We start from the raw sequence: 72,089 nt of genomic DNA, 5'->3' as shown, positions 1-72,089 counted from the left end.
AATAGTAAACTAGATTACTTACTACACATCTAAACCAAATGAAGAAACAAGATGCATGAACTAAGATCAGTAATAGTAAACTAGATTACTTACTACACACAAACACACACGCACGCGCACCTAATTTATGTATGTGCAAAAAGAAAGTTGGCATCAATCATTTAGTTTTCATCACTTCAACAGGAAGTATATTGTACCTAATGCCTAAAGTATATTACGCCAGTTTCAACATCTAAATAATTGGACAAGAAGTCGATTACATAATAAGAGTTCCTTCACGAAAACACTTCTCAAATGCATAAATAAAAAACCTAATAGACATCTCACCAAATTTTTAGGCCCCTACAAAATAAAATCTTCTCACTGATCGATTATGCCCAAAAAATAATGTTTTCTAACTATCGGTAGGTAAACAATTAGTCAAATAACATATTTGACACTATTAACATCTTGATTAAGTTACAATATTTATTATTAGAGCTGACATTTTAAATATTTAATAGGATAGGACAAACGAAAATAAATCATCTAGTATTTTTTTCCCCGTGAAATAACGTATGTATGTAACTTTCATTTCTGACAAGTTATTGCACTGTTTCCAGGTCCTTCAAATTCAACAAAGTACAACATTTATGCAACTAATCAAAGAAGAAATAATTAGCCTAATTCAACTCAACAACAATGAATGTTACTTTAATTAGCTATATGCTATGACCATTAGACCCTCATTTATTAATTAATTATATAAGGTAAACTAGTTTTAGAAGCCGTTTGGATTGGCTTATAAGCTGTTTTCAGCTTTTTTTGAGTGTTTGACTGATCAACTTAAAGTCATTTTGTGCTTAAAATAAGCCCCAATAAATAGTCGGGTTTATTTGTATGAACTTATTTTAAGCAATTTATAAGTTGAAAACAGCTTATAAGTCCAAAAAAAAAAGTTGGCCTGCACCTATTTTTTTTTTAACTTATAAGCAGTTTTCAACTTATAAGCTGCTTAAAAATAAATCAATCCAAACATGTTATTAATAACATCCACCAAACAACCGATTAAATTAGATAGCAAAAATAAATTTAATTTTCATTACTACAACAGTCATAAAATCTTATAGGGGTCCACTTGAGCATTTACAAAATAGAAGAGAGAGAATAAATAGTATTGTGGTGGTAAGTAGAAAAAAGAATTATTCAAACAAGATTTCAAAAAAGTACAAAAAATAACATAGCCCAAAACTATTTCTTTCTTTCTCAGAAAGAACATAAATTACACATCACAAATCCTAGATCAGAGAAAGAGAAAATAGTTAATCCCACCGTCTCAATCCGAGCACGGAATTTAAGAAAAAAAAGGAAAACTATCAATACTTTGTGATCTAAAATAGGCCACAAGTATTCGTGTGAGTACAATAAATCGTCCCGTCAATGATAAAATAGATATTTTAAAGTTAAACTATTACTCTTTCCGTTGATCGTGTTTGACTGAACACAAAATTTTAAAAAGAAGCATTTTTGAAACTTATGGTTTAAAATAAATCACAAAAATTTATACGACTCTCATAAAGGGTAAAATGGTCATTTTAAAGTTGAAATATTACTAAATATAAAATGTCTCATTTTTTTTGGAAAACTAATTATAAAAAAAAGAGTGTCACATAAATTGAAACGGAAGAAGTACTAACTATAGAAAATGTGTCATTCTTGTTTTGGACGAACTAACAAGAAAAGAGTGTCACATAAATTTGTAACGTAAGAAGTACTAAATATAGAAAATGTGATTAACAAGAAAAGAACATCACATAAATTAAAATGGAAAAAGTATGTGATATCTTCCCAAATGCCTAAGCTTTGGTGAAAGGAATTACCCGTTCTGAGCGGGTGCTACATGATTTATTACCCGATCTACATTGGCAAAAAGGTTAGCATAATAGTCGAGATACGCACAAGTTAATCTGACCATTGAAGGGTCCATACAGAACCACTATAGTACATCTTGACCATTCAAAGGAGCAACATACTGATAATTCCTATGTGCTTAAAATATTCATATGTCCCCATCCTACAAGGTAATAAGATACAGAGAACCTATGGCATAACTTATTGTACATATAACAAATAATTTCATAAAAAGGGATACATTGAATCATTCAATCAGATATTACAATAATGAACCTTTGGAGCAAAGATCGATTCGAGCCGTGAAAATAGCTATTAATACTTATAGGCATAAGTTGTTTACATCATACACATCCCTTTCGGCGTAACCCTTTCTCGGAACTTATCAATGATAGATATTTTGTGCAACAAGTTAAATGAATCATTTATTTTAATTTTTAGATGTAAATAAAATGTGTCAAAATCACAACAACCAACATAAATCAAATCAAATACAGGTAAAACGATTAAAGAAAATGAAAGCATTTCTTTATCTAAGAAAGTCAAATCCTTTACATTTTTTTTTAACTTTTATTTCAATATGACTATGATTGATATAATAATGTAGATTTGGACTATAGCAGCCATCACAAAAGACTGAAACTTTCATCTTTCTACCCCTAAAACATTTCAAATTCTCACATAAAATACTACATTAAGAAAAAAAATCCACCAAAATTAGAGGAAAAATTGTACTTTCTCAATCAGACAAAAATACAAAACACCCAAAAAAAATAATTATATATATATATATATATATATATATATATAACAAGTGCCTCATGCATGCAAAGAATCACACAAAAGGACAATAAAATCACAATTTGCAAAAACTATGAGAAACCCATTATAGATCTGGATGATAAAAACAATAATGCAGCTGATTTTTCCACCAAAATCAATTAAAAAAATACAGTTGAATGAATAAAATAGTGATTCTCAGAGGAAACAAATTCTGAGAAATCAGCTTTTATGAAATCAAAATGCAGGTAAATAAATAGTTATCCTTAAGAGCTAAAAATCTAATTTTTTTCACCATAAAAACACAAAAATCAATCCAAAAAAAAAACCACTTCAAATCAAGCTTTATAAAATCAAATTTTCATAATGGAAGAAATTCTAAAAGCTGAAAATCTCATTTTTTTTCACCATAAACACAAAAATCAATCCCAAAAAAAACCGACTTCAAATCGAGCTTTATAAAATCAAAATTTCATAATGGAAGAGATTCATAAAGCTAAAAATCTAATTTTTCCACCATAAACACAATAAAATCAATCAAAAAAAACTCAACCCAGGAGAAAAAAAAGACACCCACAATGAATCGAGCTTAAAAAAAAATCCACCAAAATCAATCAAAAAAAATCACCCCAGAAAAAACCCACATCAAATCAAGCACCTTCAAACATTATCAAATCAAAATGCAGATGAACAAATCGAGATTCTTGGATTAAAAAAAACTGATTTTTCCACCATAAATAGACAAAAATCAATTAAAAATCATCCCAGAAAAAACCCACATCAAATCAAGCTCAAATAACTCTTATTTTTCCACCAAAATCAATAAATCAAAAGACCCACAAAGAATCAAACATCTTCAAGCTTAATCAAATCAAAAAAAAAGATTCTTAAAATTCAGAAAACAAATACCTCGAGAAAAGCAAAAGCACCCTCTTTCTCCTTCACCCCCCACACCCTCTCTCTCTCTATCTCAATGAAAAAGAGAGAATATTATTAATTTTATTTATTTTTGTTTCTGAGGGAAAATAGGATTTTTCACAAATAAAAACTAAAAGTGTTTGGTGTATATATATACATCACATGCATGCTTTCTAAACGGAATAAGCTCTCATGTATCCACGTGTCATTATCCCATTGGTTGTTTAACACGTCATTCATAAATCTTGGTCTTTCAAAAAAATATCTTTGCACTCCCAAAAAAAAATGTGAGATCGTCTTTTAGTTTTACATTACTTGGCTTTAGTTGTTTTGATACGTCTTTGAAAAAAAATTAATCAAAAGTTCTTTTATAAAATTGACTATTTCATTTTTAATATGTGATAAAAATAACATTATTATTTTGTGATTTTATTTCAATCAAATATGAAATAAATTTAATTTAAAATTAATCTTATAATTAATTATCTCTTATTTCCGATACGAAACGACTCTCAAGGATAATATGAAAAAAAGTAATAAAATTGTATGACATATTTTATCATTTTCATATATTTGAGCCTTATTGACATGACATATTTTTTAATAAAATTTTAATTAGGATATATTTTATTAAATTAATTTTATTAATGAAGTTTTTATTGCTACTATCATGTAGTTGTTTAATATTAAAAATAGTATGAGAAAAAAATAGTAAAATTTTCTTGATTTATTAAACTAGACAAGTTAAATGATAGAATTATTTGTAATGTAGGGGTGAAGGAAAATGAAATTAATAAAGTATTTGGAGATTTACTTTTAGAATATTTGGAACTTGTAAGTTGTAAACCCTTCAATAATTACACTTCGACCCACATACTTTTATTTTACAACAATTTGCTTCCTAACTTTTCTCTTGAATATGTATTACTTTGTACGTTAGAAAAAGATTAAAGAGTTACTTATCAAACTAAAGTTTTTTGAGTCTAGATTTAGCGAATTGTCAATTCAATTATATACGTTTTAAGTAGGAAGACTAAATCATCATCTAATTACATTCAATCTTAACTGACTAAAAAAATAATTTTAAACCAAAGTATATCGATGAGGAAAAAATGAGCCAAAATTCTAATGGAGATAAAGTTAAACCTTTTTGCAAAGTATAAGGAAAATCTATGCCTTATTTCTTGAAACAATTTTTACAGGGCTGAGGGTCAACTCACTTGACGAACTCCATGTCTTCCTTAATATAAGTGAGGGGTTCAAACCTCATATATTTTGTAGTATTTTTTTCCCTCGTCCTTTTGATGAAATGAATGTTGTAGGTTAGGTTGGGAAGAAAGAGATTAGTCAAAGATCCAATATTGTTGGGCTATACATGCAGCATTGTCTTCATACAATATTGTTGGAGCGTCTTTTGTCAAAGAAAGACCACATGTTTCTTGAATGTGTTCAGTTATTGATCTTAACCAAACACATTCTCGACTTGCTTCATGAATGGCTATTATCTCTGCATGATTTGAGGAAGTGGCAACCATAGTTTGCTTTGTTGAACGTCGTGATATAGCTGTACCACCACATGTAAATAAATAGTCTGTTTGCGATCGACCTTTATGGGGATCAGATAAATATCCCGCATCTGCATAACCGATTAATTGTGATGTGGAATTATTTGAGTAAAACAATCCCATATCAATGGTACCTCGAAGGTATCTGAATATATGCTTAATTCCATTTCAGTGTCTGCGTGTTGGTGAAGAACTAAATCTTGCTAACAAATTTACTGAGAAAGCTATATCTGGTCTAGAATTGTTGGCAAGATACATTAATGCACCAATTGCACTAAGGTATGGTATTTCAGCACCAATAAGTTCTTCATCATTTTCATAAGGCCGAAACGGATCTGTATTAATATCAAGAGATCTCACAACCATTGGAGTACTCAATGGGTGTGCTTTATCCATATAAAATCTCTTTAAAATATTTTCAGTATATGTTGATTGATGGACAAATATCCCATTTGTAAAATGTTCAATTTGTAGACCAAGACAAAATTTTGTCTTTCCAAGGTCTTTAATTTCAAACTCCTTTTTCAGGCATTTTACTGCCTTTGAAAGTTCTTTCGGAGTTCCAATAATATTCAAATCATCAACATATACTGCTATTATGACAAATTCAGATTCAGACCTTCTCATAAAGACACAAGGGCAAATTGATCATTTTTATATCCTTCTTTTAGCAAATATTCGCTAAGACGATTGTACCACATTCGCCCTGATTGTTTCAACCCGTACAAGGATTTCTGAAGCTTTATTGAACAATTTTCTCGAGAATCCTTGTATGCTTCAGTCACTTTGAACTCTTCGGAAATTTTCATAAAAATGTCGTGGTCCAATGAGCCATATAAATAGGCAGTGACCACGTCCATTAAGTGCATTTCAAGCTTTTCATGAACTGCCAAATTCATTAGATACCTGAAAGTAATTGCATCCACCACAGGGGAATATGTTTCCATATAATCAATGTCAGGTCTTTGCGAAAAACTTGGGCTATAAGTCATGCTTTATATCTTACGACTTCACCCTTTTCATTTCGTTTACGCACAAAAACCCATTTGTGCCCTACTCGCTTGACACCTTCAGGTGTTCGAACTATTGATCCGAAAACTTCACGTTTTTCAAGTGAAGTTAACTCTGCTTGAATTGCATCCTTCCATCTTGGCCAATCATTTCTCTGTTTGCATTCATCGACAGATTTTGGTTCAAGATCCTTATCTTGTTGCATTATTTCAATGGCAACATTATAAGCAAAAATATTATCGATCACAATATCATTTCGGTTTCACCATTTTCCTGTCGAGACATAACTTATTGAGATTTCTTCATTCTCATTATTTTCAGGTACTTGGACCTCCTCGGTGGTATCACCATTTGTTGTGTCTCTGGGCTCTTCTTGAGCACTCGCCTCCAAATTATGATCATCTTGATCATTTATTCCTTTCATTTTTCGAGGATTTTTATCTTTGGAACCAAATGGTCTTCCACGTTTTAAGCGTGGTTTAGACTAATTTGCCTGAATAAGTTGTCCTACCGGGACATCAATTCGAACTTGAGCATTAGCAGCTGGGATATGCGATTTAGTAACCCGTGGAAGGTTAGTAAATGCATCCGGCAGTTGATTTGCAATATTCTGTAAATAAATCATCTTTTGAACTTCTTGCTCACATTGATTTGTTCGAGGATCTAAATGACGTAGTGACAATGAATTCCAATCTATCTCATTTTTCAACTGCTTATGTTCTCCCCCTAATGTTGGGTATACTGATTCATCAAAATGACAATCAGCGAATCTTGCCGTAAATAAATCTCCAGTCATAGGTTCCAGATATTTTATAATAGAAGGAGATTCATACCCAACATATATTCCCAACCTTCTTTGGGGACCCATCTTTGTGCGGTGCGGTGGAGCAATTAGGACATATACCGCACACCCAAATATTTTAAGATGGATATATTTGGCTCCCTTCCAAACGCCAACTGTAATGGGGAAAATTCATGATAATTTGTTCGCCTTACGCGCACAAGTGCTACTGCATGCAAAATAGCATGCCCCCATACTGAATAGGAAGTTTTGTCCTTATTAGCAATGGTCTAGCTATCCATAGAAGGCGTTTAATCAATGATTCTGCTAGACCATTTTGAGTATGTACATAAGCGACCGGATGCTCAACTTTTATTCCAATCGACATACAATAATCATTAAATGATTGAGATGTGAATTCACCAGCATTATCAAGACGAATTGTCTTTATTGCATAATCTGGAAATTGTACTCTTAACCTTATAATTTGAGCTAACAATCTCGCAAAAGCCATGTTGCGAGTTGATAATAAGCACACATGTGACCATCTTGTAGATGCATCTATCAAGACCATATAATATTTAAATGGTCCACATGAAGGGTGAATTGGCCCACATATATCACCCTGTATACGTTCCAGAAACGCAGGGGATTCAATCCCAACCTTAGTTGCTGATGGTTTGATAATTCGTTTTCCTTGGGAAGAAGCAACACAAGAGAATTCCTTAGATTGAAGAATTTTCTGATTCTTCAAAGTGTGTCCATGTGAATTCTCAATAATTCTGCGCATCATATTATAACCGGGATGGCCCAACCGGTCATGCCAAATGATAAAATCATTAGAATCAGTAAACCTTTTGTTTACAATGGCATGTGATTCAACAGTACCAATATTTGTATGGTACAACCCAGAAGAAAGTGCAGGTAATTTTTCGTGCACAATTTTTTTCTCCATATTTATTGTAGTAATAGAAAGGTATTCAACCTTTCCTTCATTTGCAGTCTCAATATGATAGTCATTTTGGCGAATAACCTTGAAACTTAACAAGTTTCTTTGAGACTTACTACAATATAATGCATTATCAATTACCAATATCGATCCTCCAGGTAGTAATAAGGCTGCTTTTCCAGAGCCTTCAATTAATTTTGTACTACCAGATATTGTATTGACATAGGCCTTTTTCATAATTAAATGACAAAAATATTTCTTTTCTTTTAATATCGTATGAGTTGTGGCACTATCCAAAATGCACATATCTCCATTATTCATCTTGAATCCAATTGAAGACTGATAAATTTATTTATCTTCATAAAATAAAAATGCATTGTAAGAAATAAAATAAGTAACAATTTTGCTAGAAAAACATAAGTCCCCCTTTTTTTTAAAAGTTAAATTATGGTAATTTAGAATTTAAAAAATTATATGATTCAATTATGATGAATGTTACAATAATTTAGTTTATGGAATTATATACTTATTAACCTTAAATAAATATTATACACAAGTATTAAAAACAAATATAAAATATTATAAAACATTAATATAATATTATTCATCATGTATAGATAATTTGTTTATTGACAAAAATAATACAATCATTATATATTATTAATGTCTAAAACATTAACAAGAATAAACAGTTAGTATAATGACATTAAATAAGACAAATATTATTTTTAGTAACAATATGATATTAAGATTAAATAATAGCACACTAATAGTAATTAATTACAACATTGTAAAATAGCACAATGTAATAAACAATATACAATTATCATAAAAATGTGACCTTGATTATTATTATTTTTTTCAAATATATAAACGTAAAAACACAATAATTCGAAGTACATGATAACATATTGAAAAACATTAAATTAAACATCAATTAAGATCCTTAAAAAAATCTTCAACCTCCAAATGAGTAATATCATTGAGGTCATTAAAATCATCATCCCTTAAGGCCAGATTTGTTTCAATATTATCATTATTCAAAGGCCTTGCCTCAACATTATTTTCGAACGCCAAGTGTGACTCTATCCGAGCATTAGAAGAAGAGGCACCACCTCTATTTGCCTTTCTTTTAAAAGAATTTTGATAAAGTCTTACAAAATGCTCAGGCGTCCGACATTCATTTTTCCAGTGGCCTTTCATGCCACAACGATGACAGTTACTTTTTGAAGGGCCATTTTGAGAACTGATATTGTTCTCCCTTTTATGTTGACCACCACCACGACGATTATTATATCGTCCTCTGCCATTGCCACGCCCACGCACATTATTGTGACCTTGATATTTATTATGTCTTCTTTCAGACTGGCCATGTGCTTTTACCATATTTGCCTCCGGTAACGGAGCAGTTCCAGTGGGACGGGCTTCATGATTTTTCATTAAAAGGGCATTATGTTGTTCAGCCACCAGAAGGCATGATATCAATTCAAAGTATTTTTTAAAACCCTTTTCACGGTATTGCTGCTGTAATATTACATTAGAGGCATAAAAAGTAGTTAGTGTCTTTTCTAACATGTCCTCATTATTTATATTTCCCCCACATAATTTTAATTGGGAAGTTATTCTAAATACAACAGAATTATACTCAATTACGGTTTTAAAATCTTGAAACCGTAAGTGCATCCACTCATAACAAGCCCTTGGCAATATCGTTGCCCTGAGGTGGTCATACCTCCCTTTTAAGTCTTTCCACAATTCAAGTGGATCTTTCACTGTCAAGTATTCCATTTTTAGGCTTTCATCTAGATGATGACGAAGGAAAATCATAGTCTTTGCTTTATCCTGACTTGATGTTGTATTTCCTTCAATTATAGCATCACCAAGACCCTTAGCGGTAAGGTGAATTTCAGCATCAAGTACCCATGACAAATAATTTTTACCAGAAATATCAGGTGCCACAAATTCCAATTTTGACAAGTTTGACATGATGAAAATTAATTTGAAAGTAACAAAGATAACTTAAAAATTAAATTTCTTATACCTGATATAGAAGTCAATTTTCTGAAAAATTAGAGATTCGTGCTGATAACGTGTTATAAATTAACTAACTTGACAATTTTATAAAGGAAGAAGAACAAGAGAATAATATAGAAAGTATTAATAGAGAGAGTAGTAATATAGAGAGAGTAATAGTAATTCTCTTCTTTTATATGTTTTGTGTTTTTACATTGAAGTTTAAGACTATATTTATAGCCATATTTACAAGTGGAGGAAAATATTAGTGGGCAATTTACCCACTTAAAAAGTAAATGGACTATCCACCATTTTAAGTGGACAACTATTTTACTTGGTTGATAATAAATAGAACATTGATTGAGAATTGATCAAAAAAGGCTTTTGTATTTTTTAAGATAGGATTACGATCTGCATATGTATTATTTTTTAAAAAAAATTATAATAAATACAAAGAAACAAAAGTAGGTAGTGTATGACAAGAGTTTACATGTGACTAAAGAAAAGACCAAAAGAAGTGCTTCACTTGAGTGCCACTAGAAAATAGTTTGAATATTTTTGTCCACAACAAAGTTTTTTTCTCTTTGGTGTTATCACCTCCACACACAATTTAAAAGGAATTGAAAATTTAGTGGTATTATTTTCTTGTTATTTAACATTTGTCTATTTTGGACTTTGGCAGGCAGTTTGATTCCTCTTATTTCAAATATTCTATTTATTTATTTTATTAATGTTTTTAATAGATATTTGTCCCTTTCTTACATGTTGAAACTGGAAAAAAAATATTATATGTCGATAGAAGGGGACAATTGGGAAACACAAATAGCCACTCCATCCACTTCTTTTTAATTGTCATAATGATTTTTTAAAAGTTAATTTAATTAATTTTTAAAATTAAATTAAATTATATAATTTAATATTTAAAAATTATACTAAAAATATTATAAATTATAATTTTTTTATATTAATATAATAAAAAAAAATATTTTAAAAGGTGAGTCAAAATTCATATCATTTGACTCTTAAAAATAAAATTGTGACAACTTAAAATAAATAGAGGGAGTACCTTTCGGCTCCAATAATTATAAAATACTCTCTCTATTCATACTAACTCGCTTTGTCATCCTTTTTTTAGTTGTCATGATAAGATCTGACATGATTTTAAGAAAAAATTAATTAAAAATATAGTTTGATTAATATATTCTTTATTAATTATTTAATTTTTATCTATATATGTGTCTTTTAATTCTAGAATAATTAATGTTAACGGCAAAGTTAAAAAAAAATAATTCTCTCTTAATTGTTCAAATTAATAACTATTTCGAAATAAGTATTTTAGTATACATAACAACTAAAAAGAGACGGAGGAAGTATTTGTTTATGTATTGTATCAAGAGTTCTCTCGCTTATTGAGAAATAAATTGTAAATAATTGGTACTTAATAATAAAAGTAAAATATGTATAAACTTCAAAAATAAATTGGGATGACTTATAATAATTACCCATTTAAATTACAATGACAATATAAAAGTTAGGCGGAATTCATCGGTGACTCCCTAAATTTGACACCAACTTTCACTTAAATACCTTAATTAAGCTTTATTTATTTTAGACACCTCAAGTAAAGTCCTGTAGTGTCATTTTGATATTTTTTTTACAATCATCCAAATATCTAAAGTGTGTGTAATGCACTCGGCGATGATGTATCAAAGTGGCGAATTAAATGAAGACATGTGACATATATATCAAAAATAATTCTAAAGTGATGAATTTTGAGTAGGAAAATAAGGGCCAATGAATCAACGACACGTGACATCCTTTTTAATCCAAATAATTAAAAAAATAACTATTTTTTCAAAATAAAATATATTATGAGAAGCACAATCCCACCCCAAATCGTCTTCTACATTACCCCCACCCACACATCCACCCCCATACCCTAACCTCTCCCCACTCAGATAGTCTTCTTTATCACCACCCCCACCCTCACATCCCGACCCTCTCCCTCCGAAATGTGTTAAAGGAGGAAGCTTTTTTTGTTTGTCACTTTGTGAGTGTTGTGAGATAAGAAGTTGTTTGAATGCTTGATTTGATAAATGTGGTAGTGCATTTGCTTGATATTTTTCTGGATTTTTTTTGTTGGATTTTTGAGTTTATGCAAATCAAAAATCAATGCTTTAATACATATATAATTTATTATTATAAAAAAAAATGAGCTCATAGTAGCAATGAGGTTAGGGACGATGATGAGGGATAGAACAAAATTCTATTTAACACAATTCATTTTATATTTACTATCATCAAATCTATTTCACCATGGATGAAAAATGGTAGCTAGAAAATGAAGAAGAACAAGAACAAGAAAAAAATTAAAATATATAAAAAAAAACAAAAAAAAACACTCTCCACGAGCTCAAAATGGGTGCAGAACACGTAATGTGTCAAGTCAGCACAAAGTGTCAAAATGACACATTACTTGAAATGTCTAAAATGAATAAAACTTAGTTAATGTGTCTAAATAAAAATTAATATCAACTTTAAGGGGCCACCGATGAATTCCGCCTAAAAATTATTTATATTATACATATAAGCTCTAAAGACAAAGTTTGAATGCAATAACTTTGGTTCTAAATTAATCATTGTGGAAAGGAATTATTTTTGAAATTTTCTCTTATTTTTTTCAGGTAAACTATAAAAAGTTCTTTAAACATTTATCATGCCTGCCCAATTTATTGCTATTTTCCACTTATTCGGTCCATATTAATGACAGATTTTAAGTATCCAATTACTCTAGATTTTGAAAAAGTTGACTTTAATTCGGATTTAATGAGTAATATTAATTGTGTAGTAGTAAATGCACAAAAGAGTCCTTCTAGTTTACGGTATCATTCAATTTGATCAATAAATCAAATTGAAAAAAATTATTATTAGGTTAATGTTATTGGGTTAATAGGTTAATGGGTTTTTAATGATTTTATTAAAAAATTATTTGATTATTGGTTTAATATTGATTTTTAGTATTAAGTTATTAAGTAAATCGATAACTCATTAAGACAATATTAAATTAGTACTTTACTGTTACATAAATTAAATATTAATATCAATACTTTATTGGTTCTTCTTTTTACCCTTTAATCTTCAATGCACATTATTGTTCTAGTTCTTTTATTTGTATTGTATTAGTATAGTTATTTTCATGTAAGTTGCTATTGTTTCTATTTTATGAGCATTGTATAGAGTTACATTATTGCCTAGTCACACCAAATTGTTGGAGAAGTCATATAATTATTTTATGAGTATTTTCTTATTGATTAAATCAAAAATCGAACAATTAAGGACCAAAAATCAATAAATCGAAAATCGATAAAAAAATATCTTATTAAATTGGTTATTGATTTAGCGTATGTAAAATCCAAAAATCGATAAACCCAACTAATAATATATAAAATCGAACTGAACCGACTGATGCACACTACTTGTAAGGCTTCTAATCTAACACCATTCATGCTTTTGCAAACCGTTTGGGAGTCGAGACTAATAACCAAGCCGAGCTTGAAGCAGCTTGTATTTACAATGATATATCATAATTGAAGGTCATTTATGACCTTTTCAAAAATACATAAATTTAGAAAATATGTAGTAAAATAAAATAATCTAGTTCAAAAAGTAAAGAACGTATTATTTCTCAAACACAAGTCGTTTAATTGAGAATAAGTTATCGTATGATTAATTATTCTGAAATAAGTAGGATTAACTTATCCCACTATGTATACGGAATAACTTATTTCATTACTATAGTATAAATGATGGGATAAGTTATTTCAAAATTGCCAATCAAACAAGACACCAAAATTTTATTTCTGAATTTTTTTTTATCCCACGACTATTTATGTTTATCCCTTATATCAAACGACCCCAAAATATTAAGGGGCTTTAGTGAAATTTACTCTAAAATTCATATAGCTATAAGTTTTTTTTTTTGGGGGTGGGGTGGGGCGGGGGTTGGGGGGCTCATGAGAAAATTATACCACTTCCTAATAGATGACGGTGTTCCTCAGCAAGAAGGTGTCAAACATTTAGCATTATATATAATTTTTACGTGCTTTGAACCAACACCTTCTTGCCTTACCCTTTTATTGCCTATAAATTGAGAGATTTTTTCCTCGAATTTGACATATCATTTTTCAAATTTTCTCTCTCCTCAAAAAAAAAAATAATTTAAAATCGAGTATTATTAAGAAAATATTTATCATTTATAGCAATAATATTTTTTTTCACTAAACACTTATAATAAAATTTTAATACATATTAGCAAAAATAATTTATAAAACTCATATAATACAAGTTTTATTCATGGATAATATATTTATCACATACTTTAATACATTTATAATACATTGTGTCAATTTCTTACCAAACAAGTATAATATATTTTAAAACACTTATAATACATTTATATTGCATGCATAATTTACTTTTAATACATGATAGATATATCATAATATTGCTATAAATGATAATAAATAAAAAATATTGCTAAAATCAATTATTATTTATTAAAAAAATATTTTTTCTAGTAATTTTTCCAAGAAAAAATGGGAACATTGTTGAATATGGCCCAAATGGATTGGGCTTCTTTGGTGGATTTATCATATTGGGCCTTGACTAAAAATTGACCCTCAAATATACTGTATCCAAGTGGATTCGCATATATTTGTTATATATAAACAAATCTCACTCGCCTCCCTCTTATCTCACTCGCGTATCTGGTATCCTAGATATATGTATTTAGTGAGATTCACATGCATTTGAGATACATAGACAAATCTCACTCGCCTCTCTCCCTATTTCAGCATATCTAGCAATAAAAAAATATGTATCTAGATGTATGTGACTTGAAATCTATTATGAAATTATTAATTGGTGAGACAATATGTAATTAGTTCAAACTATATGGAGAATTAGTAAATATGGTAGAAATATTTGTGTAATTAGATAGTTTTTCCTATATTAAATCTTATTTTTATATGGAGAAAATAACCAAAATTTTGTGAATTTATTTTTTTTCCGCAATCTTATACTAATGGACTATTTCAAAAATCAAACCAAGAAAAAAAAAGTTGAAATAATTTTTTTTCCGCATGACCCTTTGAAATTCACTTTTTAAAGAGTTGAACTAATTTTAATTAAATTACTCCAATACATATAGCCCTTAACTTTAGTTTTTATAATGTTTCTTGATATTAGTTTTAATCTTACTTTGCATCCAAAATTTACTGGTCCAATTACTTTGCATCCAAATTTACTGGTCCAATTTATTTGAATGTGCATTATGTAGAACTCATTTAAAAGGGAAGTGCTCCTTAACTAGCCACTAAAAATTTCTTTATTGTTAGAATTCTAATTCAGATGTATAATTGATGATGGATAAATTTCAACTGTTCCATCACATGTGAAAATTCTTTTTAACTTCTTATGTTCGAAAGAAACTAGCAATTCAAAAAGCCCAATAACTTATTATAACATATATAAGGAAGAAGTTACATTTTCTTAATCAAATATCTTCATAGGGAAATCCTAACATAAATATTAATTATGTAGAGAAAACTAGAAGCAATCATACCCTTTAAAATTATCACATTTAAAGGGTCATGCTTTAAGTTTTATTTCACTAATAAACCACATTACTCTAAAATTCTTTTAAAAAATAGCCACACTTTCTTGAAATATTCAAACTTTATCAATCTCTTTTTCTCCAACCTTTGTACAAGATCCATGATCGCTATCTTCAATATTGATCCCTTTGTACCACTTAGCAAAACACACAAATGCAACCATATCAACCAATGCCAAACCAACTAGCAAGAAGTAAAACCTATCAATGTGGCCATTATTTAAATTTTCAGGTATCCAACCATGCCTAGTCCCTCTTGCTGTGAAATGCATAACCATGTTGACAAGCATGCTACTAACATAATTTCCAAGTGACATTGATGCCATACAAAGTGAACTTCCTAGGCTTTTTATCCCATCAGGTGCTTGTCCATTGAAGAATTCAAGTTGTCCAACATACATAAAAACCTCTGAGGCACCAACAAGTATGTATTGTGGAATTTGCCAAAAAATACTTAGTGAACTTATTTCGTTTTCGGAGATTACTCTTCTCAGCCTGAAAATTTCTGTTACCCCGGCTGCAACCATTGATAACATACCGATGATTAGTCCAACTCCCATCCTCTGGAGCTCCGTCAATCCTTTCGGATTCCCACTAATCTTTCCGCCTAATGGCACCACTATGAACCTGCATACAGGGATCGTAAAATTAGCTCATGAAAAAATGATGTCTGAATTATTCATTTATTCACTTATCTCACTTTAAAGATAAATTTCACAAATAGCCACTTCAACCATTGTTATGGAGTTTTAAATTTTACATGAAAAACTTCAGGATATTCTCACAGAGTTTCATCTGTGGAATTTGAAACTCTATGATAGTGATTATTTTTTCAAATAGAGGATTGAGAAGTGACCAATAAGTGCTATTTCTAAACTAGTGACTCACTTAATTTAGTTCGTCTAGAAGTTGACCTGATTTAGGCTCAATACGTAGTATAGATTAACCCATGAGATATTTGTGCAATACGCTTACAAAGACTATTTCTTTTCTTATAAATAGCAATAATAAAGAAAAAAAAGTTTAGCTAGGTAATTAAATGAATTATAAGAAAAAAAAATTAAAACTTGGTAAGAGTTTGCTAGATTGGGTTATGAGTAATTATTCAGTTCAATACGCTCATTTGACATCCGCACCTGTAGAGAAACGTGCATGTTAGAACGCTACATATGTCGAATGCTGACATACTGGCTGCCGGTAGGCGAAAATTCCCAATCGTGGCATCCATAACTTCACCTTGCTCAACAAATAAAGAGGCCATTTGTGTAAAGATCACAGAGTACATTATGGTGCATAGCCAAATTGGAAACATCCTTATGATGCACTTTGCTTCTTCAACTTGTGTAATTGTGCATAGCCTCCATGGGTTTGCCACTGGGCTTTGCCTATCTTCATCTGTCACTATTGCAGCCTTGTCTAGTTTCCTGGTCAATTTTCAATAATGTGATTACATAATGATATATGAAGGTATATATCACAAGAGAATTCAGAACCTAGAGTCAATACCTTCGTTATAAATAGGCGATTCAAGAATCTAGATTTAGTAGATTTATATAGGTGAATGAAGAATCTAGAGTCAGTAGGTTCATCACACAGACGAATCAATAATCTTAATTAAATAGATTCACTATACTTATATCAATAATCTAGAGACAATAGGTTCATTATATCATAAGCGGATCAATAGGCTCATTATATAGGTATATCAAGAATCTAGAGTTAGTAGGTTCAGTATATAAGCAAATCAAGAATCATTAGTTTCGTTATATAGGTGAATTAAGAATCTAGAGTCAGTAGGTTCAATATATAGGCGAATCAAGACTTTAGAATCAGTAAGCTCATTATATAGACGAATCAAGGATCCAGAGTCAGTATGTTCATAATAAATGTGATACAATTATATCTATATATAAAATCTTAAAAGACAGTTGATATGAGCCGAAACACTACTTACTTGAAATCATTACTATGAAGGATCTTCCTTGTTCCTTTAATGGTTGATTCTGACCCATTCGATTCATATAGTTCTGCCTCATCAACATTAGGCAGACGCCATTTACGGATCGCGGCAACAAATACCTGACCGACACGTGGCAACGGGTTCCCAAATGACTTAACATACTTATATCCAGGAGTGCCCAACAAGAAGACAAACAGGCCCAAAAGCCCAGCAGCAGTAGAGGCCCAAAAACCAAGTGTCCATTTACCACCATCTTCATAATATACCAAAATTGTGTTGGAAATTAAAGATCCAGCATTTAGTGCAAAGTAAAAGTAGCCGAAATAGGCAGCCCTTGAGATTTTTTCTTTGTGATTTGTTTCATCAAATTGGTCTGATCCAAAAGTTGCAATTGTTGGCTGATGACCACCATAGCCCAAAGCCACTAAGTATATGGCTAAGTAAAATAATGCAGTGCCAATTGGTGATGGGGGTATACAATTTAGTATACCATCTCCACATCCATTTGGTTTGGTCAAGAATAGCCAAGATGTCAATGATATGATCACAAGTCCCTGGTTAAATTCAGAAAATCAAAGTTATATGCACTGACAACGTAAAATGTTGTTACACTATTTGTGTAACGTAACATGTTGTAGTCAATATGCTCGATCTTCCTTACTTTCCATGTAACTAACTAGTTTTTACTTGTTCTAAACAATTAGTTATACTTTAATGACTTGATAACGAGTGACCTTAAATAGTTACGACAATAATAAAAGTTAAAAAAAAAGACAATATCGATCGTTACTATTGGAAAGGACGATTTCAATAATTCACTTATATTTTAGTGAGAGACTTGATAACATAAAAAAAAAATTATATTGTCAATGTAAGAAGCTAAAATCACTACAATGGTAAAAACGAGTATGGTATTGATATCCTCTACTCAGAGAAAAAAAATTCACATTAACTAGATTTTTAGGTCAAGTAATCCAGGTTTCATTTTACATGACACTATTTGGTTGAACACATAATTTAATAAAGAAAGAATGACTTTTAACATATACCACGAAAGTATTTTTAGAACTTGTGGTCGTAAATGAGAAATAATATTTCTATAATTATAACCACTGGCGGAGCCTGAATTTTCACTTAGAGATTCAAAATATGAAGAAGTAAACACATGAAAAATTTACAGGAATTTATACATATACTATATCTACATAACTTTGACCTTATATATAAGATACGACTTTTCGACTATATTCGAATCCTCCTGCACCTCCCTAGCTTCGCCTTGATTATAACAATATGTCCTTGAGGATATACAAAAGACTTTCAAAACATATAAAGATTCACATATTGTTCTTTTTGAAACAAACTAAAAGGTCGAGTGGTAAAGTATAGTAATAATTACCAGGAGGAGAATAAGTTGAAAGATGGCACAAGTGAGGAACCTTCCCCAATAAGAGTCACTAATGAAAGCTCCCAAAAGTGAACACAAATAAACAGTTCCAGTCCATTTGCTAACATTATTAGCAGCAGTAGCATTGTCTTGTCCCAAAACTCTTGTTAAAAATAACACCAAATTCACCCCAACACCAAAGAATGATAGTGTTACAAGTCCTTGGTTTACTGCATCAAAAAAATAAATAAAAATATTATTAACAATATATATTTGATTATTTAAAATACTATAGTACTAATTAACATGAAAAGCACGTAGGTCGCATGAGATACACATGTGGCCCATGTAGAAGCTAGTTTTATCGAATATACTTAGATCTCTTAGTAAGATTTGGTGTTAGGCCACAAATTCCGTTGAGTTGCCCTTGTCGAGAGCGTATTCAGAATTTAGAGTAGTTATAACGTGTTCAAAATATTGTAAAAAGGATAATCGGATGCATGAATCATCCCGGGTTCAAGCAGGGTCCAAGGAAGAATCGCAATACCCCCATTTTAATTATAATTTAGAATTTAAAGTCATGTAATCAAAATATAATAATTATACCCCGCCCATTTTAATTTATATGACATAGTCTAATTCGAGACATAATTTAGTAAAAAGGGACACTTTTGAAATTAGTAAAAGCTACTCGTTAAAGGTAAAACGAGAAGTTTATTCTTGTTAGATGTTTCTAAATATAGAAATATGTCGATCTTATTTTAATGAATTAATATGAAAATAGTATCACATAAACTGAAACAAAATGAGAAAAATACCTAAACAAAGAAATGCTGAATACCATCCACCAGTTTTTTTGCTTCTAAAGACTTTAAGCTTGTTCACAACTCCCTGCTTGAGGTCTTTGTTTCCTCTAGCTGAATTATTCTTTTCATTTGTCTGTACAAAAAAATAAAAAAATAATTATGAACAAATAGTTATTAAAAAAATCCTTTTTTATATTTATTTTATATTGTCAATAATTATAACAAGTAATTATTTATTTAATTATCAAATTATCGTATCAGGTTTGCTATATATAGTTAATCGCGATTATAGGTCGCTTTGAATTAATTATCGTTAAGAAAATTTATATACTGTAAGTGTACAAAACATCAATTAGAATAATAAGCTAACCTTTGGCATGACTTGAGTTGTGTCCATTGTAGACATTTGGGAAATTCTCTGCAAAATACAAAAGCAAAAGAAATTATTTTAGTGACAGTAGTGTATATAACTTAAACTTTAAAGTACTTAAAAAAAACACAAAAAAAAGTATCATATTAACTAGGTTTGGTTTCTTAATTTTAGTATGTATTAATGTTTGCATATCACTATTAAAAAATAACTAATTTCTAACAAAATTTATCTGAATTTAACTTGACGATAACATTTCTTATGGCTTTATTAGTCGAAAACCTCTTTGATGAGTCGAATTCTAATAGGACGTCCATACAAAACTATAATTTGCTGTATGTAGTGTCACAAAAATGTATTTTTTTTAATGTATGAAGAACTAGATCATATGCACTTTGAGGAAGAATAAAACTTACTCAAAGTGCTTGAATATTATGAATATACTTATGCATGGAATAGAAAAGTTGATGAAAATTGATTGAAGAAATAGCTCAATATATAGACAAAAATAAATAAAAAGGTCATTTTCAAAAACTATGTTTCAACAGGAGAAAAACAATATATCTAACATATTTTTCATAAATAAGAAATAAGAAATAGTGCCACAAAACTTCTCTAGTTTCATTATAAACCTCTAAAAGTGGATTTTGATTTGATGACATATGTTGAAAATGATTTTTCCCCCTCATGTTACAATTTTTTTGATTTTTTTTATTTCAATTCGATATTCGATATCATGACTAAATCTGAATTTAGTCATTGCAGGATCCATTTCTAAACACAACGCTCATATCATGCTTTTTTTTTTCATTCCAGGACTCTAAGACCTCAAATTAAATACAGAGGAATTTCAATCACCCTACTACTGCAAATTAGGTTGGCTAGTACAATGTTTTTGTTATGTCTTTTCATGGTATTTAATTTCTTTAAATTCATCTACAGTTTCTAAAAGTCCTTTCATAACAATCAAAGATTCAACATGATGAATTAAGGTTGCACGTTTGAAAACCAAAAAAAAATGGCAAAACTTTAGTAAAATTATGATGCAATAGATTATTAATAGTTATTATTGCGATTTTTTTACATAAAAAATGGATAAGTGTTCCACTTTATTTCAAAGGGATATAAAATTCAGTAACTCAGTAGGACTAGAATTCAAATTAATAAATTTTAAATTCTGAATTCGCCTCGTAGACAAACTTAGCAAGAATAAGGGTTAATAGACAATGTTGCATTCTACATCAATAACAAATAAATAGAACAAACATTTTGACGTCTTAATTATTATTCTTTTCCACTATACTTTAATTAGGTGTTTGTTGTCAATCAAAAAATAAGCAAAGAAACTTCCAATGGTTAATATTAGTATAAATCATACATGGAATCTAATAAATAATCTTTAGATATGACATATTTATTTAAAATAAGAGAAGTGCAACATTATATTAATTAGAGATTCGAATTACCTTTTGCGGAACTTAGTAGCTGAGAAATTAGCAGAAAGCTTCGTGATAGTATTGCTAGTAAAACCTTTTGTCATTTATGGTGAAAATTAAGAAGAAAAAAACTTGAAATTTTCACACTTAAAATTCCTCCAAATCTTAATTTTTGCAACAATTAAGCAAAATAAATTATAAGACAAGAACAAAAGTTACTCCAAAATCTTGAGATTATGAATGAATGAAGAGAATTAAAGAAGTGATTAGGGAATTATTATTAATCAAGTTTAGCTTTTTATAAAGATTTGGAGCTAAATTTTAGAATTCTGTTGAGCAACAAACTCCTAATAAAACTCTAATAACTGTTAAATCTAATACTACGCAAATATACTTGGTAGATTAATAATAAATTTGGATTTTTCTAGTTTTATTAACAAAGACAACAAGTCAAACAAATTAATAAAAGTTATATATTTTAGCAAGTTGAAAATATTCAAATTAAAAAAAAAGATAACTACATGCTAATATCATGATAACTTCTAATGTCCAAGATAAAAGGAACGAGGACAAGAATCAACGAAGCGAGTGTTTTTGAAGAAAAAATCGTGAAGAGAATTCGAAACTCGAGATATGCAAAATAAAAAGACTTGACAATATAAAATAAAAAAAGACTAGACTTGACAGTATATAATCGTGAGGAGAATTCAAAAATCCGTCAGATTTTTTTTCCGAACATAAATATTTGTCAATTTTTTTATTTAGTATTAATATAACATATTAAACTATATTGATAGTGGGAAAAAACTCGACTTGTGCAATCTCTTTTCATATTATCGGTCCCAAAATCAATGTACACAATAACATTATTAATGATCGACCCCAATTTGTTTGAAATTAGATATAATATTAGTAATAGATAGTGTAAAGATTTTATTTAAATTTTTCAGTGTATATAACTTAATTAAATTCATTCCATATTACATTACAGAAAACCTAATCCTATTTGACTACCAAAAGATTAAAAAAATGATAAATAAATAAATAAAGACAAAATAATTGCCTATTTTAAGGCTAATTAATCGAGTATATTAAACGGCCCTAGATAAACTAATCCACATATAATAAGTCAACTTATTTTTTTAAAAAAATTATAATATTTCCTATATTCTGGACCTAATAAGTGGAAACTCGATTTCAAGTTTTCAACTAATTAATTATTACTATTACAAAACTATACAATACATAGAAATATAATAATTTTTAAAAATGTGATAAGGACAAGTCCATATATAATATGTTGAAATATAATGACTTATCAAATCACTTTTTAAAAATAGTCATTTTCAAAATGAAGATAAAGTTGATAAGTTGTTTCCCACTCATATTATATACCAAACAAATTACTATGCACTATTTATAGGCAAACCTGTCTTCCACTTCTTGACCAAGGAAAAACAAGAAATAACTTCTACCAAAAAAAAAATGTTTGGTTAAATTTTAGGTGAATTTATGGGTTTTAATAAATCTAACTCGACTCGTAAGGGCGTATGAGTTGGTATTGTAGGTGATATCTCATAAAAGATGTCAGAGATTGATTTTTGTGTCAACGTCTTTTCAGTCGAACTCGCCATCCATCAGATCATAGATACGTCTTACTCATATACAAGTTCTATAGAAAAGTTACATACACAGTTTTTAAAATTTGCTAATAAATTTTATTTAGATATTTAAATTATGACTTAAGTCAATTAAACACTCAAACACATGATAAAGTGTATATATTAAACACTTTCAATTCAATTTTTTTTGCATGTATTCTTAAGCGTCTTTTAATTTTAGATAGTTAAGTTAACACCAATAAATATGTTCTCTCCCTTAATTATACGTACTTATCAACCTCGATTAGAAACAAATTTGAGCTTTTACATCTTACTGAGGCTAATGCGTGTAATTAAAAAAATGACATATTTTAAATTGTAATTTATTTACGTATTGTGCACTTGAGATCACGCACAATTTTTTTTTCTTTCAAAATTTGAATAAAAAATGTCTAAAAGAAACACTTTATCATATGTTTAGATGCTCAACTGAAACAAACTATAGTTCGAATGTATAAATAAAGGTCAAATCCATCGGTGACCCCTTAAAGTTGGCACCAACTTTCACTTAGACATTTTAACTGGACGATATTCATTTTAGACATCTCATATAGGGTCCTGTTGTGTCATTTTAACACTTTTTTGACAATAAGCAAAAATCTGAATGAGAGTGTAATACACTCGTTGATGACGTGGCAAACAACCAATTAAATGATTACATGTGTTATTTTAAGTTGAAAATTATTTTAAAATTCACTTAGTAAATAAAATAAAAACATTATTCTAAAAAAATCAATTGCACCCCCCCTCGCCCCTCTCCGCCCCAATGGTAGTTGTCTTCTCCACTACACCCAACAATTTTCTTTATTTTTTTCTTAATCTACTTTTTAAAGTTGTTTCAGACTTTTTTTTTTTATTATTTTGATGTTGTTTAGAGAGAAAAAGAGAGGGGGAGGAGGGAGGGAGAGAAAGAAAGAAAAAATATAAAATATGAGTATTGGTATTCATTTTTTTCGGCGAAAAAGGTGGAGAGCAGTGATGGTACCTTACCCTCCTTTTCCATCGAAAATCATCTTTTTTTATTACACTCAAAAATCTCTTTTGTGCTTTTTTAAAAATTTCTTCTTTTCTTTTACTTTTCATAGCTATTCCTTTTCTTTCTTTTAGTGTTGTTTTGTGAGAAGAAAAGAGTGAGAGGAAGAAATAAAGAGAGAAGAAATATGAAATATGGGTGTTGGTATCCATTTTTCCGGCGAAAAAGGTGGAGGGAGGTGATGGTAGATTTAGAAAAGCAATACAATGAAGAAGAAAAAAATGGCTTGAAAACGGATTTGAATAAAAAATTCGACCTCCATTGAGGGAGTTTAAGCTTGAAAAAATGGTGGAAGGTGGTGCCTTGAGAAATGGAGAAGAAGAAGAGAAAATAAAATAAAAAATGGCTAAATAAAGTCTTTCACGCGTTATTGTTGAGTGTATCACACTCACTTTGCCATGTCAGCAAAAAGTGTCAAAATGACACATCGGGCCCCTATATGAGGTGTCTAAAGTGAACATCGCCCGGTTGAAGTGTCTAAGTGAAAGTTGGTGCCAACTTTAAGGGGTCACCGATAGATTTGGCCATAAATAAATTTACTGATAAGTTCAAAGCACTATATATGTATTTATCCAATCCTATACAAACATATTACTTTCTAACAAAGAAATAAAATATTTTTTTTGTTCATTTTAGTCATCGTAATTGATGGGAAAGAAAGAAAAATAAATATTCTTTTGAGAAATGTATAATAATATGCCTATCAAAACGAAAGTTAAAGATAAGTCTCGTAGGTGAACGTGTCAAACAGAAATAAGATCTCAATTTTTATTCTTGTGTAAATATATTCCTGGAATAGCTTGCAACATCTTTTCCTTCAGAGTATATGTTATCTTATCAAACCAAATAAATAAATAAGGACAATTACTAAAGTCAATTAATTCATCTTTGTACAATTAGGTCATGGTCGGAAATTTAGTAAATCTTTCATTACAATTATGACACATAATTAAGAGAGTAATTGGAAAATAGTTACTTTTAAGACCACTAGCTATTATTTCAAATTTAACTTCTCAACATTTATTCGATCGTTTAATAACAACAAAACACTTCTTATGAGGAATTTCTTCATTCCTAATACTCAAAATATTAAAAATTTACATGATATATAACATTGAATATTATTTATATATATATATATATATATATATATATATATTAACTAAAAAAATAAAAATGATTAAATATAAATTTCGGTTGATATCACTAGACTATAAGTTTTTCACCAATGATTGTGGTGGAGTGATAGTATTCCTTCATTTTTAATCAGACGTCTCGAATTCGAATCCTCGATATGTAGTTGCTTTTGATAGAGAGCGATTTAGCCTCCCAAAGCAGGACTCTCCACGCGAATTTGGATGAATCAGACCTCAAAACGATATCAAACATTATACAGAATAAAAAAAGTTATACTAGTAATTGTCAATCTTGAATAAACAACCATATGGCATATTTTTTTAATTTTTGGTTTTCCACCCGGTAACTGATGTCCTTGGAGTTCCGACTAAATTCGGATCACACACTGCAGGGCCCATTAGGGTGTGACGCTCCCAATAGAATTTTTTGCATTTCCAGAGCTCGAACTCAAGACCTCTAATTAAGGATGAATCAATTCCACCACTGCACCACAAAACCCATGTTGGTAACCATGTGGCATATTCAGTGTTTCTTATTGCACAACATGTTTCCATTTCTTTTCATATTATATATATGATTATGACATATACCTTTTATATATATATATTATACACCAAATCTATTTTGTTATTTTGAGAAAAACAAATTGCTTATAAATTGCCAAGTGAAAGTCCTTATGGTGAGTGGATATCCATTATAATTAAGGGTCTTGCCAAATGTCAAGTGACAAAATTAAATAATTATGTATACAAGTATAGTAGTTGTGTATACAAAATAAGGTAGACATTATGCCAATGAGGACCATCTTTATTGACAAAATTTCATCTGGTTGGATAAAAGGGGCGACGACTTAGCCCTACGATCCGTTAATTCATTTTTTTCTAGATATTTTGGGTTCGTAAAATGATGAGAGTTTATAATCGGAGTGCAACCTCATTTTTTTATTCGCAATGGGAGGGAAAATTATAGTGTAGTTTAAAAGCTATTTTCAATAGGCTATACATTTTCAAAGTTGGAGTGCATATTTGTCATCTGAAATCATATTTAAGTATATGTTTGTGTATTATGTCTTTTATTATAAATTGAACATAGCATCTATTGGTTTTCATGTGGAAAATGAGTGTAAAGAATGGTGTCAAGAAACATGTCATAATCAAAATCTTAGTGACATTAGATTATTCCTCCCCATTTATTTCTTTACACTATTTAACTCTTTATGATCGTTTGCCACCAAGAGAAAAATTATGTTGTTGTGCAGTGAAATTAAACAAGTTGTCCATATATACTCAACTAGCAAAAATGCTCAAGAATTATAATGAAAATTATCCCATCCACATAATATTAATCGTACTAGAGCTTACAAACAAAGGGACTACAAAAAGTGGGTAATAACTATGCATAATTTGACCTATTTTGAGGCTTTTGATGAAAGGAGGGATGAGGGATGGCATTGTCAATGTCACCTTTTTTATTTTCAGAAGTGTCGAGTTCGAGTTTTAGATATAAATTGTTTTTGATACAAGAGTGTTTTACACTTAAAATAAGCCACGAGTGTATGAAAATTATCTTTTTATCCTTAATTATATAATAGTGATTTAGATTTTAAATACAAACCTTATTTCTTTTGCATTTTATATTTGTTATTTTGGTGGTGTTGTTTTCTTTCTAAAGACGTTGGCTTCTACCCATTGGTGTGAACTGACCATGTTTTTCTTTTTGAGAGATTGCCACAATGCTATGCATCTAAGTTTTCTACTTAATTAGAAAGAAAATAAATTTGTTTTAGCAATAACTTATTTGATTTGATTTTGTTTGTAATTAATGTAGACTTTTTATGCATGAAAGCAGTGTATATATAAACAAATGATCAAAAACTAGAGAAAACAAAATAAATAGAGGAGCATTTTCTTATCGGTTAAATCGAAAACCGAATAGTTAAAGGACTAAAAATCAATTAACTAAAAACATATAAGGAATATCTTATTTGTTTGGGTATCAATTTAGGATGTTCATAAACTAAAAACCAATAATATACAAAAGCAGACCAAACCGATCGATAAATGCCCCTTACTGAACTTCAACCATATGAAATTTCTAGCACTATATATTTGAAGTTATTCCGAAGTATGTAACCTTGCAAATTCTTACACACTTCAATTATGACTTAAATGGTGATCCCAAAATCGGGTATCTATATACTTCATCCCAATAGCAACAACAACAATGAAATAAGCCCAATGACATTCAGGCCCAAAAGTACTAGGCCCAGCAATTTCATCAACAACTTTTCATTCCCTCTTTAAAGCCCAATAATGAGCTAAGCCCAATGAAAAGATAGGACCACAAGGGTTCGTTTAGTTGAGGAACAAGCTATTCCCAGATTAACTATCCAAAATTGTTATCACACCTCAATGTGGGATAAAAATAACATTATAATTCTGTGATAACTTATCCCAACCAAACATGGGATAAGCTCATACTTAAATTAATCACGAGATTAATTATTTCTTACACATCGTATCAAAGTACCAAACGACAATCCATAAGTACTTAGGCCCAGCAATTTTGCATGTCTACGTGCTTCGAAACAATTTTAATTATATGGTGAAAGTTTCTTATTGTTGAAGCTGAGGCAAACATGATTGAATTCAACCACATATGACTAAAGTTCATGCAAAATTAACTGAACTTCAACAGTATGAAACTTCACACACCGCATATTTGAAGTTGTTCCGAAATAGGTTAGATTCGTAAATTCTTACACACTGCATGTATGACTTAAATGGTGGCTCCAAAATCGGGTATCTATACACTTGGGTCCAAAAGAAAAATGAACTAAGCCCAATACAATTCTCTAGGCCCAAAAGTACCAGGCCCAGTCAGATCTTCATTTTCCTCTTTAAGGCCCAATAATAAACAAAAGCCCAATAACATTCTTTAGGCTCATAAATACTAGGCTCAATTTATTTCCCCTGACAGCTCTTTGGTTCATTTTTTAGACTCCCAACAGACAACTACTACAGTTAATGCTGACACAACTTTATTATTTTTTCTCTAAAAGATAGCAACAAAAAAAACCCAAAACCCTTTGTACACAAAATTCTACTTTGTCACCTCAAGGTATTCATATCTCTCTCTTTTTATTTTAATACTGTAATTCAAATGTGATTCAAGTTTCAGCTTTTACTTTTTGTGGGTATTTGTTTTCTTCAAATTATGCTTTATTTTGGTTATATTTGCAATATACATCAGCCTAAATTGTGTGTTATGTTTAAAGTTTTTATCTTTGAGTTTGAGGTTTTTATTTTTCTGGGTATTTGTTTTTTGAAATTATGGTTAATTTTGGCTACATTTGCAATAAACATCAACCTAAATTGTGTGTTATGTTTAAAGTTTTCATCTTTGAATTTGAGGATTATCTTTTTATGGGTGTCGGATTCTTGAAATTATGCTTAATTTTGGCTACAGTTGCAATAAACATCAGCTTAAATTGCATGTTATGTGTAAAGTTTCATCTTTGAGTTTGAGGGTTTAACTCTATAGATTTGTTTTGGATGAGACACTTTCTTTTTGCTGCATATATTTTTGTTGGTATTTGTTTCTTGAAATTATGCTTAATTTTGGCTACATTTGCAATAAACATTAGCCTAAATTGTGTGTTCTGTTTAAAGTTTTCATCTTTGAATTTGAGGGTTATCTTTTTCTGGGTATTTGTTTCTTGAAATTATTCTTAGTTATAACTACTTTTGCAATAAACATTAGCCTAAATTGTGTGTTATGTTTAAAGTTTTCATCTTTGAGTTTGAGGGTTTAACTGTATAGGTTTGTTTTGGATGAGACACTTGTTTTTTTCTTTTTAGTAATTCAAATGTGATTCAAGTTTCAGCTTTTTACTACTTATCCTTTTCTGGGTATTTGTTTACTTGAAATTATGTTTAATTTTGGCTACATTTGCAATAAAACATCAGCCTAAATTGTGTGGTATGTATAAAGTTTTGATCTTTGAGGAAAAGTGCAATCTGCTTTCATGCTGTTCGTCGTTTTTCAATAGGTTTCTTTGAAAACCTGCATACAATTTGTATATTTCTGAATTTACTTATTGAAATAAGGTTTGGATTTCTGAATGTTCCTGTTTTAATTTGAAAACATTCTCAGGTTACAGTTTCTCTGCAAAATTTCTCTAGAAATGACAGCACTTGCAGCTTCAAGCTTGCAAATAACGATAGCTAAGCCCTCCATACTCTGTACTAAAAGAATTTCCAGTGTCTGCTCAACAAAGTTTGGCGGTGAAACTAGAAAACTATCCTGTAACAGACTTGCCAGTAGTTGTCATGTTTCATCCATTCAACATTTTTGGCGCAGTTTCACATCTACGACTCTAAAGTTGCAGAAAGTTGTCACCAAGGCAAAATCAGAAGCTGATGATAGCAAGCCTTCCTCCGTGTTGCCGATTGATTTGAGAGGTTGGGTTCTTCTGAATTTCTGGTTTTCTTAAGCTTTTCTCCTGTGCACTTTAAGATCCCAAGGAATGAGCGGAAGAGATGGTGGATGTTGTCAACACATCTTCTTCCTCCCCCTTTTAAACTTGGGATTTCCCCTCATTGGCTGTACGAGTCAAGGAAAGCGAATATGTAATCTCAAGTAGAGAATCAAAGTTGGAAACATTTCCAGTGCAGAATGTCCTTCTAGAATTCCTATCTTCTTTGGGTTAGATTAAGTATATCGCATGATGAACTACTTCTGTGTTTGCAAACTGAAAGTAGCGTTTAGATATTAGAGGGGATCATGACTCATGTTAGAAACATTATCTGCCAAGGTGGAGCTTTGACAGCAGACACTGTAGTAGCATATTATTTGCTGCTGGAACTTGGACGATAGATGGAGTGTTTGACATAGTTGACAGGGATTGCAATCTCATTTGTGGCATCATTTACTTTTATGCTATGGCAGGGATCGCAATCTCATTTGTGGCATCATTACTTTTATGCTATGTTAATTTCTTTCAGCTCTTCTTTTAATGTGTTCAAATTTGGAATCTCTGTCTGTGCAGCCTTCTGCCTTTTGATAAAACCGTAAATGCTGTTTGCAGGTAAAAGGGCTTTTATAGCTGGTGTAGCTGATGATAATGGATATGGGTGGGCTATTGCTAAGTCCCTGGCTGCTGCAGGTGCCGAAATTCTAGTTGGAACCTGGGTGCCAGTAAGTGAAATTTACAATTCGTTGTGGTATCTCAGCTTGAAATCCCTGTATATCTGCAAACCTTCTGATGTTTTTGCATTTCTTTACAGGCCTTAAACATTTTTGAAACAAGTCTTCGACGTGGGAAGTTTGATGAATCTCGCGTGTTAGAGTCTAAACTCGTGCTTCTTTTGTACCGCTGCAAAAAAGGCTTTATGACTAACCTCTCACTAAATACATCTTTGTCAGTTTGCCCGATGGCTCTTTGATGGAGATTACAAAAGTATACCCCCTCGATGCTGTTTTTGATAGTCTTGAGGATGTACCTGAAGATGTAATTTCAAATCCTATGGTTGTGTAAAATTATTTATTGTGTTTCATTTGCATTATCCTAAAAGTGATTCTTTCTCACCATGCAGATAAAAACAAATAAGCGTTATGCTGGTTCTTCTAAGTGGACAGTTTCGGTACGTAGTTTTCCCCGTTTGCACTTCTTTGTGCATGCTGAACAAAATGAGTAACTGCAGAAAGTAAAATAAGTAAAGCATGCACCATGATCGTTCTTGAGGTACCCCTTTTATTGCTTGATTCTGCATACTGAAAGCAATTGAATGATGAATCAACCTTTCTTAAAAGTCCGTGTATCGATAGTATCTATCACATTTTCCTTGTGGTTGTGATCTTCAAATCCTGCTGTGCTTATACATGCATAAAGCAAATTACAGTTATCCACTTTTCTTATCTCTGTAGCTATTAACTTTTTTGTTTGTTTGTGTTGGCTATCATTTTAGGGCTGTAATAAGACGTTTTCATCTTCTTGATACTAATTTTTCGATCTCCGACATTTTTATCACTGTTGCATGCTTTCGACACCTGATTTCTCTTGTTTATAGGAAGTTGCAGAATCTGTGAAGGAGGATTTTGGCAGCATTGATATTCTTGTCCATTCCCTTGCTAATGGACCAGAGGTATCATCTTTTGAAATTATAAAACAGTGCTTCTTTATCGGCGATCTTTTTTCATGAAATCATTCAACCATTAGGTGACTAAACCTCTTTTGGAGACATCGAGGAGAGGATACCTTGCAGCAATATCAGCATCAAGTTATTCTTATGTATCTTTGCTAAAGCATTTCCTTCCAATTATGAAACCAGGCATGTATTTAGTTCCCCGTTTCATTTATGTTTATCCTTTCACTTCTTGCCCCTTGTTTGCCTATTTATTCAATTACGTAATTCCCCAAGATGTTCTATTTGAAACCAATAATGGTTTTATAACAGGTGGTTCTTCGATTTCTCTGACCTACATTGCGTCTGAGAGGATCATTCCAGGGTACACATTATTTTTTCCCTTTTCTGTTTTGTTGTTCGATAAGACATGAAATTTTAAATCTGTCCCTATGAGGAATCACTGGTTGAAATAGCTCATGCACAGATATGGAGGGGGAATGAGTTCTGCCAAAGCAGCACTTGAGAGTGACACCAGAGTGAGTTGTTCTATATTCTCTCTACCTGTCAAAAAAAGAAAATCAGACGAAAAGGCAAACGGTTTTCGCCCCTTGAATCTCTAATATCCGCCTCAATTATATTGCATCTAATCATTGTAAGGGATCATTCTAATGATGTAGGTACTTGCTTTTGAGGCCGGAAGAAAACAAAAAGTTAGGGTGAACACAATATCTGCGGGTATGTTGTCTGTTCATTGTTTGTTGGATTATCCTTATTTAATACTGTTAACTATAAATCATATTAAGGTATTTTATCCTGCAGGGATGATTGGATATATGATGGTTATTTTCCATTGTATAAACCCCATTTGTTATCATCTCGTACACCTATCGTCCTGTCAATAATTGTTTATCTAGTCAAACCGAACGTTTTCTCGTTTATGTTTGTCATCATATTGTGTGAGGTCTTTAATGCAATTTGAACTTGATATTGTTTTGTATGTTGAGATGCTTAGATTCTAGTTTCTACATGAAAACACCTTAACCAATAGAGTTCAAGAAGATTTTTTAATCTTGTGGTCTTAAACTAAAGATGTGTGTAATGTACCAAAATACCCTTTGAATCTTATGGTCTTAAACATGCCGTGTAGAATGTTGAAATAAAAGAGTTAACCAAATATAGAAAGAGGCATTGTTTCTAGAACAGTCTAAGAAGGAAAATAAAAACGGAAGACTATACAGTAATCTCGGAAGCCCACCAAGAATTGAAGTAACCAGTACTCCAGTATATAGTTCCAAGTCATTTTTTCGTGCATAATCTTTTATTGACGAGAGAAACATATCACTGTCTAGGCCCTTTACGAAGTCGAGCTGCAAAAGCAATTGGTTTCATAGATATGATGATTGACTACTCCATAGCCAACGCGCCTCTCCAGAAGGAGTTATCAGCAGGTAAAAATCATCCACACAAGTTATTTTTCACTAAAAATGTTTTCTTTACTGTCTCTTACCTTATCCTACTTGGCTGTTGTTAATATACCTTTCGGGGAAAAAACTTGTTGTAGATGAAGTAGGGAATACAGCTGCATTCCTAGCATCGCCACTCGCTTCAGCAATTACTGGTGCTGTTATATATGTTGACAATGGTTTGAATGCAATGGGTGTGGGAGTCGACAGTCCACTATTTAAAGACCTCAACATTCCCAAGAGCACGGAATAAAAGATATCGTGTGTTAGACGAATTTGTATTTGTGCTTCTTTGAACATTGTTATGGTCAGAGCCAAGAGTGGCTCGACCATCGGCTTTTGTGAAATCATCTACTGCTGTATGATTGGTATCTTTTTATAGAGTAAATAGTAGTGAGTTTCCAGTTATAATCTTCTTTCACTGTATGTTCCTCCCCATATTTGCTGAAATAGAAACCTTAACTCTCCTTCTCTTGTGTTAAGTTTGACAAGGTGTCAGCAAAATACTGTCGTCTTTTTAAAGAATCCCTTAGCAGCCCGTTGGAGGCTGAGACGAGAATGGGAGATGGTCCTCTATGCACAGAAAACAACACCGGCTCTATGAAGTTGAGTCTCAGTTTTTTTGTTGGCTTTCTCAATTCATCCATGAGTAATAACTCAAGGCGTGAAGCGAATACTTCTAGCTGTTTTGTTTGAAAACCCCCAAGCGAATACTTCTAGCTGTTTTGTTTGAAAACCCCCTCAGGCGCCCTGGACAAGAGCGGGGGATGGTCCTACACACATGCAACAGAAGCACCGGTTCTATGAAGTTAGAATCGAATCTATCTCTTGGCTTTCTCAGTTCGTTCATGAGTACTAATTCAAGGGCGTGAAGCAAGTAGGTGTCAAGCTACTTTGCCTACTTATTATGGTGGCTATATTTCTCTGTGAAAATGAACGAAAAGTGAGATGAGCGTGCCATTTTCAAAAGTATTGATACATAGCTTGTACCAATTTAAGATTTTGTGGACACATTGATGGGTCTTCGGTTCAAGTAAAGTATATAAAAAATCCATTATGAAGAACAAGTACAGTAGCGAAGAAGTTATGTTGAAAACAATGAAGACAACAGTATTGACAACAAATACTACGATATATGAAGGAAGCAAATAAAACAATAAGTAATACTAAAATCAAAGAATAATAACACTATTAACAAGAAAAATAGACAAAGCTCGAGTACCTTCTAATTTTTATCATACCAAAGAATTAAGGCTAGCAAAAATTGATCCTAAGACAGTTAGAACGTCTACAATTTCTTATGTACACCAAAATGGCCTATATATGGGACAGTTAAAAGGATAACTAGAATTATACTATGTTCATAGCCACTTCTTGTTCAGGCTCCTACCATTGCCAATGTTGGCATCAACAATTTCAGGTGAGTTATCGACATCTGAACCTTCGCGTAAAACCTTGTCATGGTTCCTTAACAATTTCCTGGCTCGAGTGATACGTAATCTGAGTTGAGAATCATCAACTGGAACCAGTTTATAAGCTTCAGTATAGACTGGATTCATCGATATGTCCTTGTTTGGTTTATTACGCTTCAGTGAAGACTGGACTCGCCGTTATGTCCCTGCTTGGCATCAACTCTTCTCCCTCTGGTACTGCTTTCTTCATCAGCTGTATGAACAATGCCATATGGTAAGTTCATCGAGTGCTTGTTTAACAAAGAAATCAAAATCCAGAATCTCGCGAATGCAATGTCATAAAACACATTAGGATCCTGTTAACTAGGTAGACGTTTGGACATAGATTTGATTGAAACTTGAAAATAGAGTTTTTGAAGTTGAAATTAAAATTGAAAAACAGTATGTGAAAGTTGAAGTATATATTTGGACATATATTTCACTTGAAAAAGGTTGGACGCTTCAGTAAACACCGAGATTATATCTGAAGACATAAATGAGGGTAAAATAGTCAAAACCCCCTCCTAAGTAATGTTTTCTTAAAAGACATGTAAAAGAGAAATACGACAAATAATTTGAGACAAACGGAGTATGATTTAGAGATTCCTTACCTCCCAATCAGCAAAATCCAATCTGAAGACAAAGTAGCTGTATTTAACTTCACCAGACTTAACTAAATAGGCAGCAGGACCATTCCTTGGAGCTGAAAAGAGAAGAACATTAGAAAAGGAAAAAACAATGCTATATGCGGAGTTCAGGGAAGAGTTAGAGCACAAGAGTCTATTGTACGCAACCTTACCCTGCATTTCTGCAAGAGGTTGTTTCCACAGCTCAAACATTGTCAACAAAGTATTTAGAGAGGTATCTTACTAAGAAAGTGAGATCCATTTTCATCCACGTCTATGACAACCCGTCCATCTTTCACTAGAAAAGATAGCACGAATAAATTCTCTATGCTTTGCGCGAAGGATTTTCTGTTCAGTACGATATTCTCAAGCTTAACTCTCTTCTTCTTCCTTAGAATCTGAAACATGGTTGATATGTTCTTGTCCGTGTCTGTTATCTCCTCTGCGTTAACATCAAGCTGTGATAGAGGCAGAATACGTAAATTGCATCATGTTGCAAAGCAATAGAAGCAAACAGATATACTGATAACTCCCGGCAGATGGCCAGTGGCCCAAAGAAACGAAAGAATCGGTTACGTTTCTGAACTATCAGTTTCTCGAGTTTCATACCTCAACTATCCATTCTTCTCTTTACCTACCTAAACTATCACACTTCCATGCAGAGTTGACCAAATATTTGATCTCAATGGACAACAGGCACATGTAGGCCAACTCAGCATCGAGGTGTGTTTTAATACAAAAGAAGTGATAGTTGAGGTATGAAGCTCGCGAAAAGGTAATAATTTAAGTAGGTGAATAAAACAATGAAACCACCAAGACGATAGTTAGAATCCGAGTTGGACATCAAGTAAGGGAATTTGCTAAATGCATTCACAAATCAGTATTACAAAACACACTCTATAACTCATGTATGAACACTTTTACAGCACAAAACATGAGAAAGAACATACCTCCTTTGGTTGAGCGCGCAAATACAACTTTGTGCGTGGTTTACGTGTATACTTACGTTGCTTAACTTCACGATCCATAGGTCCAATCCTTCAAAATAAAGCAACAAAGAAAGCACAGAAAAATGCTGATCATTACTGAAGCAAGAAAGTTTGCTAAAACGAAAACATACATGGTGTGGAAACCTCTTCCATTGCTAAAAATTGGTGAAACAGAACGCCCAATTTTCTTCCAACGTAATGTATCTGTATCCCGAGAGAGTCTTTTTGGACATCGCGATCCAAAGATTCCGAGCAAAGAGGAGATGAACATATTAGGTGTAATACCATCAGCAGAATGTGATCTAACAGAATACACCAAAGTTTTGGCAAGATCAAACAATGCCTTTGCATCTGCAACTTGCTCTCTTGGCTTTTTGACTAGCAATCAAACACAAAAATGAATAAAGTTAATATCTTTTGTCAGTTTAACGTCAAAATAAGCAAGTAAACAAACATTCAAAAACTTAAATTTTCATAGTAGATCATATAGGATATGACAATTCTTCAGTTTAGCGAGGACATGATCTTACATAGGAAGATATGAAGGTCGCAGATTAGTAGGTAGTTCAGTGTTGTCTCTTTGTAGTTCGGTTATTGCATTATTTTAATGTTGTTATTGTTCCACTTTTGTGTATGCTATGTCACTCGTTTGCTAGGCACTTGAGCCGAGAGTATTTCGGAAACAACCTTTCTGCCTTCATGAGTTAGGAGTTTGGGTTAGAGTATGATGTACCCAAACCTTACACCTACCTTTGTGAGGTAGAGACTAGAGAAGTTGTTTTCGATAGACACTTAGGTCAAAAGGAAAGATAAAAAATTACTATAAATCGACAACAACGTAACATGCCCATTGATGAGGTAGAATATATGCAGACCTTATCTTACACCTAAAGAGACTATTTTCGGCAGATACTCAACTCAAAGAAAGATTCAAGAAAAATATGATAACAAAATACAAAACCAATGAAGCAACAAATAGTAAAGCACGAAAAAATTTTACTACAACTGCAATAACTCTCAAGATTCTTTCTAACTCTTCAAGAAACTCCATAACTTCATGAAATATGCAACTTTAAGTTAAAACATTTTACTAGCACATATATATATATATACATCACAAAAAAAGAAACAAAGAAAAAAAAAGGGAAAAACAGGAAAAATACCTTTATTATGAGAGCTTTCAATTTCTTTCATAATTTCCTTAAACTTCTCAGAATTAACATTCCCAATATCATCTTTTCCCTCTGTATAGCACATCAAAAACCAAAAATAAAATAAAATCTTATTTACAAAATAATAATAATAATAAAAAGGATTCAGTATGTTCGAGGAAGTGTCGCACCCTAAATAACTTATCTTAATATAATCATTAATGATCGCTTTCACGACTCAAACACATGACATATAAGTCACACGCACAGTCGGAGACAACTTCAATTCATCTTTTTTTACAAAATATCCAGAAAAATAACACATAAAGCAAAAAAAACACACGAAAAATTACCACAAATACTATTTTGAATTGCAGAATATTTGCAACGACCCCCTCTTGTTTGAGATTTTGGTTGATCAGTTAAATCATTCAACTCAATTTTTGCCATTTTTTTCCTTTTTATTTTTTCGACTTTGAGTAAAATCAATGATGATCAACAATATATATATATATATATATATGTCTTCTTTTATAAGAGAGGAAAAATAATAATTAACTTATCGTTTCATTATTCCTGGTTGCGGAAGTTTGAGGTTGTTACCCTACTATTATCCTTATCCCGCATGTAATTGGAGTTTAGTATATCAAACTGTTGTTTATTTTTGTTAGTGTAGTAAAATTTTATATTATCAGAATATGTATTATACGTGTATCTGTTATAACACGTAAGATATTTATCTTCGTTAAAAGAATTGGACTATCATATATATGGGAAAATCAAGTACTTTGATGTTTACCCTATCATTATCTATACCGCGTGTAATAAGAGTTTTGTGCATTAGATTGTTCTTTATTTTGTTAGTGTGATAAAATTTTACATTATTAGGTCATGTATTATACAGTGTATCTGTTATAGCATTTAACTTATTTATCTTCAAGCATATATTAAAGTACAAAAATAGGAGTACGATATATATATGAAAATATCAAGCAATTGTATGTATAATTTTTCTTAGGTCAAAAAACAAAAGGAGTTGATTATCCTTATTTCGTGTGTAATGAAAGTTTAGTGTATCAGATTGTTCTTTGTTTTTGTTAGTGTAATAATATTTTATATTATTAGTACATTTAATTTACTATATAGTGTATTCAAATATGTACAGCTTTTTTAAAATTAAAAAATTGGAGTACGATATATGTGGAAAATCAAGTAATTTGACGTTTAATTTTTTTTTCTAGGTCAAAAAATAAAAGAACTTGATTATCCTTATCCCGTGTATAATGAGAGTTTGTGCATCAGATTGTTCTTTATTTTTGTTAGTGTAGTAAAATTTTATATTATTAGGACATGTACTATATATTGTATCTGTGCTAGCTCGTAACTTATTTATCTTCAAGTATACATAGCTTTTTTTTGAAATATAAAAATTGGAGTACAATATATATGAGAAAATCAAGTAATTTGATGTCTATGTTTTTTAGGTCAAAAAATAATTTTTTTTTTATTATCCTTATCCTGTGTAATGGGAGTTTTATGCATCAGATTATTCTTTATTTTTTTAGTGTGATAATATTTTATATTATTACGACATGTACTATATAGTGTATCTGTTATTGCACATAACTTATTTATCTTCAAGTATATCTAGTGTATCTGTTATATATGACAATATATTTATGATTCTAATTTTCTTTTTGTTGATAATCATTTTAATGATTTGCATTTACTTGATTTAGTACTTTTTTTTTTCTAATTTAAAGAGTAATTTATTATTTATATAACTTAGAATTTGAATTAAAACTAGGGATGATTATTGTTATACCCCAAAAGAAAAATTATTTATCATTGGATACCCAATTACTTTCATGCCCCAAAAAGGAGTTCGCGTGTCTCCTTGATACTATCAGAGTATATATATATATATTGTGCTGTTATCAAGGAGCAAAAAACAACTAATTACTAAATAAATAGTCCAATTAATTCTTGATATCATCAGAGTATATATATACTCTGAAGGTATCAAGGACACTTAAGCATTTTCAGAGTATATATATATATTATGAAAGTATCAAAAATTAATTGAGCAGTGTTTTTCTCTTCATGATACTATCAGAATATATATATACTCTGACAGTATCATGAAGTTCACACGAAACAGACATGGGCCTGGTCACGCGAAGGAGGGGCGGGGCAGTGCTATAATTACTTTGAATTTTTGGTTCAATCAGGATAAATAATTTGGGGTAGATCCAAATTAAGTAAATAGTTTACTCCCTTGATCTATTTTTTGTAGTTTTCCTTAAAACTATTACTTACTGAATTCGATCGTATCTGTAGATCGACTTCTAAATCTGTCCACCGAGTAACTTATTAATTTAAATCATTTATATATAAAACTCACTTAATCATATAATAACCATAATTTTTCTGATTAAAACCTCACATTCCTAAAGTTCTTTTCCATCTTTGCTTCATTATTAGCACGTCGTGCATCTAATTTAAGCAAAAATATCATAAACTTCTATCTTTTAATTAAAACTAATTTATCTCATAATTTATATCCGATGGGCAATAAAAGTTCTGCCTAGTGAATTTTCTGACGTAAACTATTTTTCAACTTTTTGTTGAACGGCATTTTAATATATTATACACTTTTTAAATTTTTTAAAATTACACAAAAATTCCATACTTGGTCAAACTAAATTACAACTAAGGAACCAATAAGGACTCATTCATATTTAATTAAAATGACTTTAACGAATATCGAATTTAGTTGGATTTTAATGTGAAAAAACGGACATTGAGGAAAACCAAAAAAAATAAAATAAAATTGCAACTAAGGGGATATAAAAGAAAACTCATAAAAGTAGCAAAGATTGATCCTTCTCCATTTTGTCATTTTCACCCCCCCAAAATTTAAAAATCCAATACTTATATCCCCTCCCAAGATTCTTCCCATTCATCCCCAAATCATCAAAAATGTCAAGAACTCCTACCATAGATTCTTGTACAGTGGAAACCAGTGATGGGGTCAAGCTCCATGCCACAATTTTCAAACCAAACCCATATGAAGATGAAGAAGAAGAAGCAGTAGGTGAAGAAATAAGCAAAAATAGCTCATGGGTTGTGGTTTTGGTTCATCCATATTCAATATTAGGTGGTCGTCAAAGTCTATTGAGAGGAATAGCAAGTGGGTTATCAAGAAAAGGGTATAAAGTTTTGACCTTTGATATGAGAGGTGTTGGAAGATCAACTGGGAGGCCTTCTATTACTGGTTTTAAGGAAATTGAGGATGTGGTAGCTGTTTGTAAATGGGCTTGTGAAAATCTATCTGTCAACAAGATTTTGTTGGTGGGTTCTTCTGCAGGTATTTGGAGTTTGATTTTTTAAAGATGTGTTTTTTGGGGGTTTCAAGATTATGGGGTTGTCTCTAAATTAAGCCTGTTTGATGTTTGATTCAATGGAACTTATCTAGTATTCCACAATTTAGAAGTTAGTGTAGTAGGTTAGTAGCTAGTTAAGTGTGGTCTCGCTTATCCTTCCATACTAGGTCGTAGTGTTACTCCTGTAGCGTCTTGTTCCTCGATTTCTATTATTATTTGCTGCTTCTTATACTTGGATTATCATATTTTTTGCTTTGTTTTGTTGTAGTTATGCTCTTTCATGCTTTCTATAATATTGTGCCATGACTGCTTCATTTATGTCATTTCCTTTTCCGAACAGCTTTGATCTGTTTTTCATCTAGCCAAGGGTCTATAGGAAGAAACCTCTCTTCTTCCAGGGTTGTGGTAAGGTTTGCGTACACCTACCCTCATACACCCCACTTTGTGGGAGTACACTGTGTATGTTGTTGTTGTATCCTTGTGTTATTCCAAACAAGGACTGTATTGTCTCAGTTCATTTAATGGTTAAATTGCACTGATAGTGTAAACTTTTTTGTATTTTTAGTGTCGATAGATGGTTTCCTGGTTCTTTGGAATGACGGGGTTGTCTCTATATTAAGCCTATTTAATGAATATGTTTGATGTTTGATTCAATGGCACTGATATAATATTGCCACAATTTAGAAGGATTTTCCAATTTTTCTGTGTCATTCTTGTGTTTTTCCAAATAAAGAGTGCATTCTGTTAGTTCATTTAATTGTAAGAGATTTACTGACTGTTTTAATTGTTAGCTAAATCCTCTAGTTTAGTGTAGTAGACAGCTAGATGCTTTGAGTTTGTTGGATTACAAGGATATATAAGTTGATTCCCATCATATAGTAAGTTAGTTCTTGAGTCGCATTTGATAGGAAACTGCTGCATGGTTTCAGTAGGGAAAGTAGATTTTTATCCTTTTCCTAGTGGCTTTTAAGATCAAAGATATTGTATCCTTCAGAGGTGGAACTAGGATTTGAAGATTATGTGTTCTGAACTTGCCACCGAACCCGTAGCTTGTTTAGGAAGAGGAAGAAGCAGTAGGAGAAGAAGGAAGTAACTAGAACTCATGAGTTGTGGTTTTGGTTCATCCATAATCAATATTAGGTGGTTGTCAAGGTCTATTTTTTTTTGAAACTGGTAATTTGTGGTTGCCGAGGTCTATTGAGAGGAATATCTTTTAGAAGTTTCTTGAACTTCTAAAGTTTAGATTTTTCTTTAGGAATTTATGTTATGTGCTCTGATTACACTATTAGGTTAAGTGGACCTATAATAGTAGGTAACTCTCTGAATCATGCTTGATATGGTAATCTTAAAATAGAGTTATAACAGAGTTATAACATGCTATAACCGGTTCAATTGCATTCATAGCTATGTTGCTTGTACTGTCCAAAAATGTTGCTGCAGCCATGTCGGATCCTCCAGATATGCACTACTTTTGGAGGATTCAACACACTCACGTTGCCATTTTGTAGAGTCCAAGCAACATAGACTGATAATGTAAATATTTTTGTATCATTAGTTTATATAGATGGTGTTTTTTGTTCTTTGGAATTATGGGGTTTGCCTCTAAGTTAGATTTCTGTTTGATTAGATGTTTTATGTTGATTCAATGGTCCAGACAGTGTATTCTGCAGTATAGAAGGATTTTCCAATATTTTCAGTGTGAGAATTACTGATATTATTCTGGTAGCTTTAATTGTTAGTTAAATCCTCTAGTTTAGTGTAGTTTCATATGAACAGCTAGTTGCGTTGATTTGTTGGTTTACAAGGATGTGTAAGTTGATTTTTATAAGTTAGATGCATATAAGTTTGCTCTTGAGCTGTTTTTGATAGGAATTATGGTTTCTGTAGTGGAGATAAATTTTCATCCTTTTCCTAGTGGCCCAAAGATGAAAGATATTGTAGCCTGTCGTTTGTTTGTGTTTTTTTGGCCTATGAAGGGAGTCCTTTCTTCATTTCAACATGTATGTTGCTTGCTGCTAATGGAATTCCTAGAAAGCTGCTTTTGTGGTTCTATGTTTTGTCTGTCTTTTCGCTATAAGCATATTGTCCACCGTTCCCTCTCTAGTCATTGCATGCTTCATTTGAATCATTTTCTCGCGACTCCCTAGCTGCTGCATGCTTTCTTCTAAATCAAGGAAACCGGAATATGAAGAAAGAAAGAAAGAAATACCCTTACTTCCCAAATAAAGGAAAAAAAGAAAGAAGACACCTGAAAAGACTTGAAGCTAACATTTTGAAATTTAGAGATCACACCTTCCTGATAAAGTTTCATATGGGCATCAAACATTTTTCTAGTTAATGCTTTGGTAGCAAAGCAGCCGATGACATCAATAAAATAATGGAGCTAGTCAAGATATTAAGTGTTTGAGTTGGTGTGGTTAAATTGATGAATCTAAACAAGATTTAATAGCTTATATTGGTAAGTACTCAAATATCAATGTCTTGCATTTACATGGATAAATGGGAGTTAAAGAAAAGAATGCACTGAAAGTAACCAGTTGGCTGCCAAAGTTTATAAGGCTGATAACCAGTGTTATCAAGTGCAAAAAGCGCAAAAAACTCTAAGGTTTGTTGGGGTTTTATACGCAAATAAAGCGCGGGCTTTAATGAAAAAAGGCACAAAGGGAGAAAAATGCAAATATGTATGTTTAGTCTAAGACTAATAATTATAAGCATGAATGGCAAATGTATGAAGAAAGAAACTGAAAAAAATTACAATCTCGTTTCAACGTTCTTTTTTTTATAGAGATTTCTGGTGAAAACTTCAATCTTGAAGCTGAAATAACAGTTGTTCAGTGATGCCTCTTCAGAAGAGGCTCATTGGCAAGGAAAAGTGTTTCTTAGAACCTTGATGACGACACTAAAGTGCACATTAAGCGAGGTGAAGCACTCAACATGTTTTGAGCATCACTTTAGGGCTTAAGCGCACCTTTGACAACACTGTTGATGACAAAACAAGGCCCCATGAGCAGGCTTCTGCTGCAATCCTTAGAAAACCTGTAGACTCGAACGGCTTAAGTTTTAAGTTGAGGACTATTCTTGGCATGCCTGATGTCGATGTTGTTAAAGATACTTGGCGTAGACTCTGGTCCCTCCACACCCTAGCTATAGTCAAGGGTCTGTATTTACTTTGTATGCTGGCTGAAAACTTAGATAGGTTAGCAAGATTCTGGTTTAGCTTAGGCAAGTACATTTCCATTATTTCTCCTTAAATAATTTCCTATTTTCAATATATGCTCAAGAAGGTTGCAACTTACTTACCGAGGACATGACTTTAGATAGGAGGTTGTGGAGGACACAAATTAGATCTCGCTTATCCTTCCATACTGGTAGTCGTAGTATTTCCCCCGTAGTTTCTTGTCCTTAATTTCTGTTACAATCTACGGGCTCTTGTACTTTGATTATCGCACGATTTTGTTGCAGTTATTGTCCTTTTTTTTTCAAAATGTTTTGTCATGCTTTCTGTAGTATTTTTCCACGACTTCTTCACTTTGTTATTTCTTTTTCGATCTTCTTTTGTATGCTCTTCCTTGAGCCAAGGGTCTATCGGAAACAACCTCTCTACCTCCCAAGGTTGGGGTAAGGTCATACACTCTACCCTCCGGCCTCCCCAGACCCTACTGGTAGGATTACACTAGGGATGTTGTTGTTGTTGTAAGGGTGAGAGCTCTATTTTGCAAGTACTTGGTGTCTTTAACATCCATCCATTATGCAAACATGAATTGCTGCTACTCAAGTTCCATAGTTGTTATTTTCTTTTGTTGCTACTTTCAATGACATAGGTGTTGGATGTTTCATTCTTTCTCTTCCTTGTCCATGAAAATCGATGCGGTGCTAAAGTAGTACACATTTAATCATGTAGAAATAATTGGATAAAACTGTTTTTTGCTCGGTGATGATGCATGCCTTTTTGCAATGTAATGGGTTGAGAACCATGAGGTCTCAGGTACAAATCCTAGTAGAGACAAAAAAAACACTTGATGATTTCTTCCCATATGTTCCAGCCTTGGTGGATAGAGTTACCTGGTATCTGTTGTTAGTGAGAGGTGACAGGTATCCCGCGGAATTAGTCGAGGTGCGCGAAAGTTGGCCCAGACACCAAGTTATTCGGGGAAAAAAACGATGCATGACTTTTCCTTTATGGAATAAGGGAGCTTTCTGAAGATCACTGCTCTCCCGTCCTTCCATATTTGTTTGTCTCAGTAATCTCCTCACTTTGAACATTCTCCACTGCCTTCTCTGAATAGTGAAATCAAGGTGAGTTGCCGCCTAAGTTTAAACATGTCTAGAACAAAAACTTTGGTCCTTTATGGTCTATTCAAGCCTGCCATGATGTATGACAACTTAAGTATATACAGTATGAGATTGAAAGTTATCTTTTTAAGTAATGGAAGAGGGAAAGAAGAATGTAGGAGAAGTAAGACCCCTTTTTTCAGGTTGAAACTTGATCAATTAGTTTAAGTGCTAGAAGTAGGAAGAGAACTTGAAGAGAGGGAGGAATAAATAAATAGGTTAAAGAGAGAGAAGTTAAGAGGCTACCTATCATTTTCACTTCCAAAAAATCCAGTTGAGCATTTAAAATGATAATTCATTCAGTTCTATTTATAAATTCTCCGATATATTTCCCCTTTGTCGTTAGTTTATTCCCTCCTACTCCTTCTCAATGGGTTGCGTGACTCATCTGAGTGCTTGTTGCATTGCTTTGGTAAGCAATAAAATCACGTCTCTCTATCATATTCTCCAATATACCATGTCAAATGCCATTTGAGTAGATTCCTAGTACTTATGCTTCTTCACAATACAAGCTACTTCTAAATCAATGAGAGAAGTTCCAAAGATTCTTTAGTAACATATGCAGTTGATTATTTTCTGGAACTTGCCGTGTTGACAAATACAACCAACTTGCACTGGCTAACAATTGTCGTATTATTTGTTGTTGCTACTTGTTCCCTTCTTAATTGGTTTCAATATGGCTTCTTGCAACTGTATTTGCTTTTCATACTTGAGGTAGTAGGGATAAGGTTTGCGTAAACTATATCCTCCCAGACCTCACGTTGTGGGACTACACTGGATATGTTGTTGTTGTTGTTATCTCATTATCGATATACATTTTTAACAGGTTCACCAATAGCAGGCTCTGCTGTAGATCAGGTTGAACAGATTGTGGGCTATGTAAGTATTGGTTACCCTTTTGGTTTATTGGCATCGATCCTCTTTGGGCGACATCACAAAAACATATTAAAGTCGCCTAAACCAAAGCTCTTCATCATGGGGACACAAGACGGATTCACCACTGTTAAACAACTGAACAACAAGCTTAGATCTGCAGCAGGACGTGTCGAGACTCATCTTATTGAAGGTATTGGCCACTTTGAGTTGGAAGGCCCTGCCTATGATTCCCAGATGGTAATTTTTATTGCAGAATTCATCAACTCTTTGTAGTCCTCAAGATGCTGGCGTTGCAGGGGAAGAATTTACGACATAATGTGATTCCCTACAAACGACATCCTATCTTCTACACGCAGTGTTGCAATTGGCAGTGTTAGGCAATATCATAAACTGGTGCTTTCTAGCTGGTCTCCAAATGACAAATGAGAAGGGTGGAGTTGGGGTTGATTTTGTGTGTGCGCTGGGGGGAGGGGGGGGGGGGGAGTTTGTGGAGACGAAATTCACTATATATGTACATATAATAAACTATGAAGTATGAACTTAGTGATAAGCGAATCTTGGCTGCCTCAGAGGGTGTTACTACTTTGATGATTCTAAGTTTTATATTTTAACTGGATTGTCATTTGACTCTGGATTAGGACTCCCATTATTGTCTTCTGTCAATCCGTTGTGTGTCAGCAACGATAGTGTATGTGCAACACGGTAAGCACTTATTCGCACTGGGTGTTTATGGTTGGCTTGTACTTGGGTGTGTTGGAAAAAAGGCACCGGCTGTTTTCTTACTCCTTTCGGACCGCCTTCAAGTGGAAAATAATAGAGAAATTTAAAGAGAATAACTACACAAAGATTTAACGTGAAAAACTCTCCAATTGGAGAAAAATCACGGACCACCCAGAAAAATATTCACTATATGAAAATTGTTACAATTATATAATATACAATATTTTGCTCACACACCCAAATACTTAAAATACTACACCTAAGAGATCTTCAAGAGAAAATTCTCTAAATCTCACATGTATTTCTCTAGATTTTTGTTGTTATGTGTTCATGGTGGAGATGCTTATTTATGGGCAATTTAGAGCCATGGTTGATACTTATGAACACATTTGTGCCACCATATCTATATTACTTTAAAAGCATGAACTTCCTAATTTTAAATGTTAAATTACTATTTTACCCTTTACACTAATTTAATGTGGTGACCCTTGCCCTACCCTACAACATCCCACTCTAACAGATCCTTAGCACGAATGGTCACTTCCTCCTTCACAAGCGTCGCCATCGTCCAACTACACCCAAACAGACGCAAACCCTCGCTATCCTCCCTTTAAAACAACCAATTGCAAATCGTCTCTTCCCATCAAACTCCCAACAATTGCATAAGCAACAGGTATGCACTGTTACATCAGCTTATTCGAACTACTTTCTTGGTCTGTACAACGTTTTTCTTCACTGTGTTATTGTTTTCCCCTTTATGCGCAGAACCATATTCTTCGTTGAGTTAACTTTTTTCCTTTAAGCACAGATTATCCACAATCGATAGCTTCCCTAAACCCACAAAACACACTTAAAAAATTGGTTCTGCTTTGTTGAAATTGATCGCCACTACTAACGCCTTGTAAGTTTTTCTTATTTACTTAATGCTTAAATTTACGTACACTTTTACTCTGCCCACTCATCTTCTACGCCTTATCCATATTCTAATACTCTGCATTGTAATACTTGATCTGCTGAAAGTTATACCTTACTACTTACCTTATGATCCCAAGAAATCTACCTTTTGTCGCTTTTAACAGATTTGAATAGAATTAGAATTATACCCACTCTCACTATTGACAACAATCGGCCCATTTCTAATTTACTCTTTTTTGTATTTGCCATTATACCTTTTGCCGCTTTTAACAGGTTAATATCTATCATACGCCACTATCACTATTGGTAACACTCGACCACTTTCTACTTTACTCTTTATCTTATTTTCCACGTAATGTTCAAAATACCTACCAGCACAAAGTTATGCTTCCTATGAAAAAATTCTAATATGCTTTCTGATTTTTCTACTTTACTCTTTATTTTATTTACCACTCAATGTTCAAAATTTCTACCAGCACAAGTTTCTAATATTATGTAATTTAACAGTCGACTTGATGAAAATCTTGCAACGCGAGATCCTCCATACTTATTCTCTATTTTACTTAGTCGGTTTTCTACTTTGGCATTCTCGCATCAATATTGACACATCGTCCATTTAAAATTTTCAGCTAGGAGCAAATTTCACATGAACTGTTACCTGCAAATAAAAATGTACAGGGCACTCATTAAATTGTAATTCCCCTTGAATCAACAAATAGACGGAGTCTTACTTGTGCGAAGGAATTCATAAATAGCCCAATCATTTTCCATCTCATTCTTTCTCCTGTATATCTTGCGAGTTGTGATTACTCTTAAGTTTCCAACAATTCAAACTTTCTCCACTTCTCACAGTTATAACATCCGCTCCTTTCAACATTGCCAACACTCGATTCCTTTCTACTGTAAATTGTTTCGTATCCGCCACAATTTTAAAAATGGCTAGCATCACAAGGTTCTTGGGGTTATAAAAGTGCTATAATCTACTTTATGTTTCCTATCACTTATACAGTCTGTTATTTGTGCGAAGGATTATAGTATGAGCCAATCATATTTCATTTTATTCTTTTCTTTGTATATCTTGTGACTATCCTTATGTTTCCAGCAACCTTAACCTTTGCCACTTCTAATAGGTTATAACATACGCCGTTCTCAACATTGGTAATACTCTATCTCTTTTAACTGTAAACTGTTTCGTATTTGCCACTAAATTTAAAAAACAGCTAGCAACACAAGGTTCTTGAGATTATAAAAATGCTATAATCTACTTTCTGTTTTCAATGACTTTTACTAATACACATTAATTTTATGAAAGTTTACTTTGCATTAGAATAAGAAAAGCTTTTTCTAAGGATAAATGGTGCATTTGGATATAAAAGTGGGAGATTGGTTCTCCTGTGGAAACTGTAGCTTCCACGATAATAAGTCATAGATAAACCATGAGAGCTTCAGATGCGATATGTTGCACATTTTCTCACCTGTAATAATCTGCCAAATATTTATGCTATCCTTCTAGAGGCATTTTACAACTTTCTAATTTTTGAGGGTCTGTAAATTGAGTGATAATTATATTTTGAGAAAAGGCTCAAAATCATCCTCTATCTCTGTTAGTTTTCTCACGTGCTATCGCCTCTCAATTCACTCCTCTATTTCATTGATTCGATGGAAAATATATATTAGTGATTCATACAACACATCACCCTACTGATACGAGTTTCAGAGAATCATGAATGTCGCCTACTTAGTTGGAATTTAGGTGAAACACACACACAAATAAATAAATTAAGAATGACACAAAAACTACACCAAAAATGAATTGATAACCTACAACACATAATGTTAAGAGTTAGATTTGGGTTTTGTCGAAAATTTATGATGTCATTTGCAGCTTCAAATTAGTGGGTCTTCATGCCTTTATTGTATTTGCCTATCGTAAATCATACTACTAATAGATAGTTCCTAGATGTAATTCAATTTTTATGAAAAGTAGGTTATATATATTATTGATTTTCTGAAACTCTTTTTTGCTTTATAATCAATGAACATAGACAAGTGAACACTGAACAGAGAAGCGGGCCTAAGTTCTGAGGAATATTTTTCACATGAACACAAATTACCAAACATAAGAAAACTAAGAAGTTAAAGAGGTGAATAAAAGTGAACTAATAATTCAAATATGAAGGACAATTAGTGCTCCGTAAAAAAGAATAAGGATGACTTTGAGTTTAAAATTAAAGATAAAAGGATTATTTTGAGCTTTTCCTCATTACATTTTTGCTTAGTATTATTCACAAACTTGTTTTGGTGAGCCTGAATCATCTGTTATGACTATTCGTTTAGATTATCAAGAAACAATGCTTAAATTATACCACTATTGCAAATCCAATAGTTTGAACAAATATAGTATGGATACTATTTACACTTATATGAATCTTAAGATGAGGCATACGCGTGCAACGCATGTGCGGTGGATCTAGTTTGATAAAATATTTGAAAATTATTAGCCTTCTTTCTTAACTTCCACAAACCAAATGCCCATAATTTTAATATTTTTTTCTTCTTTATTCAAACAAATATAAAAAATCTCCACATTTGAAAAAGAAGAAAAATATATCTCGTTGGCTTTTGCAGTTGTCTAACTATACATAACAAAATCAGTTCTCCACCTGATTCTAAACTCGGTTAATTATGCGCAGCTGCAACCTTCACATTGTCTGCTACCGACAATCATAATTATAATATCAAGAATTATCATACCCCACCATAAAGAGTACATCCACTCGGAATGAAAAACCAATCCAAGAATTTTTACTTGAAATCACTTCATAATTTCAAGAATTTCAATTTCGGCTCATGTCGAAAAACTTGCTAATAACTTATGGTGTAACCCTCTTGTTGATTTCTTGAGAGTTTATTAGCCATCAACATCCTTTCCACCATACACCTTGCATCTCCTATCAACAAATGTCCATATACAAACTTGTGGATCAGCTACCAATTAAATATCCTCTTTCGTGGCAATTCTAAAGATAACATTCATGCCATGAGGATTTTCATTTTCTTACAAAAGAATATCATCTCCCTCTTTAGGTAGACAACATTGACAGCATTTTCTTTGGAGCTTCCAGTCGAAATAGCCTCATGATTTGGACATTTACTATTAACATGTCCCGATTGACTACAATTCCAGCAAACGACATTCTTCTTGAAGCTTTTATTTTGTTTTCATTTTCCTTTAACAACAAGAGTTAAATTTTCTTAGATGTTTCATCTCCATTCTTCAAACTTTTTTCCTTTGAAATTAATTTGCTCGTCACTTCCGAGAAAATCACAATTTCCTTCCCATACATTAAAATGGATTGCATGTGCTTATAGGAAGATGGAAGAGACCAGATAAGTCGAAGTGCCTTGTCTTCGTTATCAATTTTCACTCCAATTGATTTCAATTCAGAAACAATCCCATTCAAGACACTCAGATGATCAGAAATAGTTGTACCTTTATTCATTTGCAATTTATGAAATTGCTCCTTCAAATATAGCCTATTTGAAATACTTTTGGTTTGGTACAATTCTTCAAGTTTCTCCCACATTGTCTTTGTTGTAGACAATCTAATCACATTAGCAAGAACATTTTTAGCTAAACACAAGCGAATATGACTTGCCGCTTTCATGTCTAGCTCTTCCCATTTTTCATCACTAATTTTGGATTTTTTGAGTCTCTACTGCTTTCAGATTTTTCTGAACCCTTGTCATCTTTTCCGCTAGTTGGTCTTCCTTTCAACGCCTTGTGTAATCCAGATTGAATTTACACATTCTTGACTTGCACTTGCCACAAGCCAAAATGATATCTCCTATCAATTTTTTCAATCTCAAATTTTGTATTTATCTTGCTTATTAGTACTAATAAATGGACAATATCAATGAAAAGTACCCATTAAATTAGTTCCTAGAAAAGAAAGGTGGATCACAATGGATAAACTTAAGTACCAAGTCTTTGCTAGGCAGAATCTCTTTAGATTGTACTTATTTTCACTATTACCAAATATACAAGTACCCCAAAGCAGCTCCACCAGAATAGCAAACTCCACCGAAATCAAACTCCACTTGCTACTTCACCAGGTTGAAACTTTTGCTTGAAAACAATAATTCTAATTTAATTTTTTTTCCTGATGTGAAAGATCAGACAAAGTTGTAACCACAGAGCATACTAAAATTTCAAAAGAATTATTCCACACCAAAAGATATGTTACCACTTCTTGGGAAAAAGGCATCGACTGTTTTCCCACCCCTTTCGGACCGCCTTCAAGTAGAAAACTTCTCAATTGGAGAAAAACTACGGACCACCCAAAAAAATATTCACTATATGAAAATTATTACAATCATATAATACACAATATTTTTTTCACACACCCAAATACCTAAAATATTACACCCAAGAGATGTCCAAGAGAAAATTCTCTAAATCTCACATGTACTTCTCTACATTTTTCTTGTTATGTGTTCATGGTGGAGATGCCTATTTATGGGTAATTTAGAGTCATTGTTGGTGCTTATGAACATATTTATGCCACCATATTTGATAAAATGTGTGAAAATCATTAGCCTTCTTTCTTGACTTCCACCAATCAAACGCCCACAATTTTGACATTTTGTTCCTTCTTTATTCAATCAAATACAGCAGGGTGCAAGATTTTACCTTCCCAATGAAAATCTTAGATTCGTTGCCACTACTTGCTAGCATACTAGTGTTCATCCTTTGCCTTTGACATGTTAGAAATATGGCCCATGTTGTTTAGACTTTTGGGGTCATGAAACATGAAACATGAATTATGAATTCATAATGTGGTTGACGGATTTCGATTTACCTGAAATTTGTCCTATAAAAAATGGCTTGTGATCACTACTAAGACAAACATTTTTTGCATTTCGAGGTCAAGAAATACAAATTCATAATTATGGGTATTAGTATATGCTGATTTTCATGAATGTGGTAAGTTGACTTTGATCGTCCTAAAATTTGTCTAGTCTATCGAAAATGTCCTAGTGATCATTAATCACTAAGAAAAACTTTTTTTTTTTTTACTTTTACGGTCATGAAACACCAATTAATAATTATGAGCATTTTGTTGTGTGTATTTTTTTGCAGTTTTTCGTGTGTATTAATCTATGAATCTTTTGTAAATATGACAATTCAAAACTTTTTGACTCCAAATTTTGTAGGATCATTTTTAATTATCTAGTGAATGAGATTCATAGTTTCCATAGGATTCACACCACATTTTTAGTGTTTAGGGATCACAAAACAAGAATTCAATATTTTTTAAAGCTTTTCGTGTGTATTAACTTAAATGTTTTTTAAGTATGACCGTCCAAAACATTTTGGCCCCGTATTTTAAAGGACCATATGTAATTACCTAGGGAATGATAGTTATAGCTTTTGTAGAATCTACGCCACTTTTATTTAGCGTTTGTGGGACACAAGATAGGAAATTAATATTTTTCTTACTTTTCATGAGCATTAACGTATGAATATTTTGTAAATATGTCTGTTCAATTTTTTTTGACTCAAAATTTTGTAGGACCATCTGTAATTACCTAGTGAATGATATACATAACTTCTGTAGGATTCAGGGGCCAATTTAAGCGGAATTAAGCAATTTTGTCATTTTTTCGGGTTTGTTAGACTATGAATTTTCTGGGAATATGACTTTTGGTCAATTTTCTTGCGAAACCTTTATGGGACCTTGCATAAGTACCCGGTGGAGCAGTACGTTTAGCCTCTGTATGATCCACAATATATTTTTAGTATTTAGGGGCTACTCAAGCGGAATTAGATAATTTTTTTTCGTGTGTGTTAGCAATGAATTTGTTGGTGATAAGACTTTCGGTCAATTTTTTTGCGAAACCTTTATGGGATCCTCTGTAAATAATCGGGGGAGCAGTACGTGTATCCTCAATACGATCCACAATATATTTATGACATTTAAGAGCCACTAAAGCGGAATTAGACAATTTTCTCATTTTTTTCGTGTATGTTAGCACATTAGTTTTTTGGTGATATGACATTCTTTTAATTTTTTTGCAAAACCTTTATAGGACTCTTCGTAAATACCCTGGTAAGCCGTACTTATAGGCTCGACATGATCCACGATATATTTATAGCATTTAGGGGCCACTCAAGCAGAACTAGGTGTTTTTCTCTTTTTTTCCATGTATGTTAGTTAACCAATGAATTTTTTGGTAATATGACTTTTTGTCAATTTTTTTGTGAAACCTTTATGAGACCCTTTGTAAGTACTCGTGAGAGCAGTACGTGTATCTTCGATATGATCCACAACATATTTATAGCATTTTTGGGCCACTCAAGCGAAACTAAGTGATTTTCTCATTTTTTTATGGTGTTAGCCCGTGAATTTTTTTGGTGATATGACTTTTGATCAATTTTTTTGCGAAATATTTATGGTATCCTGCGTAAGTACCCAAAGAAGCATTATGTATAGCCTTGATAGGATCCACGAGATATATATAGCATTTATAGGCCACTTAAGATGAATTAGATAATTTTCTCATTTTTCCGTGTGTTAGCTTATGCATTTTTTGGTGCTATGGTATTTTATCAATTTTTTACGAAACCTTTGTGGACCCTCCATAAGTATCCGGGGAGCAGTAAGTGTATCCTCGGCATGATCCACAGTATATTTATAGTATTTAGGGTCACTCAAGCGGAATTAGGCGATTTTCATTTTTTTTCGTGTGTTAAGCTCATTAATTTTTTGGTGAAATAAATTTGGGTTAATTTTTTTGTAAAACCTTTATGAGACTCTCCGTAAGTAACTTGGGAAGAAGTACATGTAGACTTAATACGATCCACGACATCTTTATAACATTAAGGGGCCACTTAAGTGGAATTAGATAATTTTCTTATTTTTTCATGTGTTAGCTCATGAGTTTTTTGGTGATTGACTTTCAGTTAATTTTTTCCGAAACCTTTATGGGACCCTCCATAAGTACCCGCAGGAGCAGTATGTGTAGCCTCGGTACAATTCATGGTATATTTATATCACGACCCATCCCCGTAGGCTGTGACTAGTGCCCGAGCTGGACACTCATGTACCTAGCCATCATCAAACTGAAAATAAACACAATATGGAGGCTTCATGAAAATATAACGTCATCTCAAAATGTTACATACATGTATCATGGTAACCTATCTCCTGAGAAGTCACAATCAACCAAAATATCATAATAAATGAGCCGATAAGGCCGTTACAACATAAGGAAACATCCTTAAACATATACACAAGCCGACAAGGCTGCCACTACATACAACATTTCAAAATATACATATAAACGCAAACCGACAAGGCTGCCACTACATATGGAAACATCCCAAAATAAGTCATGCTAACACAACTGAACAACATCCATACACAACCCACACGTATGTCTATAGAACTCTAAGAGTATCAACAGTAACATATGATGGGACAAGTACCCGTCGTACCATTGGATAAACATATATATATATATATATATATATATATATATATATATTAAAAGGATCTGTACCAAAAGTCTAGGCTCCGGGATAATGGAGCACTCCAAGACAACTGAGTATGGGTTCTAAGATGGCGGATTACCAAAGCGAGTATCTATACCTGCGGTTATGAAACGCAACTCCCTCCCTCCGAAGAAAGGAGGTCAGTACGAGATATGTATTGACTATGTAAAACATGAAATACAATAAAAATGATCATACTGAGGTAGAGATTCCAAGAGACAAGTATGATAATCAAGAAGTCACTGTACCTGTGTCTTATGAAATGAAAGCATGCATATCATTATCATATACCATGCCTGGCCCATTATGAGACTCGGTGCCATAATCATATCATCATATCTCTATATACATATTTCATATCCGTCCCTTTAGTAAGAGACTCGGTGAATAAAGTTATAACACTGTGTACAATAACATATCCATCCCAGGACTCGGTGAAAGACATATTAAGGCATGCACGGGTAGAATATCATGAGTAACCATACACAATCAGATCATCATTTGAGACTCAATGAAATCAGTAGAATAACTAACACTCGAATATCAAGGAAATAGTCATGTTAAGCACTCTTTGCATATCAATATGAACTATATCAAATAGAGCCTCAGGAATCATATGTTGTATCAAGATAATGCAAAACAACTATTGAAAGTTAAGGACATTAATCATTATAGAGTCTGTAAGAATAGGAACTCTATACTAGCTACTATCCAACGTATAAAGGACTCAATGGGTAATAGTTCAATCACCTTAGGAGTTCTAACATCAAGAAGTGAATAAGGATCGTGAATTACACTCCGAACTTATGAATAGAATTACCCCAAGCTCATGTCATTCATCACTTAAATCTAAGACATGTCAAAAGAAAGAAGGGACAACTTTACATACCTTTGATGCTTAATCCGTGATTCAATGAGTATACGTTCCAAAATATCTCAACCTATATTAAGACGTCAGGACTATAGTTAAGCTACGAAAAGGCATAAAGCGTACTTTAACATTAGTAGCTTATTTCTAGATAGTTGGGCAACACCTCCCCTATGTCACTCACTCTCCTCACATCCAACCATCCATACAACAACCAATAGCATCAACAACCACATATTCAAATGCCATATTAAGACTAGCCAAGACAAGATTTTTGAATACTCCAAACAACCCACGATACTCTGAATCATAGAACTATAATGAAATATACGATCAACCAATATTTAGCCACCATGCTTTATCGAAATAATTTATAAAAGCCCAACAATTACAACCATATAATGTATATTTGTAATTATACTTAATCCTTTAATTAAACACAACAACAACACATTATACTAGCCTTCAAAATAATTACAATTCCAACTTGAAATATCATATTCTTCCATTCTCATTATATAATCAGCCACAATAATAACATCAACATTAATTATAATTAACTCCATCATTTCTGGATTAAGGCAGCCCATTAATTACCATCAATAAAATACAAGTCTTAACTCTTAATTCTTCAAACTAACAAGAACAACAACACACTCAAAACAACCCCCCTACACGGCTTAAACCATACCTCATCATCAACATGCATAGTTTCTTATATCCAATTCACATCTACCAAATTATAATAAGTTCAAACCACTTCTAAAATATGTAGAAAATGATTAGATTTTACCTTAACAAATTGGCTCCTTAAGTTGGCTGAAACTTGTGAATTGAAGTGATAATTATTCTTGCTACCTCAATAACTACTTCATGTTGTTAATCACCTCCAATTGATTGAAAAATACATAGAGAATTAATGTAGGGATCAGAATTTGGGGTGTTTAATTTGCTCAGCCATGCCCGTGAGTTTTCATGGCTTAGATCCTCTCTCTTTATCCCCTAAAAACGTTGTATACGAAGTTTCAATTCTCGCCTAATAATGATACAACCTCTGTATTTTAGGCATAATTTTCATCGGAATATCCAAATTGGGTGATTCAAATTTCTGAGTAACTACAAGATCATTACCTACAACTTTTGTGAAGACTATATTTTATGTTTCGGAGGTTAAGTAGGTCAAATAAATTAATTTTTGTAAGGTAGGATGCTGTGACGGAAAGGAGTATTTATAGAAGAAAAATCATATCTCACTGTAGGTTTATCCAAATTGGTTGATTCTTGAACTATATGAAACTAGACTTCCATATCTACAATTCTTATGAAGACAACAAATCCTAATAAGGAATTTATCTTATTCAAACGCAGCTCCAAAAAAGAGTATTCTGTTAAAAAGAACTCATCTCACCTACCGTGGAAAGATCTAGATACATTTGACATCACTCATGACATAAATTGTCCTCCATTTAACATCATCCATGACATCAATATATTCCATTAAATTTTCAGATCCTTCTTTATAATTATTTTATTTATTGTTAGGTCCTTCTTTCCCACTTATAAATACCCATCTTATTTCCTCATTTTATTCATCAAGCTTTCTCAAGCAAGTCTTCTCTCTATACACTTCTTTACTCATTCTCAAATATAGTTTTAGCTCTTAGTAGTGAAGAAATACTATTCCGGTGATTCATATACTCCGGGTAGTACACAAAACGTTCCGGCGAGGAGAAAAGCTAGGACTCAAGAGTATTCATTAAGTCTTTCGGTTCCGACTAAAGCTTCGGATTCCAGATATGTAAGGTTTCAATGAGAGTATTCCTTCCACTCTCATGTCTAAATTATTTTGATTATATGATAAATTATATTTATTTTCTTTAAGCTTTACTCTAAGTTATGTGGGTGTTTATCCATGGGTTCTTCCACCTATGTAGTCCAAAAACTCTTTCAATTAAGTCTCTTGGTTTCAAGTAATATTTTCTTATGGGAAATTCTTATTTTTACTTAATAGTATGAATCATGGTTAAACTAATGATTATTGGTTTATTTTGATGAGACATAATTTCATATTATGAATTGATGGCTTGCAAGTAATTCCTCTATTTATCTATTTAAAGGTTCTTGAAATTCATGGTAGGTTGTTTAAAGCATGATTTTTAATTAATGGATTTCAAAGTATTTATGCATATTATTTACATACATGTTTGCAAGTTTAAATGATTTGAACCCACCTAGTTTTACTATATCTTCAAAAAAGTTTGACTTGAAAGCCTTGACTCCAAATGAATGTTTATGAAAGCAATATCTATAATCAAAAGGGAGTCTTATAAAATGAAAGAATGATGAAATTATATGAATGATGGATTCTTTATGCAATAAGGACAATTCTTGCATATTTGAATTATCAAATGTTTTAATGAGCTATTCTACCGAATATGATGTTTGAATTCTCAAGTTATATGCTATGAATATTTTGAAGTATTAAACTATTTCGTGGGGATTGACTTAGCACCGAATGAGGCATTGAGGTGGGATTCAGTAAGAGAATCCTAGTAGCAACCCCTTGTCTCATTAACTATGTGCCAACATAGGAACCCTTGTAGGCTTAGGCTAATGGATCCATAAATAGCCCTTAAAGTTAAAGTTAAAGTAATAAATGAAGTTGACGGAGTTCTACCTAGCAAGTAGTCTCCCCGGCTAATGTAGGGGGTTATGTTGGATTCCATGTAATAGCTCGCATGGTCTTAAATGTCGGTTATGGTTAATTTCCCACAAAATGAATGTTTTAAAGTATATCTATATGATTTATTATGCATACATTAAATTATGTTCCATATTACATAAATATTTTAATGTTTTCTCAATGTTCATGCATCCTTACATACTTAGTACATTCAAAGTACTAACGTATACTCTTTTGCCTACATGATATCACCATGTAGGGACCAGTGCTCCTCCTCATTCTCCTCCACGTGGCTAGTTGATATTTCATTGAAGACTACTTTTGGTGAGTTCCCATGTTCCAGGAACAATACTCCTTTATCTTTCTAGCTTATGATATATTGAGATATTTTACTATGACATTTCTTCTATTATGATTGAGGGTGAGCTAGGGACTTGTCTTAGCCCCGTTAAATCTAATAGTTAGAGGTATTGTTGGACATATGTAAGTTGAAGATTTACTATTATGATTTTCACTTGTTTATTTATCATCATTACCTATGAAAGGCTAAAAGAATGCTAAGAGGGTTGATTGAGGTACTTTCGGGTTCCTCATTCGCCATGTCACGTCTAGGCCCTAGGCTTGGACCGTGACAGTTATGTTGAAGAAGAATGAAGTGAATGACTAACTAATTAGTCATCAACTAAGCTCTTATACATGCAACCTTGAGGTTACACGTGCCCCACTCATAGCATGGGTCAATCAGATTTGGCCATGCTATAATAGGGTCCACCTAGCCCACTCATACTTTAATTAGTATTAGTTTAATCACTAATCCCACTTAATAATCTAACAATGATTAATTAATCCCTAATTCCTGTTAATATTCTATATCAATTAAAATTTGTAAGCAATTCATACACTTAATAAAAATCAAGGATTAAAAGTCTCTATCTCATATCTCAAAATGATCTATCTTGTCCTTAAACTTATCTCGATTAGCGTAAAATATTCCAACGTTCAAAAATACAAGGTATAACATCTTTCCCCTCTTTAGAATATTCGTCCTAGAATGTTAAACAAATCTCATAAGATCTTATAAAGATTTTGGGGAAATCTCTTTTATTGCTACAACATATAGTTTCACCTATCAATCCATGTAATCAATTTATGAGTTTAGATTACCTGTAGGCGTAGGGAAAAAGTACGGATATTTATTTTTCATCTCTTCTTCGGCTTCCCAGGTCATCTCTTCTCGATTATTATTTCACCACAATACCTTAATGGAAGCCACGTCTTTAGTATACAACTTTCTCACTTGACGATCAAGTATAGCTATAGGTTGCTCCCCATAGGACAACTCCTTCATCGGTTGGATATCATCCATGGGAAATACTCTAGAAGGGTCACCTATACATTTACAAAGCATCAATACATGGAAGACTGGATGTACTGCTTCCAAATCAGATGGTAGGACCAACTCATAGGCAACCTTGTCTACCCTATGAATGATTTGATAAGAGCCAATGTACCTCGGGCTAAGCTTCCATTTTTTGCCGAATCTCATTACACACTTCATGGGTGACACCCTCAAGAACACCCAATCATCAACCTAAAACTCTAAGGGTTGACATCGATTATCTGCATATAATTTCTGTCAACTCTGGGCTGCTAATAATCTCTCCTGAATGGGCTTCACTTTATCAATAACTTGCTAAATCATATCTGGGCCTATTAGTTTAGTCTCACCAACATCAAACCAACCAATAGGTGACCTACACTTCCTGCCATACAAAGCCTCGTACGATGCCATCTGGATACTAGAATGGTAGCTATTATTATAATCAAACTCAATAAGTGGAAAATGATCATCCCAACTACCTCTGAAGTCAATAATACAGGCTCGCAACATATCCTCTAGTATATGAATAGTACGAATGGCCTGTCCGTTAGTTTAAGGATGAAATAATATACTAAGATTCACTTGTGTTCCCAATCCCTTCTGGAATGATCTCCATAAGTTAGCTGTAAATTGAGCTCTTTTATCTGAGATAATAGATATGGGAACCCTGTGAAGTCTTACTTTCTCATTGATATATAACCTCACATAGTTTTCAGCTGAATATGTAGTCCTAACTGAAAGAAAATGGGCTGATTTAGTCAGCCTATCTATAATAACCCATATGGAATCATACTTCCATGGGGTGCAAGGTAAGCCTGTAATAAAGTCTATATTAATTGCTTCCCATTTATGAGTCGAGATTTCCATCTCATGTAATAGTCTACCAGACTTTTGATGCTCGATCTTAACCTATTGATAATTCGGGCACTAGGCTACGAACTTTGCTATGTCCTTCTTCAGGCCATCCCAGCAATATAAACATCTAAGGTCATGATACATCTTTGTTGACTCTGGATGAACAGAATAACGGGCATAGTATGCCTCTTCCATAACCTATTGTTGTAGCCCTACAATCTCAGGAACACATAATCTACCCTTATATCTTAGCACTCTGTCAGGTATGATCTCGAATGTGATCTTTTTATTTTGAAGGGCCGTATCCCTATACTGTGCCAGAATAGGGTCCTCATACTGGTGTTGCTTTGCCTTTTCCATGATAGAGGATTCAGTAACTCCTCAAACAGAAACTCTACCATCTTCAGAATCAGCCAAACGGACTCCAAGGTTAGCTAACTGGCAAATTTCATGGACTATGTTCTTCTATTTTGGTTGTACATCTGCTAAGCTACCCATAGATTTACGGCTGAGTGCATCTGCTATACCATTTGCTTTTCTTGGGTGATATAGAATGTCAACATCATAATCCTTTAGCAACTCTAGCCACTTTTTCTGCCGCAAATTCAGCTCCTTCTGCTTAAAGATATATTGGAGACTTTTGTGATCTGTGTAAATATCAACATGCACACCATATAGATAATGCCTTCATATTTTTAAAGCATGAATTATTACTGCTAACTCTAGATCATGAGTAGGATAATTTCTTTCGTTCTTTCTGAGTTGCCGGGAGGCATGGGCTATGACTCTACCATGTTGCATCAATACATAACCTAGACCAACACCGGAAGCATTGCAATAAATGACATAGCCTTCTGGTCCCTTAGGAAGAGTTAGAACGGGGGCCATAGTTAACTTTTCTTTCAGCAACTGAAAACTTTGTTCACAAGCATCGGTCCATTGAAACTTAGCCCCCTTCTGAGTTAGCCTTGTTCAAGGGCTGAAATCAAAGAAAACTTCTCTACAAATCTCCTGTAAAATCCTGCTAGCCCTAGAAAACTACGTACCTCAGTAGGTGTCATAGGTTTAGGCCAAGTCTTTATGGCCTCACTCTTCTGTGTATCTACTCGAATACCATCAGCTTTAATGATATTCCCTAAGAATGCTAGTGAAGTAAAGCAAAATTCACATTTAGAGAACTTAGCATACAACTTCTGGTGCTGGAGCACCCCAAGTACCGTCCTTAAATGATCTGCATGCTCTCCTTCTGATTGTGAGTAGACCAAAATATCATCAATAAATACAATCACGAACAGGTCTAGGAATGGCTTGAACACTCAGTTCATTAGATTCATAAACACTGCTAGAGCATTGGTCAGCCCAAAAAACATCACCCTAAACTCATAATTCCCGTATTGGATCCTGAACGATGTCTTTGGAATATCTGTTTCCTTTACCCATACCTGATGATAGCCTGACCGCAGGTCTATCTTTGAGAAACACTTAGCACCCTATAACTGGTCAAATAAGGCATCAATCTCGGGGAGGGGATATCTATTCTTTATTGTCGCCTTGTTCAGCTGCCTATAATCAATACATATTCACTGCGACCCATCTTTTTTTCTCACGAATAGTACCAGTGCTCCCCAAGGTAATGTGCTGGGCCTAATGAAGCCCTTTTCTAACAAGTCTCTTAGTTGCCCTTTCAACTCTTTCATCTCTGCGGGTGCCATTCTGTAAGAAGGAATAGATATGGGTTGAGTATCTGGTAATACATCTATAGTGAACTCTATCTCCTGCTCAGGAGGAAGACCTAGAAGTTCATCTGAGAATACATCTGGAAATTTATTTACTACCGAAACTGACTGAAGTATTGGTACGTCTGCTTTCAAGTCATGCATACGAACCAAATGATAAATATAAACCTTTCTAACCATATTCCTTGCCTTGAGGTATGAAATAAACTTACCTCTCGGCGATGCCGTATTCAGCCACTCTATAATTGACTCCCCTAGAAACTGAAACTGAACTGTTTTGTCTCTACAATCAACATTAGCATAATAAGAAGCTAACTAATCTATATCCATAATAACATCAAACTCAGTCATATCTAATGTTATCAAATCTGCCAAGGTATGATGACTATATATGTTCACCAAATAATTTTTATTTACTTGCTTTGCTATAACATAATCTCCTATCGGTGTAGCTACCTCAAATAGTTCTATCAACTTAGACTCTATTCCGATTCTACTAGCAATGAAAAGATATATATATGATAAGGTGGAGCCTGGATCTATCAATGCATATACGACCCGAGATAAATCGATAATTTACTTGTAATCATATTTGGTGATGCCTTTTTATCCTATCTAGTGGACAAAGAATATATGCGATTCGAGGGACCGTTAGAACTAGAAGCTCCACCACAACCTCTACCACGGCCTGCTGATGTATAAATACCCTGCCCCGTGGTGCTCATAGCCACCGAAGAAGAAGAACAAGCAGTTGACCCAGTAGGCTGAGCCGTACCACCTAGGTTACCCCAAATGGACACTCCCTCATAATATTGCCTTAACGTCCATATGTAAAGTAAGCACCTATGGAAAAATGGCATTCCCCAAAGTAGGGCCTACCACAATGAGAACACTGAGGCAAAGGTAGCCTCGACTAATGCGAACCCTTGTTTATCTGTGAACCTAAAACCCTGGAGCTCTAACTGACTCCTAAATACCTTGAGCTATCGAATCTCCTACCTGTGAACTATAGAGGTGCACTCTGGGCTGAAGGTTCACTCTGGGCTGACTAAGAAGAATATCTATTGTACTGCTGAGGCTGCTTGCATTGAAACTCGCTAGAATACCCAGCCGATCTAGCTCTCTTATGCTGGCCTCTGTCATGATCCCTATTGGGCGGACACCCTCTGTGACACTCCTCTACCCCCTGTGCATATGCTTGTACACGAGCAATATCCATACCTGGATAAGAGGCCATTACCATACAACTATTAATCAAATAACGATCCAGCCCCATCACATAATAATACACTCTATCAGCCATATCAAGTACAATAGTGGGCGCATGTCTTGCCAACGAATCAAACTCAAGGCTATAATCTCGAACACTTCTGCCATTATGCCTCAAATGCAAGAATCTATCAACTCTGGCTCGCCTCATCTCCAGAGGTAGAAAGTGTCCAAGGAAGGCCTCCATAAACTCATCCCATACTGCTGGAGGAGCACCCTCTCCCCTAGACAACTCCCAAGATTCATACCAATTAACGTCTATGTCATGCAGCCGATATGAAGCCAACTCAACAGACTCAATCTCAGAATCCCTAATTATCCTCAACGTACACTGCATCTATCGGATATACTTCTGTGGGTCATCCGTAGGCCTCGACCCATAGAACTCTGGGGGGTTACAATTCAAGAAGTCATAAACCCTTAAACTATCATATCTATCTGCATGTGTGTTAGCCAATGAATGTTTTGGTGATATTACTTTCAGTTAATTTTTTTGCGAAACCTTTCTGGGACCCTGCGTAAGTACTCAGGGGAGAGGTACATCTAGCCTCGACACGATCCACATCATATTTCTAACATTTATGAACCACTGAAGCGGAATTAGGTTATTTTCTCATTTTTTGTGTGTTAGCCCATTAATGTTTTGATGATATGAATTTCGTTCAATTTTTTTGCGAAATATTTATGGAACCCTTTGTAAGTATCTAGGGGAGCAGTATGTATATCCTCAGCATGATATACGATGTATTTATACATTTAGGGGCCACTCATGTAGAATTAGGTAATTTTCTTATTTTTTCGTGTGTGTTAGCCATGAATTTTTTAGTGATATAACTTTCTGTCAATCTTTTTGTGAAACCCTTATGTAACCCTCCGTAAGGTCTCGAGGGAGCAGTATGTGTATCCTCATCACAATCCATGATATATTTATAACATTTAGGAGCCACTAAAGTGGAATTAAGTGATTTTCTCATTTTTTTGTGGGTGTTAAGCAATAAATTTTTTGGTGATATGACTTTTGATAATTTTTTTAGCAAAACCTTTATAGGATCCTTTGTAAGTATCTAGGGAGTAGTATGTGTACCCTCTGCACAATCCACAATATATTTATAGCATTTAGGGATCATTTAAGCAGAATTAGGTGATTTTCTCATTTTTTTTTGTGTGTTTTAGCCTATGAATTTTTTGGTGATATAACTTTCGGTCAATTTTTTTGAGAAACTTTTATGGGACCATCCGTAAGTATCCGGGGGAGCAGGACATGTAACCTCAGAACAATCCAAGGCTTATTTATAGTATTTAGGGGCCATTCAAGTGGAATTATGCAATTTTCTAATTTTTGTGTGTTATTCTATGAAGTCTTCTTTGTGATATGAATTTCGATTAATTTTTTGATAGATATTTATGATAACTTCGTGAGTACACGGAGGAGTAGTACCTGTAGCCTCTTCATGATCCAAGGCATATTTATCGCATTTAAGGATCACTCAATCGAAATTAAGCAATTTTTTCATTTTTCGTATTTGTTAGCCCACAATTTTTTTGGTGATCTGACTTTCGCTTAATTTTCTTATGAAATATTTATGGGACCCATAGTAGATACCTGTGGGAGCATTAGGTGTAGTCTCGGCGTGATTCATAACATATTTGTAGCATTTAGGTGCCACTCAAGTAGAATAAGATAATTTTCTCATTTTTTCGTGTGTGTTATCCTATGGATGTTTTCGAGATATGTCTTTCTCTTAATTGTTTCTGAAACTTTTATGGGATCATCTGTAAGTATCCGTAGGAGCACTACGTGTAGCCTCGATTCAATCAACCACATATTTATAGCATTTAGGGGTCATTCAAGCTGAATTGGGCAATTTTCTCATTTTTTCGTGTGTCTTAGACCATGAATGTTTGGTAATATGAATTTCAATTAATATTTTTGTTTAACCTTTTTGGTACCCTTTGTATATAATGGGGGGAATAGTACGTGTAGTATCAGTACGATCGACGGCGTATATATATCATTTACGGGATACTCAAGTATAATTAAGCATTTTTCTCATTTTTTTTTGTGTGTAGCCCATAAATTTTTTGGTGATATGAGTTTCGGTCAATTATTTTGAGAAACTTTTATGGGACACTTTATAAGTACAAGGGGGAGCAGTACATGTAGTTTTGTCATGATCCAAGCCATATTTATAGTATTTAGGGGTCACTCAAGCAGAATTAGGTGATTTTTTCATTTTTTCATGTGTGTTAGTCAATGAATTTTTTTGTGATATGACTTTTGATCAATTTTTTGTGAAAATTTTATGGGACTTGGTAAGTACCCAAAGGAACAGTATGGTCTAGCCTCGACATGATACATGTCATATTTATAGCATTTCGGGGCCAGTCAAGCAGAATTAGGCAATATTTTTTCTTGTGTTTTAGCCCATTTATTTTTTTGGTGATATGAATTTTGGTTATTTTTTATGAAACCTTGATGGAACCCTCCGTAAGTATCCGAAGGAGTATTTAAGGGTCACTCATGCGGAATTAAGTGATTTTCTCATTTTTTTCGTGTGTGTTATCCCATTAATTTTTTGGTGATATAACTTTCAGTCAATTTTCTTGAAAATATTTATGGAACGCTCTATAAGTACTATGTGGAGAAGTACGTGTAGCCTCTCTATTATCCAAGCCATATTTATAGTATTTAAGCGTCACTGAAGCAGAATTATACTATTTTCTTATTTTTTTCGTGTGTGTTAGCCAATAAAGTTTTTAGTGATATGACTTTCGTATTTTTTTTTCCTGAAACCTCTATGGGACATCTGTAATATGCAGTAGAGAAGTACGTCTAGCCTCGATATGATCCACATTATATTTATAGCATTTAGGGCCATTAAAGCGAAATTAGATGATTTTCTCTTTTGTTTACATTGTGTTAGCCCATGAATTTTTGGGTGATCTGACTTTCAATTAATTTTTTGCAAAAATTTTATGGGACCATCCGTAAGTATCTTAGGGGAGTAGTACGTGTAGCCTCAAAATAATCCACGATCTCTATTGCTTAATTCTTGTTGTGTCGTTTCTAAAATGCTCCTAAATGCCATAAAATCTAGGGCGGGGCTATTGAAATCATTCTCCGGATATTTACGGATGCTACTAAAAGGTTTTGAGAAAAAAACATCTCAGAGCTGTGGCAACCTAAAAAATCCATGGGCTAACACACACGAAAAAATAAAAAATTGCTTAATTTCTGTTGCGTCGCAAAATTTATGGCATTTAGGAGCATTTTAGGGGCGACACAACATGATTTAGGTGATTTTGTTAGTTTTTCATGTGTGTTAGCTCACAAATATTTTAGTGCCTGAAATGCAAGTTTTTTTGTTTGAAAGCATCCATAACGACCCGGGGAACGATTATAATACCCCCACCGCATATTTTAGGGCACTTAGGAGCATTTTAGGGGCGACGTAACAGGAATTAGACGATTTTGTCAGTTGTTTTGTGTGTTAGCCCTCAAATATTTTAGGTATCGGGGCTTAGGGTCAATTTTTGCTTGAAGCTCTTTTAGTAGCGTCCGTAACGACCTGGGAGCATTTTGGGGGCGACGCACTAGAATTTAGGCGATTTGGTTAGTTTTTCGTATGTGTTAGCCCACGTATTTTTGAAGTGCCGAGGGTCTGAGGTGAATTTTTATAGATTCTTATTTATTAGCATTCGTAAAGACCCAGGGACTGAGTCTAGTATGCCCTTTGCGGCTTCTACGGAGTTTAGGATCATTTTAGGGGCGATGCAGCAGAAATTAGCCTATTTAATCAATTTATTGTATGTAACACCCACAGATTTTTTTGGGTGCTAGAGGTACGGTTTGAAGTTTCTTAGATTATTCTTTTATACTATCTGTAATAATCTGGGGAATGACTCTAGTCGCCTCGATGTGTCTTCTATGGTGTTTATGAGCATTTTAGGGGTGACGCAACAAGAATTTGGCGATTTGTTCAATTTTTTATGTGTGTCGCCCACAAATGTTTTAGGTGCCATGTGTATGGGTCGAATTTTCTTGTATTCTTCTTTTGCATAATCCGTTACGACCAAGGGTATGAGTCCAGTAGCCCTAGTACGGCTTCTACACCATTTAGGATCATTTTAGAGGAGATACAATAGTAATTAGATGATTTGCTCAGTTTTTTGTTTATGTTAGCCTACAAATTTTTTAGGTGACGGGGGTCTAGGTAGAATTTTGTTGGTAAAAATGACCCCAGTTTTCCCGGTGCAGCTTTTACGGCATATAGAAGCATTTTAGGAGCGATGCAACATGAGTTAGGTGATTTCGTCAGTTTTTTGTGTGTGTTAGCCCACAGATGTTTTAGGTTTTGGGTCAAATTTTCTTGGATTATTATTTAGTAGCATCCGTAACGACTTGGGAAACAACTCCAAAAGCCCTAGCAACAGGAATTAGGCAATCTTGTCAGTTTTTCGTGTGTAGGCCATAGATATTTTAGGTGCCGGAGGTCTGAATTAAGTTTTCTTGGATTTTGCTTTTGTGACATACGTAAAGACCTGGGTAACGACTCCAAAAGCCCTAGCGTGACTTATATGATGTTTAGGAACATTTTAGGGGCGACGTAACAGGAATTAGGTGATTTGTTCTATTTTTCATGTGTGTTTGCTTAATGATTTTTTAGGTGCCAGTGGTTCAGGTCAAATTTTCTTGGAATCTTCTTCAGTAGAGTCTGTAACAACTTGGGAAAATGACTCCAGTAGCTCGGATGTGGCTTCTATGACATTTAGGATTATTTTAGGGAGACATAATAAATATCAAGCTATTTGGTCAGTTTTTCATGTGTGTTAGCCTACGAATTTTTATGTGCCGAGGGTCCGTGTCAAATTTTCTTGGAATCTTCATTAGTAGTGTCCGTAACGACCTGTGGAATGACTCCAGTAGCCCCTGTGCAGCTTCTACGGCGTTTAGGAGCATTTTAGGGGAGATGTAACAGGAATTAGGTGATTTGGTCAGTTTTTCGTGTGTTAGCCCATGAATTTTTTAGGTGCCGAGGGTCAAGGTCAAATTTTCTTGGAATCCTCTCTAGTAGCGTCCGTAATAACCTGAGGAACAACTCCAATAGCCCTGGTGTGGCTTTTATGGAGTTTAAGAGCATTTTAGGAGGCATGCAAAAGGATTAGGCGATTTTGTCAGTTTTTCATGTGCGCTAAGCCACAGATTTTTTAGGTTTCGAGGGTCTGGGTCGAATTTCATTTGATTCTTATCTAGAAGTGTCTGTAATGACCTGGTAATGATTCTAGTAGACCCGGTGCATCTTCTACGATATTTAGAAGCATTTTATGGGTGACGTAACTGGAATTAGGCGATTTGGTTAGTTTTTTGTGTGTTAGCTCACAGATCTTTTAGATGTCGGGGGTTCGGGTTGAATTTTCATGAATTCTTATTTAGTAGCATTCGTAACCACCTGAAGGAATGACTCCAGCAGCCCTGGTGCGGCTTCTACAATATTTGAGAGTATTTTACGGGTGGGACAATAGGAATTAGGCGATTTGGTCAGTTTTTCATGTCTGTTAGCCTACAAATATTTTAGGTGTCGGGGTTCCGGGTCAAACTTTGTTGAATTATTAATTTTTAGCATCCATAAAGACCTAGGGGATGACTCAAGTAGCCCTGGTGCGTCCTCTACGGCATTTAGGAGCATTTTAGGGGTGGCACAACGATAATTAGGTGATTTGTTCAATTTTTCGTGTGTGTTAGCTCATAGATTTTTTAGGTACCGGGGTTCCAGATTGAATTATCTTGGAATCCTATTCAGTAGCATCTGTAACGACTGGGGAACGACTCCAGTAGCCCCGGTACGAATTCTACAGCATTTCGAAGCATTTTAGGGGTGACGCAACAGGAATTAGGCGATTTTGTAAGTTTTTCGTGTCTTAGCCCATAGATATTTAAGGTGCAGGGGTCCGAATCAAATTTTCTTGGATTTTTCTTTTGTAGCATCCGTAACGACCTGGCAAATAACTTCAAAAGCCCTAACATGGCTTCTATGATGATTAGGAGCATTTTAGGAGTACGCAACAGGAATTAGGTGATTTGTTATGTTTTTCATTTGTGTTAGCCCATAAATTTTTTAGGTGCCAGGGGTCCGAATCTAATTTTCTTGGATTATTATTTAGAAGCATACGTAAAGACCTAGGAAACAACTCCATTAGCCTCAACACAACTTTTGCGGTGTTTAGAAGAATTTTAGGGCGACACAACCAAAATTAGGCGATTTGGTCAGTTTTTCTTGTGTGTTAGCCCATGGATTTTATAGATTCTAAGGGGCCGAGTCGAATTTTATTTGATTCTTCTTTAATATCATCCGTAAAGACCTATAAATGACTCCAGTAGACCCGGTGCAGCTTCTACAGAAATTAGGAGCATTTTACGAGTGGCATAATATGAATTAGGCAATTTGGTCAGTTTTTCATGTGTGTTAGCCCACAGATTTTTAAGGTGCAGGGGGTCCAAGTCAAATTTTCTTTGATTCTTCTTTAGTAGCATTTGTAATGACCTACGAAATGACTCCAGTAGTCCTGGTGCGGCTTCTACGGAATTTAGGAGCATTTTAGGGGCGACACAATAGGAAATAGGCGATTTGGTTTAGCCCACAGATTTTTTAGATGCTGGGGTCTAGGTTGAATTTTCTTAGAATCTTCTTTAGTATCATCCGTAATGACCTGGAGAACGACTCCAATAGTCTTGGTGCAGCTTCTTCGGCATTTACAAGCATTTTAGAGGTGACAAAACATTAATTAGGTGATTTGATCAGTCTTCAAGTGTGTTAGCTCACAGATTTTTTAGGTGTCGGTGGTTCGGATTGAATTTTCTTGGATTATTCTGTAGTAGCATCTGTAACGACCTGGGGAATAATTCCAGTATCCTACTGAGGCTTCTACGACATTTAGGAGCATTTTAAGGGAGACACAACATAAATTATGTGATTTTGTCAGTTTTTCATGCGTGATAGATCACAGATGTTTTAGGTGTCGGAGGTCTGGGTCAAACTTTCTTGGATTTTTATTTTATTGCATTTATAACAACCTGGGGAACAACGCCAGTAGCCCTAATGCAGCTTCTATGGCATTTAAGAGCAGCATATTAAGGGTGATGTAATATGAATTAGGCGATTTGGTCAGTTTTACACCTTTGTTAGCCCACAAATTATTTAGGTGTCGGGGTCCGTACCAAATTTTCTTAGATTCTTCTTTAGTAGCATCCTTAACGACCTGTGGAACAACTCCAGTAGCCCCGGTGCAGCTTCTATGGTGTTTCAGAGCATTTTAGGAGTGACGCAACAGAAATTTGGCGATTTGTTTAGTTTTTCATGTGTGTTAGCCTACGAATATTTTAGGTGCTGAGGGTACGGGTTGAATGTTTTTGGAATCCTCTTTAGTAGCATCTGTAATGACTTGAGGAATGACTCTAGTAGCCTCGGTGCGGCTTTAACAAAATTTAGAAGTAATTTACGGGCGATGCAACTGGAATTAGGTGATTTGGTCTGTTTTTCGTGTGTTAGCCCATAAATATTTTAAGTACTAGGGGTACGGGTCAAATTTTCTATGAATCTTCTTTAGTAGCATTTGTAACGACCTGGAAATGACTGCAGTGCTCCGATATGGCTTCTATAGTGTTAGGAGTATTTTAGGGGTGACGCAACAAAAATCAGGCAATTTGGTCAGTTTTTCGTGTGTGTTAGCCTGCGGATTCTTTTGTAGCATCCTAATGACCTGGGGAATTACTCTAGTATCCTAGTGCATCTTTTATGGTATTTCAAAGCATTTTAGGGGAGACACAATAGGAATTAGGCAATTTGGTCAGTTTTTCATGTGTGTTAGCCCATAGATTTTTTAGGTGCCTGTAGTCCGAGGCAAATTTTCTTGGATTCTTCTTTTGTAGCGTCTGTAATGACCTAGGGAATGACTCCAGTAGCCTTAGTGCAGCTTCTACGATGTTTAGGAGCATTTTAGGGGTGGCGCAACAGGAATTAGGCAATTTGGTTAGTGTTTCGTGTCTATTAGCCCATAAATTTTTTAGGTGATGGGGGTTCGGTTTGAATTTACTTAGATTCTACATTATTAGAGTCCTAACGACCTAGTAAGTGACTTCAGTTGTCCCGATACATCTTCTACGGTGTTTAAAAGCATTTTAGGACTGTCGTAACAAGATTAGGTGATTTTGTCAGTTTTTCATGTGTGTTGGCCCATGGATTTTTTAGGTGCCGGAGGTCCATGGTGAATTTTCTTTGATTTTTCTTGAGTAACATCTGTAGAAAATTAGGATCGACTCCAGTAGCCCTAGTG

The 72,089-nt window shown here is 33.3% G+C and overlaps 4 protein-coding genes and 1 pseudogene across 6 annotated transcripts in view; 2 read left to right on the top strand and 3 right to left on the bottom strand.

Annotated features, from left to right (window-relative positions):
• LOC129887782 (delta(12)-fatty-acid desaturase FAD2-like) overlaps positions 1–3,719 on the bottom strand; it is a 6,018-nt gene extending 2,299 nt beyond the window's left edge. Inside the window, exon 1 of the mRNA XM_055963005.1 lies at positions 3,580–3,719. The gene's annotated coding sequence lies outside the window, so the exon portion shown is untranslated. The remainder of the gene's footprint in view (positions 1–3,579) is intronic.
• An 11,740-nt stretch (positions 3,720–15,459) lies between these two features.
• On the bottom strand, positions 15,460–21,644 carry LOC129884403 (protein NRT1/ PTR FAMILY 7.1-like). The gene is made up of 8 exons (XM_055958706.1): positions 21,571–21,644; positions 21,483–21,489; positions 20,105–20,152; positions 19,747–19,867; positions 18,941–19,158; positions 17,536–18,095; positions 16,718–17,005; positions 15,460–16,208 (listed from the first exon to the last, which is right to left on the bottom strand). The coding sequence occupies exons 1-8, from the start codon at positions 21,642–21,644 to the stop codon at positions 15,638–15,640; spliced, it is 1,887 nt and encodes a 628-aa protein (XP_055814681.1). The 3' UTR covers positions 15,460–15,637.
• A 6,720-nt stretch (positions 21,645–28,364) lies between these two features.
• LOC129887781 (enoyl-[acyl-carrier-protein] reductase [NADH], chloroplastic-like) lies at positions 28,365–33,444 on the top strand. 3 transcript variants are annotated; one of them, XM_055963004.1, is made up of 13 exons: positions 28,365–28,491; positions 29,534–29,834; positions 30,461–30,570; positions 30,660–30,715; positions 30,799–30,883; positions 30,969–31,016; positions 31,443–31,517; positions 31,592–31,703; positions 31,830–31,881; positions 31,984–32,035; positions 32,177–32,234; positions 32,849–32,947; positions 33,061–33,444. In XM_055963004.1, the coding sequence occupies exons 2-13, from the start codon at positions 29,558–29,560 to the stop codon at positions 33,213–33,215; spliced, it is 1,179 nt and encodes a 392-aa protein (XP_055818979.1). In that variant the 5' UTR covers positions 28,365–28,491; positions 29,534–29,557; the 3' UTR covers positions 33,216–33,444. The 3 variants fall into 3 exon arrangements, with proteins under 3 accessions (XP_055818979.1, XP_055818977.1, XP_055818978.1); XM_055963002.1 differs by having other exon boundaries at positions 29,527–29,834; XM_055963003.1 differs by lacking the exon at positions 28,365–28,491 and adding an exon at positions 28,495–28,563 and having other exon boundaries at positions 29,527–29,834.
• Positions 33,445–34,174: 730 nt separating this feature from the next.
• Positions 34,175–37,267, bottom strand: LOC129885168 (non-structural maintenance of chromosomes element 4 homolog A-like; annotated as a pseudogene).
• Positions 37,268–40,067: 2,800 nt separating this feature from the next.
• LOC129887780 (uncharacterized) lies at positions 40,068–46,400 on the top strand. Its single transcript, XM_055963001.1, has 2 exons — positions 40,068–40,549; positions 45,724–46,400. The coding sequence occupies exons 1-2, from the start codon at positions 40,162–40,164 to the stop codon at positions 46,044–46,046; spliced, it is 711 nt and encodes a 236-aa protein (XP_055818976.1). The 5' UTR covers positions 40,068–40,161; the 3' UTR covers positions 46,047–46,400.
• The last annotated feature ends 25,689 nt before the right edge of the window (positions 46,401–72,089 follow it).

Source organism: Solanum dulcamara, chromosome 4 (assembly GCF_947179165.1).
Source record: "Solanum dulcamara chromosome 4, daSolDulc1.2, whole genome shotgun sequence".
NCBI classification, from domain to species: Eukaryota; Viridiplantae; Streptophyta; class Magnoliopsida; order Solanales; family Solanaceae; genus Solanum; species Solanum dulcamara.
Note: the sequence above shows the minus strand (reverse complement) of the source record. Positions and strands in the feature narration are given on the sequence as shown.

Excerpts from the sequence above, each read along its gene's own strand:
- LOC129884403 (XM_055958706.1), bottom strand. The coding sequence starts at position 21,644 with ATGACAAAAGGTTTTACTAGCAATACTATCACGAAGCTTTCTGCTAAT. Across the intron at positions 17,006-17,535 it reads CTTCATAGTAATGATTTCAA|GAAACTAGACAAGGCTGCAA; the intron begins GTAAGTAGTGTT and ends AAAATTGACCAG. Across the intron at positions 16,209-16,717 it reads ACATGCACGTTTCTCTACAG|GTTCATAGTGGTGCCATTAG; the intron begins GTGCGGATGTCA and ends CCCTGTATGCAG.
- LOC129887781 (XM_055963004.1), top strand. The coding sequence starts at position 29,558 with ATGACAGCACTTGCAGCTTCAAGCTTGCAAATAACGATAGCTAAGCCC. Across the intron at positions 31,017-31,442 it reads CTTCTAAGTGGACAGTTTCG|GAAGTTGCAGAATCTGTGAA; the intron begins GTACGTAGTTTT and ends TCTTGTTTATAG. Across the intron at positions 32,948-33,060 it reads CCAGAAGGAGTTATCAGCAG|ATGAAGTAGGGAATACAGCT; the intron begins GTAAAAATCATC and ends AACTTGTTGTAG.
- LOC129887780 (XM_055963001.1), top strand. The coding sequence starts at position 40,162 with ATGTCAAGAACTCCTACCATAGATTCTTGTACAGTGGAAACCAGTGAT. Across the intron at positions 40,550-45,723 it reads GTTGGTGGGTTCTTCTGCAG|GTTCACCAATAGCAGGCTCT; the intron begins GTATTTGGAGTT and ends CATTTTTAACAG.